The sequence below is a fragment of the Nomascus leucogenys genome, chromosome 6 (genome assembly GCF_006542625.1).
Source record: "Nomascus leucogenys isolate Asia chromosome 6, Asia_NLE_v1, whole genome shotgun sequence".
NCBI classification, from domain to species: Eukaryota; Metazoa; Chordata; class Mammalia; order Primates; family Hylobatidae; genus Nomascus; species Nomascus leucogenys.
In genome coordinates, this window is record NC_044386.1 from 5746965 (window position 1) to 5819053 (window position 72089).

General features: G+C 45.8%; 1 protein-coding gene across 4 annotated transcripts; it reads right to left on the reverse strand.

Moving 5' to 3' along the window:
* Positions 1-36372: 36372 nt before the first annotated feature.
* On the reverse strand, positions 36373-58566 carry MED10 (mediator complex subunit 10). Of its 4 annotated transcripts, XR_004030394.1 has the most exons (7): positions 58335-58551; positions 57115-57198; positions 54263-54365; positions 43231-43319; positions 42130-42387; positions 40155-40235; positions 36373-36785 (listed from the first exon to the last, which is right to left on the reverse strand). XR_004030394.1 is itself a non-coding variant. In XM_030813899.1 (5 exons), the coding sequence occupies exons 1-5, from the start codon at positions 58454-58456 to the stop codon at positions 42372-42374; spliced, it is 414 nt and encodes a 137-aa protein (XP_030669759.1). In that variant the 5' UTR covers positions 58457-58551; the 3' UTR covers positions 41759-42371. The 4 variants fall into 4 exon arrangements, 2 of the variants coding, with proteins under 2 accessions (XP_030669759.1, XP_003263266.1); XR_004030395.1 differs by lacking the exon at positions 40155-40235; XM_030813899.1 differs by lacking the exons at positions 36373-36785; positions 40155-40235 and having other exon boundaries at positions 41759-42387.
* Positions 58567-72089: the final 13523 nt, after the last annotated feature.

The window sequence follows — 72089 nt, forward strand, 5'->3', positions numbered from 1 at the left end:
AAAATAGTCATTTGATGGGAATTCCATGGAGAAGGAGTTGGAGTATCATGTGGCATCGTGGAGGCACATAACAGTAGGCATTGAGCAGACCTTCAGGAATCAATAGGATTATAGCGGGCAGAATGGGGTGGGGTGGGTACCCAGGGCTGTGAGGAAGTGCAGTGTCACCATGAGTGAGAGAAGTTCACAGGGAGCACAGGTGCCCTTGAGTGCTGAGCTAAGGACCTGAAAAGAACCACTGTGAATTCTGCAGCTATGGAAACCCTGGGGCTGCCTGTGGTCAGAGAGGGACTTCAAGATCAGTGATTTTCCAGCAGCTGGGAGAATGGACTGGAACAGAGCCCCCCTGAACTGCTCTGACAGCTGGATTAGAAGAGGGAAGGTGGAGGAAAGGCAGAGAGGTAGGGTGAACATTTTATTTCTTCTATTTTTATATTTGCATTCATAATCTTTACATTTCATTCCAGGGCATCTGATTCAGGGGAAAAAAAGAAAACAACATGTTTTTCATGTATTAACATTGCTGATACATTCCAAAATCCTTCTGGAACCATCAATGTAAGATAGAATAACAAACAGAAAAATAACTTAGGTATCTCAACTTGTCCGTTGCAGTAAACATCAGAGGTGATGACATATTTACGTATGACCAATCCATGATATGAATTCTTGGGCCGAATAAGTTAATTGCTATGATTCTACACAAACTAAGAATCAGTTGCTGAAGTAATAAAAATGGTTGGATGCACTGGAAGTTTTCAAGACTAAGTGTAGCTAGTATGATATACTGATGTTTCTACACCAGAAACAAGAGTAAAACGAGTTTATCCTTGTGATTACAATGCTGAAAAAAAAAATCCATTTTATGGCTCTTCTTAAATAATTCATGATTTACCACTACAGAAATGAAAATAAAAATAGATGAGTTTTCTCAGAACTTTCAGTATATATCAAAAGCTATTATTGTTAAGATATGATTCCTACTGAAATTTCAGAAGCAAAAAGACTGGCTAAGAACTAGTGCCCCTCAAAGACTGGCAGCTCCATCACTCATCCTGCTGAATGTGGAGTAAATGAAGCAGGGTGTGGTCACTGGGTTTGGTTTTATAAGGGGGCGGGAGAGAGGATGGATGGAGAAGAAATTGATTTTTGCTAAGTTGGGAAAAAAACTATTTTATAAGAAAAGGCATGTGCTCATTAAATTATTTACAGGGACAGTGTAAATGATTTAAAGAGAGAAACACTGAACTCTTAAAAATAAATAACAAAAGCACTGAGGTGCCTGGCCTTGCCAACATGCCCCTGGGGAAGTGAAGTGCTACTTCGTTTCCTTTATGAATGGCAAATGCTGCCGATGTGAAGTCACCTGTCAGATCACTGTAAGTAACAATTGTGGTGAGCAATGACGTCAGTCGAGGGCACAGTCTAGACATATCCTAGATGATACTGAATAGAGGCACCTACTTATGGCACAGACAATTCAGAAGAAGACGGAAAAAAAACGGTATGTGTGAACCACTTCTTTTTCAAATTGAAAATGAAAATAGCTTTATGGAGGCGTCCAATGGGGATAGAAATATATCCCCTTAAAATCAGGTTACCTAATCCATGGAAGGGCAGAATATCACAGAGAAAATTAAAATGGGTTTTAATCATGGAAAGTAAACATCTGAGCATATTTGACAAGTCTCAGCACAGAGCCAGCTTTCTCCAGGCTAAGCCTGATAGAGGATCTGGTGTCTTCCCTGGTCCCTCCCCCATCTGGCCCATCCCAGACTGACAGAAGCACCTGCAGCTGCCCCTACCAGGGACTCCCTGCTTCACGTGAAACCACCTGGCTCTCAGCACTGCAGAGCCTGGACGCACTAGCTTTCTGACACACAGGGAGTCAGCAGATGTACTACCAATGCTCACAATGATTTCCAAACAGGCCTGCAGGCAAGGACTCTCAATGACTATGGGCCATCACAGGAAAGGAAATCTGCCCATACAAAACCAACACAGGTGCACCAATCTCACAGTGGGAGCACAGTCTTGCAGTGGGAGCACCATCACAGTGGGAGCACCAATCTCACAGTGGGAGCACAGTCTCGCAGTGGGAGCACTATCTCGCAGTGGGAGCACAGTCTTGCAGTGGGAGCACTATCGCAGTGGGAGCACAATCTCGCAGTGGGAGCACAGTCTCGCAGTGGGAGCACAGTCTCGCAGCGGGAGCACTATTTCACAGTGGGAGCACTATTTCACAGTGGGAGCACAGTCTCAGAGTGGGAGCACAGTCTCAGAGTGGGAGCACTGTCTCACAGTGGGAGCACAGTCTCGCGGTGGGAGCACAGTCTCGCGGTGGGAGCGCTATCTCGCGGTGGGAGCGCTATCTCACGGTGGGAGCGCTGTCTCACAGTGGGAGCACTATCTCGTCATAGTGGGAGCATATCTCTTCATAGTGGGAACACAGTCTTGCAGTGGGAGCACAGTCTCGGAGTGGGAGCACTGTCTCGCAGTGGGAGCACTATCTCACAGTGGGAGTGCTATCTCACAGTGGGAGCGCTATCTTATCATAGTGGGAGCAGTATATCATCATAGTGGGAGCACAGTCTCACAGTGGGAGCACAGTCTCACAGTGGCAGCACAGTCTCACAGTGGGAGTATTATCTTGCAGTGGAAGTACACTCAGCACACTGTGTAGCTGTTCACACTTGTTTCCTCACCCTGACTCCCCATGCCAAACCCCCAGAACCGGTTCACACTCTCCGGGAGATCTTTAACTTGAAGAATCCTTCATTTACTTAGAAATAGAAAGGGCCCTTCAGGGATACACCATGAGGCCTATCATATCTGTAATGGGTGGAGCAGAGAGATTGGAATGGCCTTGAAGAGCAGAAGCTCCCAGGCTGGGTCCTGCTGGAACCTGCTCAGCGTGTCTCCAGGAGCAGCACACACAGCACGCCAGTCAGGAGGGGTGTGGGAAAGATGGCAGAGAAGAAGAGGCAGCCAGAGAGAAGCCAGCCATGTCAATGAAAGTCCTAACTGGTGGTTTGGCCCTCCCTTCCCAGTGGCAAGAGGATGCCTGTTGTAAAATGGATGTGAAGCCTGGCACCATTAACCATCCAGCTCAACCAGCTTTAAATCCTAGGCCCCGCAAATGAACTTCAAATTTTCAGCTTCCCACAGAGGATCTCACCACCTTCAAACCACCCAGGCTCTGTGCCAGCCATACTGGAGTTTTCACTGTAAATTAAGCAAATGGGCCTTCTGGTATTATACATCAGTCTTCCTAGCTTAGTTAATGTGAATCTACCTCTAAAATATGGAGCCACTCTCAGAGTGCTAACCAAGCTAGCTGTCTGATCCTGGCAGGCTTCTTGGCAAACTGTATACCTGGCCAGGAGAAAGGCCAGGTGACTGTGTCCCCACTTGGCTGCGGGGATGAGAGCAGTGTGATTTCTGATTTCTCCCTGAGATGCCTCACATAGTTCTGCTCCTGGGCTTCAAAAAAGAAGATGATATCTAGCGAATGATTCCTCCAGCATTTGGATGGGAAATGGGCCAAGGGCCCTTCTCCCTACTGAGCTCCTTCCTACCCACTGAAACATCCGCCAGCCAAAACTGCACCAGAAAGCCGAAGATTCTGGAGATGCCACCCTGGAGAAGGTATTCAAAGCAGTAGGAGATTTCTCAAAGGCTAAACAAAACGCCCAACTTATCTCTGCCGGAGTAGGGTACATCAAATGGCCAAATCCACAGCTTTGCGGTCTCCCAGTAAGAGGCAGATCCTCTGAAACAATCATAGGCACAGATCCTTGCATTTTTCAGAAGTCATAGAATTAAGATTTTTCTGCATCTCAATGATTCAGACACTTTAGAATTTGATATTGGCATAGAAACTAGGAATCATAAAATAAATTTTTTAAAAATTGTCATTTAATAAACACATTATGTGTCACCCAGAGCATAAACAGGCAAACAAATAGGAGTGTAAATGTTTGCATGATACATAGGGAACAATTTAGCAATAGCTGTTAACTATTGAAAATATTTGCTTTTGGGTCTAGCCATCCCACCTCTAGGAATTTTTCAAGATATTTTCAAGGTTCACAAAGAAAAAATAGACCATTTTAGCATTGTTTATCATGATAAAAAACACAAATGTGCAATAATCAAATAAGTTTGGTGCATCCATGCAATGGAATATTATTAAGAAATGTCCTGTATACTGACAAGAAAACCTATCCAAGGGGAATTAAGTGAATAAATGCAAGTTGAGCAAACAATGTGCATCATTCGCATATGTTGGTAGAAGCATGAAATGTTGTGGTTTGATTCACTATTCAAAGAGGTTGTCTCTGAGGACTGGCACTACAGGGCATTCCTTTCTGGAGAGCCTATTGGTGTGCACGGAGGTTAGGAGAACAGACTCAGCCCCAGCAACATCACATTTTGACCTTGGGCAATGCCAGGTTCTGAGTCTACCTGAGCACAGCCCTACTTCACAGAGTGCAGCAGGGCTCACATGAACTCACATACATGAGGCACATAAAACAATGACTGGTACATAGTAAGCATTGTATGAGCGCTCTTATCTTGACCACTGCTATTGAGTCCCCACATGAAGGTTTTTGCAATCATAACCACCTTGGTGTTCTTATGCCATTTAAAAATAGTAAGACTTCAGGGCTGCAGGCGGTGGCTCACGCCTGTCATCCCCAGCACTTTGGGAGGCTGAGGCAGGCAGACCACTTGAAGTCAGGAGTTCGAGACGAGCCTGACTAGAATGGTGAAACCCCGTCTCTACTAAAAATACAAAAGTTAGCTGGGCGGTAGTGGTGCAAGCCTGTATTCCCAGCTACTCTGGAGGCTGAGACAGGAGAATCTCTTGAACCCGGGAGGAAGAGGTTGGTTGCAGTGGGCCGAGATTGTGCCACCGCACTCCAGCCTGGGTGACAGAGCGAGATTCCATCTCAAAAAAAAAAAAAAGACTTCAGTTAGTAATAGAATGCTTTTTAAATTAGCAAGATGATGATGTAAGTAATGGTTATTTAAATCAAATCTCAAAATATTGGAATTATGTCATCCTTGAAGAAGACAAGAGGAGATCTGGGGGTTCCAAGAGGAAGTGCCCCTTTACCTGCAAGGTGGTCACCTTAGAGAAATCTCAGTGCCTGGGTTGGGTATGAATTGAAAACTCCTGGCCAAGAAGAATGGAAGACCTTGGTATTAGGAAGGTTTAGATTAGGAAGGTTTAGATTTTGAGATTTTGAGATTTTGAGATGACATCCAAGCACGCAAGCAAAAAAAGTCCCTTTTGCTTTTATCTAAGTCATACCATGAAGCTGGCCAGGGTGATTCTCTGCCTCCTGGAATGGCAGACCTGGTAAGCAGCTCTATATCCCCTTTCGCACCCACCACTACAAAGCTTAAGCCCAATTCTCTGTTCAACTGCAGCAAGTGTTGGGGGCACTGTATCCTGTATGTCTTCATTTTAGTTTATCCACCAACTTTGTCTCCAGGGTCTGATTTGCATCTTGTTTGGCTATTGTATATTTTTGTTTTTATTTCATATTTCTAAATCACCTGTTCTTTCTGCAAACTGTCTCAAATCTTTATCATGCATTTCCTGCTTACTCCCTAAAAATTGTCTGCCCTTCCCACATCTTTGCCGATCTGTCCCCACTTTCCAGCCTGCACAAGTGCCTTGGAGCCCTGCCCTTTGGATGCAGCCAAAACCAATCCCAGCAGCCCTTGAGGGTTCTAACATCACTACTGTGGAGTCAGAGGTGGGTGCTCCTTTTTCTCACCTCTCGAAAGGTAGAGAATGCAGCATCAGGAAAAACTCATAGTAGGTACTATGGAAGGGATGTGGAAGGAGCGTGTGAGGAATGAACTCTGAATGAATGGAGGCTACTAAGCTGCTCTAAGCGTCTTCCTCCTCTCCATTGGGACACTTCAATGACCAGATTTCCTTCTCCTTCCCTGGAGGAAGGCCTGTCTCCTGGTATCCTAAGGCTTCACCCAGGGACAGCTACATGTAAATCAGGAAGAGAAATCTGCCGTGGAAAAGGTCTCCATTGACTCCATTGACTAACTGCTCCTCTAGTCTCTGCCTGTCCAGCAGACAAGGCATGTGAAAAAGCGTATGCAGTCTGAAACTTCACACTAGCAATAGCAGTGATCAGAGTAATGACAGGGATGGGAAAAGTAATCATAACAATAACAGGCACTCTAAATTTGAGTAGCATTTTGTAGCTTTCAGAGTGCTTTCAAATGCATTTGCTGTTTTCTCCTATGCCTCCAGTGACCCTGTACATACCCAGATAATTACTACTGTGGCCACATCTTTAAGCTTCTGTGATTTTATAACAAGATTCAATTGTGTAGGGAAAAGGAAACTTTTTCATCATAGAAGGAGACATTTAATTCACTTCTGACCATTCCAGGAAGGGTAGGCACCTGACTTCGTGGCAAGGAGGTGGACTGATGGTGTTGTCTGGATAGTGATCAGGCCACATACTCATTGTCCACATCTGCAGGGGCCTTCTCAGTCCACATTCCTGGTGAAAATCAACATTGTGTGACTTTACAGATTCATGAGTGCCAGGCAATGAGTGACCCTCTGTTGCTGTCACAATCTCATTTCTTTTCCTTCTCACTGGAATTTTAATCAGTCTGAGCATCAGTTAATGATTCTTTCTTATCCATTTGATTAAAACACAAAGTCACTGAGGCAGTAGCAAATTGGATTTTCTTTTCCTTGGCCCTTAATGCACTGCAGTAATGAAATCCACGACTTCCCACCTCTGCTAGTGAAGAGTCAGCATGTACCGTGTGAAAGCCAGGAAGGCTCATCTGTCTCATGAGTGATTTCGTTTCCTGAGGAAGGCCCTCCAGGAGCCGTGCATCTCTGGAACGGATCACCCATGCTGACAGACTGAAGATTGAACCTCTAACTAACAGGACTTGTGCAGGTGACAGGGAAATTGTTTATAATACAACTTCATTTCTTTAAAAGCAGCTACGGATTTTATTACTTGGGTGAAATCATATCCCACATACTAATTTAATAAACTCCTCTAAGCTTACACAGAGTCTCTTCTTGGAAAAGGATGTGTTTGTGATCCACTGGCCAGTGCACCGAATGATTTCCCCCTACAACCCAAGGAAGAAGGAGTAGTGAAGACTGAAAACTAGGCAAAGCCAGTTCGTATTCTGATGAAACTTTGCAAATGCTGTTTATGACAAAACCCAGTTGTAAAAACTAAAGGGTAAGGCGAACACCCAAACCCTGCCATTCAAATAACAAAGAAAGGGGCTCCCTGCTACCTTTGGTTAATCTTTTCCAGTGGAACCTTCTTGTCTTGTGTCTCATTACCTCAAGCCCCAAGATTTCCAACCCTGGGTAAAGACTGTCTCCTCAGGGCCAGGCACAGTGGCCCACGCCTGTAATCCCAGCAATTTGGGAGGCCAAGGTGGGTAGATCACTTGAGGTCAGGAGTTCAAGACCAGCCTGGCCAACATGGTGAAACCCCATCTCTACTAAAAATACAAAACTTAGCTGGGCATGGTGGTGCACGCCTGTAGTCCCAGCTACTCAAGAGGCTGAGGCGTGAGAATTGCTTGAACCTGGGAGGCGGAGGTTGCAGAGAGCAGAGATCGTGCAACTGCACTCCAGCCTGGGCGACAGAGCGAGACTCTGTCTCAAAAAAAAAAATGACTATCTCCTCAGAGCTTGGCAGTAGTTCTGCTAGTGAAAGTGATTTAGAGCAGCTGCTCTCAAGTGGGCAGAAGAGCCTGTGGCACACCTTTCTGACCCTTTCTCCTTTTCAAAGAGAAAAGAAGACAACTGACAAAGAACTGGAGAGAAACAAACTATCAGAGTAGACTTCTTGTGAGCAACATATTTTTTAAACCATTATTATTTACCTTATAAAAGAATAATATGTGCTCACACACCTGATTTTATATTGATTCATTCAACAAAAGTTTGTTCTACTTTGTATTAGGCGCTGAAGATATATCAATAAGAGAAATGACACAAAGTTACGTCTGCACAAGACTTTTCATTGTACTCTAAAACTGTGCCCTATTACCTTAAAAATAACCCAGTAGTTGTATTACACTTGTGTAGTAGGTCCTTAGGATGGATAACATGCCACATCCTCCTAGCTCAACCAACTTCAGCACTGCAGTGCCGGACAGCTCCATACACTTCGGCAAGGAGTTCCAAGTCAGGCAGGGGCCACTTGTCTCTCTGCATTCCAAAGCAGCAGACGGCTGCTAAGCTACACACAGACACAACCTGAAAAATCAATACCCTCCAGGGCAACCCACCACATGTGGGAGACGAGAACCCATGGATAAATTCCCCAGCATCCCACTCTCTGACTCCTTCACTGGGATCACCTCCCACATAAACTATTTGTACCTTGCCCCAAAGTTTGCTCTGGGGAACCCAGAGCAAGGTACAAATAGTTTATGTGGGCTTGTTAGAACCCCAGACAAGCCAAGACAACTTGTAATAGCACAAGGATGCAATAAGTATGACACAAGTGAATTGTCACTGTAAAAGCAAATTTGGGGAGGTGGAACTGTATATAAACAAACTTCAGTGGTATATTTGTGTGGTAGGGGTGTGAGTGAATCATATTCAAATCATAGTTCATGTGACAATACACACTGAAGGATTAACAACAATTATTAGAGAAACTGTATTAGTAAGTTTGAAGCTGAATCCATGGCAGTTTATCATTAAATTTGAGAAGAACAGCCAATAAAAATATAGAACAGCCTAAGAAACATGAAAGAATGCAGTAATATGGTTTGGCTTTGTGCCTCCACCCAAATCTCTGGTTGAATTGTAATCCCTAGTGTTGGAGGAGGGGCCTAGTGGGAGGTGATATGATCATGGAAGCGGATCTCCCCCTTGCTGTTCTCATGATAGCGAATAAGTTCTCACAAGATCTGGTTGTTTAAAAGAGTGTAGCACCTCCCTCTTCATTCTCTTCCTCTGATCCTGTCATGTAAGATGTAACTCCTTCCTCTTCACCTTCCACCATTATTGAAAGGTGGCAGGCGAAGAGGAGGGAGTTACATCCTGAGGCCTCCCTAGCCATGCTACCTCTACAACCTGTGGAACTGAGTCAATTAAAACTCCTTTCTTTATAAATTACCTAGTCTCAGGTAGTTCTTTACAGGAATGCAAGAACAGACTAATACAGAAAATTGGTACCAAGAAGTGAGACATTGCTATAAAGTTACCTGAAAATGTGGACGCAGCTTTGGAACTGGGTAATGGGCAGAGGTTGGAACAGTCTGAAGGGCTTATAAGAAGATAAGAAGATGAGGGAACATTGGGAACTTCCTAGAGACTTGTTGAGTGGTTGTGACCAAAATGCTGACAGTGATATGGACAATAAAGTCCAGGCTGAGGTGGTCTCAGATGGAGATGAGGAACTTACTGGGAACTGGAATATAGGTCACTCTTGGTATGCTTTAACAAACAGATTGGCAGCATTGTGCCCCTACTCTAGGGATCTGTGGAACTCTGAACTTGACAGAGATGATTTAGTGTGTCTGGCATAAGAAATTTCTAAGCAGCAAAGCACTCAAGATGTGGCCTGGCTGCTTCTAACAGCCTAAGCTTGTATTCATGAGCAAAGAAATAATCTGAAACTGAAATTTATATTTAAAAGGGAAGCAGAGCATAAAAGTTTCCAATAATGTGGATAAACCATGTCACTTGAATTTATTGCCAATATCTGAATATTGATATTAAAAATCATACAGTATTACAGATTTGCAGCCTGACTACATGGTAGAAAAGAAAAACCCATTTTGGAGGAAGAATTCAAGTCATCTGCAGAAATTTGCATAAGTAAAGTGGATCCTAATGTTAATAGCCAAGACAATGGGGAAAATACCTGGAAGGCACTTCAGAGACCTTCAGAGCAGCCCCTCCCATCACAGGCCCAGAGGCCTAGGAGGGAAGAATGGTTTCATGGGCCAGACCCAGGGCCCTGCTGCCCTGCACAACCTCAGGACACTGCTCCCTGCATCCCAGCTGCTCCAGCTCCAGCTGTGACTAAAAGGGCCTCAGATATGTTTCAGAGGTGCTGCTCTGCTCCAGAGGGTGCAATCAAGAAGCTACAAAGGCTTTCACATGGCATTAAGCCCCCAGGTATGCAGAGGGCAAGAATTGAGGCTTGGGAACCTCCACCTAGATTTCAGAGGATGCACTGAAATACCTGGATGTCCAGCCAGAAGTCTGCTACAGGGGCAGAGCCCTCATGGAGAACCCCTACTAGGACAGTGTGAAGGGGAAATGTGGGGTTGAAGCCCTCACACAGAGTCCCCACTTGGGCACTGCCTAGTGGAGCTGTGAAAAAAGGGCCACCGCACTCCAGACCCCAGAATGGTAGATTGACAGCTTGCATGTGCCCTTGGAAAAGCTGCAGGCGCTCAACACCAGCCCATAAAAGAAGGCCTGGGTGCTGTACCCTGCAGACCCACAGAAGCCGAGCTTCCCAAGGCCTTAAGAGCCCACCCTTTGCATCAGTGTGGCCTGGGTATAAGACATGGAGTCAAAGGAGATTATTTTGGAGCTTTGAGATTTAATGACTGCCCTGCTGGGTTTCAGACTTGCATGGGGCCTGTAGCCAATTTGTTTTGGCCAATTTCTCACATTTGCAATGTGAGCATTTATCCAATGCCTGTACCCCCATTTTCCATTGTATCTTGGAAGTAACTAACTTGTTTTTGATTTAACAGGCTCATAGGCAGAAGGGGTTTGCCTTGTCTCAGATGAGACTTTGGACTTGGATTTTTGAGTTAATGCTGGAATGAGCTAAGACTTTGAGAGACTGTTGGGAAGGCATGATTGTATTTTGAAATGTAAGAAGGACATGAGATTTGGGAGGGGCCAGGGACAGAATGATGGGGTTCAGCTCTGTGAACTCACCCAAATCTCATCTTGAATTGTAATCCCCAATATTGGAGGAAGGGCCTGGCGGGAGGTGATTGGATCACAGGGGCAGATCTCCCTCTTGCTGTTCTCATGATAGTAAGTTCTCATGAGAGTTGCTTGTTTAAAAGTACGTAGCACCTCCTGCTTTACTCTTTTCTTCCTGTTACAGCCATGTAAGATGTGACTCCTTTCTTTTCACCTTCCACCATGATTGTAAGCTTCCTGAGGTCTCACCCACCATGCTTTCTGTACAGCCTGCAAAGCTGTACGTCAATTAAACCTCTTTTCTTGGTAAATTATTGTCTCAGGTACTTCTTTATAGCCATGGGAAAACAAGCTAATACAAGCAGCATCCACCTTGATTATTTCTTCTGCAGTAGGATCCTGACCATGGTGCCCAGGGGGATGTCAGACTTCTCCGGAGAACAAATTAATTAATTTATTTATTTATTTATTTATTTTTGAGATGGGGTCTCACTCTATTGCCCAGGCTGGAGTGCAGTGGCACAATCATAGCTCACTACAGCTGACAACTTCTGGGCTCAATGGATCCCTCTGCCTCAGCCTCCTGAGTAGCTGGGACTACAGGGGGCACCACCTATATAGGCACCACCACACCTGGCTAATTTTTTTTTTTTATTTTTTAGAGACAGAATCTCACTATGTTGCCCAGGCTGGTCTCAAACCCTGGCCTCAAGTGATTCTCCTATCTTGGCCTCCCAGGTCATTGGGATTGCAGGTGTGAACCACCATGCTGAGCAGACATTTTAGAGAAACTTTAATTAGTCCTGAATAAACTAGGCAGAAGCCTCAGTATTTGGGTAAAGTCTGACATTTGATTCATATTAGGCTTCAGAAGGAAACTAGACACGTACCTGTATCAGTGTCATCGCTGGATCACTAAACTTGTGAGTGTTCAGCACTCACATGGTTCCGAGACTGCCATCATATCCAATCAGCATAAAAATTCCAATAATGTAGCTACAGTAACCAAAACAGCATGGTACTGATACCACAACAGAGACATAGATCAATGGAACAGAACAGAGCCCTCAGAAATGATGCCGCATATCTACAACTATCTGATCTTTGACAAACCTGACAAAAACAAGAAATGGGGAAAGGTTCCCTATTTAATAAATGGTGCTGGGGAAACTGGCTAGCCATATGTAGAAAGCTGAAACTGGATCCCTTCCTTACACCTTATACAAAAATTAATTCAAGATGGATTAAAGACTTAAATGTTAGACCTAAAACCATTAAAATCCTACAAGAAAACCTAGGCAATACCATTCAGGACATAGGCGTGGGCAAGGACTTCATGTCTAAAACACCAAAAGCAATGGCAACAAAAACCAAAATTGACAAATGGGATCTAATTAAACTAAAGAGCTTCTGCACAGCAAAAGAAACTACCTTCAGAGTGAACAGGCAACCTACAGAATGGGACAAAATTTTTGCAACCTACTCCTACTCATCTGACAAAGGGCTAATATCCAGAATCTACAATGAACTCAAACAAATTTACAAGAAAAAAACAAACAACCCCATCAAAAAGTGGGCAAAGGACATGAACAGACACTTCTCAAAAGAAGACATTTATGCAGCCAAAAACACATCAGAAATGTGTTTTTTGAACACATTGAAGAAATGCTCATCATCACTGGCCATCAGAGAAATGCAAATCAAAACCACAGTGAGATACCATCTCACACCAGTTAGAATGGCCATCATTAAAAAATCAGGAAACAACAGGTGCTGGAGAGGATGTGGAGAAATAGGAACACTTTTACACTGTTGGTGGGACTGTAAACTAGTTCAACCATTGTGGAAGTCAGTGTGGCAATTCCTCAGGGATCTAGAACTAGAAGTACCATTTGACCCAGCCATCCCATTACTGGGTATATACCCAAAGGACTATAAATCATGCTGCTATAAAGACACATGCACACGTATGTTTATTGCAGCACTATTCACAATAGCAAAGAGTTGGAACCAACCCAAATGTCCAACAACGATAGACTGGATTAAGAAAATGTGGCACATATACACCACGGAATACTATGCAGCCATAAAAAATGATGAGTTCATGTCCTTTGTAGGGACATGGATGAAACTGGAAAACATCATTCTCAGTAAACTATCGCAAGGACAAAAAACCAAACACCGCATGTTCTCACTCATAGGTGGGAATTGAACAATGAGAACTCATGGACACAGGAAGGGGAACATCACACTCCGGGGACTGTTGTGGGGTTGGGGGAGAGGGGAGGGACAGCATTAGGAGATATACCTAATGCTAAATGACGAGTTAATGGGTGCAGGAAATCAACATGGCACATGGATACATATGTAACAAACCTGCACATTGTGCACATGTACCCTAAAACCTAAAGTATAATAAAAAAAAAAATTCCAATAAGGTGGACAAAGTATGTTACTTGGATTTAATGTCAATATCTGAATATTGATTTTCAAAATCATGTAAGTATTACAGATAAGGCTTGGAGTGAAAATCTCCTAATATGTTTTATATATTAAAATTATTTTAACCTGTTGAGGTCTAAATTTGCATTTATTATCGCAAAATATAATGCTGGCAGCATTAACATCAGTAGTAGGGCCACCCAACCACCTTCACCATGAGAACTACATTAACACCTCCTCACACTGGCCATGCTCAAACCCTACCAGTGGGAAAGGGGCAAGCATTTTGCATTACTGGCATACACACTAGGATGATTACAGAAGCAATCTATCATACTTACACTCCACCATCAGAAAATATAATGATCACATTTTTTAACAAAATTCAGGTTTATTCTTTTATTCTAGAAATTTATCCTGTGAAGGTAACATGTAGCTGATGGTTGATTTTCAGCATTTGGTATGTTGTCATTAAGTGCATCTCTGATTTAAATGACAAATTTTATTGGTCCCTAATGACTTAGTCGTGTACTAGTGAGTAGGCTTTAATCACTTGAAAAAATGAATCTACCAAGTGGCCTTCCCCTCATTGATAATGGCAAAGAAATGTCCCATGTTTGGTGATGGACGTCCAGCTCATGTGGCTGCCTACTGTCTACCTCTGGGCCACAGACCAGAGGCCAAGCATCGTTGTGTCCAGTGCCACCCAGGAAAGGTACTCATCTGCCTTTGTTCCAAGGAGGTCCTTTTTCTCAAGAATGTTTAAATAGTGCACACGTTTGTACATACCATAGAGCAGCAGTTCATATTGGCTGTAGATGTTGTGAAAACAACAGCCATTGAGTAGAGGCCAGGGATGTTGCCAAATGTCCTACAATGCACAGAAGAGCACCCCCTCACACACACACTGCCACAACAGAGAATTCTGACCCAAAACATACATGGTGCCTAGATTGAGAAACCTTTGCACAAAAATAGTATCTTGGCCTGTCCGCCTCATGCTCATGGGACTTCAGTTCAAAGAGAACTGAAATGCAGCTTTAGTAAAAGCCTTTGTCTCTGAGCCATGAGTGTTGTGAAAACTGGGGCCAGCTGAGGTATGCACCTGCAAGGAGGATAAAAACTCAGACCTACACACTTCCCAACATGCCTCTACAGACAGCTGCTGCCTACTGGATCCGATCTGTTGATGTCCACAACCTGGGATACCCAGATGTGCTAAAAGAGCAACTATAGCACGACGAGGCTACCAGCTGGGTGAGCGGGAGAAAAACAAGAAAAGAGCTTTGTGTCCAGGGTACATCCACCCAGCCAGCCTCACATATCACATTTGCTGGGGAACTGGATGGTGGCAGGGCTCTCACAGCTGAGGAGCAGTCCACAGTGCAGGAAGGAATTGTGTTACAACTCACTCCAAAGCTGATAAACAGCCAGACAAAACTGAAGCTGTAACTGCCCTGTGTGGCTGTATCAGCCTGTGGAAGCCATCAAAACAATTCAATAACTCAGTGACATAGTCCTAGTTCCAATTCATCTTTCTAGCAGGCATCTGTTTCTATTATATTTGAACTGTGCAGAGGAAATTGGATAAGGCATGTTAGCACGGGACACTGCAAGCTGCAGCAACCACATGCCCAGCAGTGGGAGCGGGAGGTTGGAAGACAGGAGGAGAGAAGCCAGGCACTGAATCTCAATCAGAAGCAGCTTAAAGGTCAGACTCTGAAACTTCCTTCAGAGCCCATCAAAGCCCACCTGTAATTTCCACAACAAAGTGACCCAAAGCCATTTCCTGGTGACCCCCAGTGTCAGGGTACTAACCCCTCATTCACAGACAGACAGCTCTACATGGTAGCGTAACAGCATCAATTCTTCTCCCCATCTGTTTCCACTCACTGGCTCTGCCCAGCCAGCCAAGAGTCAAAGCCTTAGGCATTGGAGTGTGGATTCATGGTCAGGTTCCGCTCCTTGGTTGAAATTAAGGGTAACTTAAGTTCTATGGGTGGAACTGGCTGGAGGGAAGACAGTAATTTGGCAAATGACAAGTGCTCCAAGGGGACCCGTGATACATTCTGTCTAGATCAGGGGTGGGCAAACCATCCCCCACGGGCCAACTGTGGCCACTTCCACTCACTGACCCATCTTCTGTGGCTGCTTTCACATTTCAATAGCAGAGCTGAGTAGCTGCAACAGGACCGCATGGCTGGCAAATATTTACTCTCTGGCCCCTTCCAGGAAAAGTGGCCAACTCCTACTCTAGAGACCAGACTTCTAAGGAAAAAAGTGAGTCTTCAGGATGCAGATTTTCAGTAGCATACATGGGAGGACTTGAGAAAGACAGGAACAGGCATGGAGATACTGAAGCCCCCTCTTCACAATGGTGAGTGACAGCTCATGGTCTCAGGAGTAATTGGTTGATAGAGGCAGACTCTAAGGCAATGAGATAGAAGGAAGAATCTTTCTGATGAAGGGGCAGATGGAGGCACCTTTCCTAGTGTAGGAGAAGCCCTCAGCAGAGGAGAAGCAGCACCCATACCTGCATGGGGTGGAAAGAAAGGAGCAGGAGCCCCCAACAGCAACTAGGAGAACCACAGAGAAGCCAAAGAGAAGCTAAGAACTTGATCTTGTCTTGAATTTCTGTAGCACCTGAGACACTAGAGTTCAGTCCTGCATTAAGCTCAGGGTTTCCCAAACCAGACAGTCCACACGGCCTTTCCACCTGGTAGCTGCCATTTCCATCCAGGCCCTGGTATTCATGAGGTTACCCTTTGGAGAATGCTGCATTCAACCTACCCACTCCCTTCACAGATTGGACAAACCCCCTTGACACCATATCTCCGTGTGAACATCACACAGCAATTCACGGAAAGCGGGCACCCATTAGCAGGATGGGAGAGGTTGGAAACCAGCCCTGGCACATTCAAGATGCCCTCCTATGGGAGGAAGAATTGCAACAGCATTTTGTGCTCTGAATGCCCAGTCTATAGGAAGATGAACAGAAATATTTAAGCATCTGAGCTGTAGTAGCTCATCGCAGGAAGCCACACTCACCTCCCAGGACCTGATTCTGCCATAATACACTGTCCCAGAACCACTATAGATCACCTCAGCGCTGGCTGAGGAAGCCAAAGACAGGAGCTGAGTGTAGATGGGCAGCAGGCTCATCCTTGTCTCCCTACTGCTGGCTGATGCACACCTTGTCCAGCTTGCTAAAGACACATGCTCCAACACCTGTCACTGTCAGGCATTGTCATTCGTGGCCATGCCTGCTGTGCCCACCAAGCTGCCAGCACCGCATGGCTGCTGCTCACTGGTGTGAGGTGTGTGCCCAGCCTGAGGGCCGGGTGAGCTCAGGACACAGACCTCCCAGTGCCGGCACATAGGAAGGCCCTCGTAGCTGGCCAGGGAGGCCTAAGCTCACTTTAGTCATCAGACACGGAGTTCCATTCTCTAAGGATATCATCTGGGAAGAGGTGGAGCCTTTCTGTCTTGAAGGTTGGGTCTACTTCCAGGTGTGAAGGAAGGACATTTCATATACGGGGAAAGAGGTATTGGCCAAGAAATATGGAGCCCAGATTCAAAGGGGGACATAGACCCTCTCTCTTGATGGAAGGAGGGTCAAGGAATTTTAGAAACTTTTTTCCCCAAACTTCTAGAGTTGTTGACACCAGTTGTTTATTTGTCACATTGTTTATTTATTCACTTATTCTTTAAAAGTTATTTTAAGCATAACTAAAACTCTCATTCATCTCAGACTCTTATCACGAGATTATTAACTTATTATTACATTCCACACTCCAAAGCTACCACCCTTGGATGACATAAATATTCAATGACTATTTATCAGAACCACAGGCATTTTTATCTACCTGTCACCTTGCAGGGTCAACATTTACAAACACGTGGTTATTACAGGACCACAGAATAAGATAATAATCTTATTATTAAGACCACAGATAATAATCTTGGCTTGTTGAAGCCTTTGAACCCAACAGCTACGGGCCCATCTGGAGCTCGTGGCCTTACTTCTCTAGGTCAGATTTGGACACTCCGAAAACTGCAGGAGTTAGGAAGCTGCAGCATCCCACAGGGAGAAGGAGCAGCTCAACAGCCAGAGCTGGGCTGAGAAGCAGGTATCTGGAAGCTTGCTCCTTAATGCCTCCTGAGGAAGCGCTGGGCACACACCTGGCACAGCCCAAATGCACGAGTTAGCACCACCCGCACACATAGTGCTCAGCTGTTCCTTTGGCAGCACTGTTGTTAGCGATGTGTGACCACACTGGGAGAGGGTCTGAGTACCATGGAGGTGACCGAGATGCTCTGCACCTCTGTTACTTAGCACGGTGCAGGGCAGGAAGCAGGAAACTCAACAGATGTCTATTCAATGATTGATGGGCAGCTGCCAAGCAGCTTCCAGAGTAGGGGTCCCGTGATGCAGATCCCTCCTCCCCACCCACTCCATGTCAGCCTTATTTCAGGCCTCACAACATCCCACTTGAAATATTAACTGAGCTCTTGGCCTCAGTCATCGTGTTCTTCTGTCACCACTGCACCATCTCAAAGTGGCCCTTCCTACCCCACCAGGCCTCCCACTGCCTCACACACAGCCGAAGCCCTGCCCTCACAGCCTGGCCCTCCAGATACCTGCAGCCTGGGCCCCATCTGTCTTCAGACTTCGCTTCCCATAGAGTTTCCTCACCTGGGTTTTGGTTTTGTTTCATAAATAGGCCACACACACATGCACACACAAAGAGATACATGCACACACAAAGAGGTATATGCACACACAAAGAGGTACATGCACACATGTGCAAACATGTGACCGCAGACACAGATGCCAGCACACACATGCACATACGCTTATGCTTCCGTGTGCAAATACACGCACATACACACACACACACACACACACACACACACACACCCACCCCAGCTCCGTACTTTAAACCTCTTTCCTCTGTACATGAAATGTCCTTCCCTCACACCTGGAGGTAGACCCAACCTTCAAGACAGAAAGGCTCCACCTCCTCCCAGATGATATTCTTCCCAAGTTGCAATTGAGTTCTCCCTCACCATTTCTCTATACAGCGGCAACAGACTCTCCATCACGATACCACTGCCGTCTTCTCTCAGTGCAGGCGCCGTCCATGCTGTGAGTCCCTAGAGAGCAGCAGGGATACTTTTTACAGCTTTTTCGGTGCTCACTTATGGTCCCCAGCAGAGAGCACCTCAGCAGGTGCTCCAAGAAGGATGTTGCCTTGGAAAAGGTAGTGAAGCCTTGAAACACAGAGAATAAGGGCAAAGTCTGGGCTGCTCTCGGAGCCTCAGGGCCCTGCCACCCTGACGTCCTGGGACAGGGAGCGTGTCCTCTAACTCTCCTCTCTGCCTGCACTTTCTCTCCACCAGAAATTCTCAACCTCTTTTGTTCTAATAGAGCTCTCTTCAACTGCCTGAAAAAGTTCGTAATCCTTTTATAAAATATTGTCTTAAAATGCACAAAATAGGCTGGGCACAGTGGCTCCTGCCTGTAATCCCAACACTTTGGGAGGCCCGGGCGGGTGGATCACTTGAGGTCAGGAATTCAAGACCAGCCTGGCCAATATGGTGAAACCCTGTCTCTAGTAAAAATACAAAAATAAGCCAGGCATGGTGGTGCACGCCTGTAATCCCAGCTACTCGGGAGGCTGATGCAAGGAGAATCACTTGAACCAGGGAGGCGGAGGTTGCAGTGAGCGGAGATAATGCCATTGAACTCTAGCCTGGGCAAGAGTGAGACTCCATCTCAAAAAAAAAAAAAATGCACAAAGGGCCTGAGTGATGCTGAAATCCAGCTCTGCATTCACACTTGAGTTGGGGGGTGGCAGGTTCCCCAGCACCGTGTGCTCCCAGGTTCCCAGCAAATGTGAGCTCCCTCTCCCTGGAGCCCCTGCCCTGGGTGCTGATCACCAGCCCCCTCTGGTTGATCTTCCCTCAGGTGGGAAGTAGCTCTGAGGAGGCAGAGCACAGAGGGGTTGCGGGCAGGGGTGCAGGAGGAGAAAATATGTTGAGGACAACGGCATCAGAGGCCAAAGGCAGACTGTAGCTGCTGGTCTGCACAGACCACCGTCTATGGGTTGCAGAACCTGGGTGGACATGTAAGGAGAGGAGGGAAAAGAGAGATAAAGGGAGAGAGAGAGAAAAAAAAAACTGTCACAGACAAGCACAAAGAGTAGCTGCCCTCAATTAAGTGCCCTAAATTGTTCCCACTGCATGGGGCTTTCCAACTGCAATCTTTGGGCTTGTGAAGCATTTTCTCTGCATCCGTTGTTGATGCCATTAAGTAGAATGAGTCGCTGTATATATTAAGCACTAAGATCAGCAGCAACATTAGTCTATGAATGCAATGATCATGCCAGCTTGAAGTAGAAAAGGAGCTTTTTTTTTATTATTATTAAACCAGTGGCAAAGCAGAGGAAATCAAGTAATATTTATATTATAAGATTTTTGCTTTTTTTCATACTGTGTCTATTTCCTTTTAATGACAGGTATCAAAAGTCACTTTTAAGAAAAGCCTTTGAAATTGAATAGAAAAATCTCATGCATTTACTTTTCCTGTTTTTCTGAAATTCAAATAAGATGTGAGCGACAGGCGCTGAGCGCTCCAGCCCCCGTGCTCAGCAATCGCAAGCTTTCTTCAGACCTCTCTTCGCAAGCTCGGGAGGAGGGCAGAGGTTCCTTAGGAGGATCCCGGGCTGAAATCTAGGCCAGGGAGCCAACTGCAAAATGCACCTAGTGAGCATCTGTGTTTGAGGCCTTCTGGCATGGTAAAACTCTGACCTGGGGTATTCAACATCACCTGTGCTCTCAGCGCAGCTTCCAGAACAAGCCAGTGGCCCCAACAAAGGACAAAGGGTCCAGAACCATGAGACCAGAAAAGAAAGACAGCCAGGTATATTTGACAGCTCCCAGAATGACCCGGCCAGGCACTCAGAAGGCCACGGAGGCCTCACTCAGACATGCTGCCAGGGTGCGTTTATGTTGCAAACCCTCACACAGCATTTGCTACCTGCCTGGCCTTTGGCAAAGGGCTTTAGAGATGTTCCCCCAAGTCCCACATGGCACAGAGGGCAGGTGCGCATGCTGTGCCAATTTCACAGGTGAGGAGAGGGAGGCCCAGGGAGGTTACAGAGCTCATGAGAGGTGCAGCCAGGATGTGAGCCCAGCCAGCTGGCCCCAGAGGCTGTGCCCATGTGTGACAGGTGCCCCTCTGCCCCTTTCGTGGGGTCACATTTCCTAGTTGCATCAGAAACTTAACCTAACCTTACAGCCTGGTGTGTGGGTGGGCAGTGGTGGGTGGTGCAGGCGGTGCCTCCTTACCTCTGATGCAGCATCCACCAGAAACGCTACAGACAGTGCGGAAGGCAGAACGGTGCTTCCAAAAAAACCCAAAAACATCCAAGTCCTGATCCCCAGACCTGTGCCTATGTTAGGTAACATGGCAAGGCGACACTGAGATTGCAGATGGAATCAGATGGCCTTGAAAGAGGGCACTTGTCCTGGATGGTCTTCATGCCCTCAATGTAATTACAACTCCTCAAAAGTGCAAAGGGGGTCAGGGTCAGAGGAAGATATGACTACGGAGAAAGGCACAGAGAAACGCACACTGCTGGCTCTGAAGACAGAAGGGTCCACGAGCCACTAGCCGAGGAAAGCAGGAGCCTCTAGAAGCTGCGAAAGGCAAGGACCAGATGTTCCCCTGGAGCTACAGAAGGGACCCGCCCTATCGACACCTCCACTTTAACCCGCGGGGACAGTGCTGGGCTTCCGACCTGGGGACTGTAAAACAATAAAATTGTGGGCCGGTGTGGTGGTTCATGCCTGTAATCCCAACACTTTGGAAGGCCAAGTCAGGTGGATTACTTGAGTTCAGGGGTCTGAAAACAGCCTGGGCAACATGGTGAGACCCTTATCTCTACAAAAAGTACAAAAATTAGCCGTGTGTGGTGGCGCATGCCTGTGGCCCCGGCTACTCAAGGGGCTGAGGTGGGAGGATTGCTTGAGCCCAGGAAGCAGAGGCTGTAATGAGCCAAGATATCACTACTGCACTCCAGCCTGGGCAACAGAGCAAGACCCTGTCTCAAAAAAATAAATAAATGAACAAATTTTAAAAAACAAAATTGTATTGTTAAGCTGCTAAAACAGAGGTGATTTGTTACAGCAGCCCTAGGAAACTGGGGTGTTATCGTGGCAAAGGAAGCACAGTGGTCTGGGCCCAAAGACCTGCAGGTATACAGCCACCTGAAAGCTGTGTGACCTGGGCAACTTTCTTGACCTCTCTGAGTCACCATATTTTCCATTTCTAAAATGTGTGCATTCATGCCTCTGGGACTATTATTAGTGCTACAAGAAGTCAAGTTAATTAACTGCAAACACCAAGAAAGGCATGGAACATTTTATTGATTTGCAAGGGGCCTGAAGGGAATCACCACCTTTTTTTTCCATCTGAGACAGAAATTGCTGTCAACAACCAGTTTCTCCCATTCCTAGTAAAAAAAAAAAAAAAAAAAAAAAAAAAAAAGTACTTTGCTATCCATAACCATTTACTTTTCTTTTCAATAAACCCATACAAGGCTTTTAATCTATATGAGGAACCCCTTGGGAGGTGGTCAGGAAGCCAGTAAGGATTCTAGCATGGGGTAACTGGGCAGTCCTGGGCAGAGCTGCCCGAGTCAAAACCCTACATCCATCTGAGCTTTGGGTCAGGAAGGCAATCGCCCCACTGGCCTCCCTCAGGCCAGGCACAGGCTGAGAATCCTGAGAAATGAGGTGTGAGAGCCTGCTCGTCACTCTAGGGCTGTGGAACAGTGAGCGGAGGTGATGTTTGCCTGCCTTCTTGCAATTAAGGCCACGTTAAAACGTAGTCGGTAGTGGTATAATTACAGATTCCCTCCCATGACTTCCTCCGTGGAGAAACATTTTTATAATTCCAGAAATTATGGTTTTTTTTTACTTTTTTTAGATGGAGTCTCACTCTGTTGCCCAGGCTGCAATGCAGTGATGCAATCTCAGCTCACTGCAACCTCCACCTCCCAGGTTCAAGCAGTTCTTCTGCCTCAGCCTCCCAAGTAGCTGAGATTACAGGTGCTCACCACCATGCCTGGCTAATTTTTGAATTTTATTAGACACAGGTTTCACCATGTTGGCCAGGGAGGTCTCGAACTCCTGACCTCAAGTGATCTACCTCAGCCTCCCAAAGTCCTGGGATTACAGGCATGAGTCATTGCACCCAGCCTAGAAGTTACATTTTTATTTCTAGTTGTAGTGTTTTAGAATTTTTAAACAGCCGATTTTTACAAAGGCAAAACACAGCAGAACTTGGAATTATTTTTGTGGAAGATCAGCATTTACTGAATATCTATGCTGGGCCTGAAATGGACGATACACAGTCTATCACACTCAACGCCTCCCTTCATGAAATAGTTACAAAACCTACTTCATGAGGCTGCAAGGGATTAAGTTAAATGAAACAAAATAATGTAACCAAGGATGCGGGGGTAGGAAGAAACAGAACTGGAATCATCCCGCCACCTTCCTAGATCCCGTCCTCATGCACTTGCTTCCCCCACAGTTACTGCCCCTCCCTATGGTGGGTTAGGTCTTCCCTCACTCTGACTTTATTTCTTATTCCCCGCCGTGACCTGGCTTTTAATCCCATATTGTATCAAATACTAAACCAATACTCTACTCCCCACTTACACATTCACCCCAAATGATGCATTTTTTTAAAGTGCATTAATAGAAAAATAAATACTGCATCTTCTCACTCATATGTGAGAGCTAAAAAAAATGAGCTCATAAAAGTAGAGTAGAATTACGGTCATTGGAGTCTGGGAAGAGTAGGAAGGAGGGGAGGCTAGGAAGAGGTTGGTGACATGGTGTGGCTGTGTCCCCACCCAAACCTCATCTTGAATTGTAGCTCCCATAATTCCCATGTGTCTTACGGAAGGGACCCTGTGGGAGGTAACTGAATAATGGGGGCAGGTCTTTCCCATGCTATTCCAGTAATCGGGAATAAGTCTCAGGAGATCTGATGGTTTTATAAATGGGAGTTCCCCTGCACAAGCCCTCCTGCCTGCTGCCATGTAACACGTGACTTTGCTCTCCTTCTGCCATGATTGTGAGGCCTCCCCAGCCACGTGGAACTGTGAGTCCATTGAACCTCTTTCCTTTATAAATTACCCAAGCTCGGGTATATCTTTATGAGCAGCATGAGAACAGACTAACACATTGGTTAACACATAGAAAGTTAGAGCTTGCTGGGAGGAATACATGCTGTAGTACCGTTTCTTATGAATGTGGTGAATGATAATTCAGTGCATATTTTCAGAAACCTAGAAGAGAGGAGCCTGAATGTCCCTAACGCAAAGAAATAATAAATGTTTAAGTTTATGGATATGTTAATTACCTTGATTTGCTCTTTATACATTGTATACATGTATCGAAATATTACACCATTTCCCACAAATAGGTATTATTATTACGTGTCAACTAAAAATAAAAGGAAAAACGTATACAAATGAAAAGCATCATGGAGAAATGCAAGTCAGTGTCCTGACAGAAAAAGAACACTTTCGTGTTGTAATACTAACATTAATGCACAAATGTTCCCTTAGGCCATGAAATAACTTAAGGTAATTTGAAGCCAGTGGATAATGTATTTAGAGAGTGTCAGCAGGAAATGTGGCCAAGAACCCCCTCCCTAACTCTGGGAATAAGATCCGCCTGAGCCCTACCACCAACCCACCCCAATGCTAAGGGCTTTACATGTATTCATGCATCTGATCCTCAAAGCCTTCCCATAAGATAAGTACTATTTATGTCCATTTTATGCGTGAGAAAACTGAGGCACAGAGACGTTAATTTGCTAGCTCAAGGTTACACTCCTAGTAAGTGGATCGGTCAGTATTCAAGCCAGGTGGTGTTAAGCATCGTGTCCCTGGGATGAGTCATCATGCATAATCATTGATGAAAGTTTTAAATGTTAAGTATAGCTTGGAATGATTCTACTGTATTGTTAATAACTTACAGTTGTCATGAATCACTAGGCCAAAATACGCTATTGTTAGGAGAAAAAACTTCACCTCTACCACTTGGGTCCCATGCTTGGGGGCCTGCAAATTAACTGAAGATAGATTAACAGGAGAAAAGGCAAGCTTTATTTACATGTGCACGTGGGAGTTGCTAGCCTTGAGTAACTCGCAGAATAATGTGAAGGTTTATATGAGGGGACAATGCATGTCCTTGCACCTTCACTTTAGACTTGACCACGTGATTTTGTTCCAAGCAATGGGATGCACATAAAGTGACAGTGTGTCAGATACAAGCAGAGGCTTTAAAAGGCATCATTTGCTTCTGCTGTCCTTCCTGACTTCTACCTTGCACCCTGAGGAAAGCATGCCCCAGGGTGTAACTTCTCCTCCAGCCTGGGTCCTGGGAGAGAAGAAGGGTGGCCCAAAGGAGGCCAGCCAAGAGGAGCAGAGCTTAGAAGCTGCAGCCAGCCTCAGACCTCGGAGTGAGAAATAAACATTTGCAGTTGCAAGCTACAGAGATGTCTAGACTACTTGTTACTGTGGCAGAAGCTAACTACTATAAGAACACGTAGATTTTTGGCCTAGGCAACAGCGAGGATGATGGTGCAACTTGCTGATTTGAATTGCAGCAAGTGGGGTGGGAAGGGGGAAATTAAGATTTCATTTTAGAATACACTTAGCAAATAGCAACACCTCCTATGCTACGAAGGATAAGATACAAGACACAACTTTCATACTCCTTGCATTTGGAGAATAATACAATTATTTGTATTTGGAATTTAATATCCCAAATAAACATTCATATCCTTTACACTCAACCTGTTCATTGTCAAACATTTTGTTCCCTGAAATTGTTTAATTCACATTTATTCAAAAAGAAAGTGCATCTGGAGTTAAAACTAGTTTTACCCAAGAGGGTCTAAAGAGCTTAAAAATAGAAATGGGATTATGCCAGGATGAAACCCATTAACAACTCAGCTGAGTAAGGTCAGTGGGGGAGTGAGCCTAGGAGCTCCAAGCAGGGAACAGAGCCCCCATCACCACACCTGGATCATCAGGAGAAATGAGATCCACATGGACGGCACACTCTAAAGACAGCCAAGGGAAACTTTGCCAAACAAGCAGAAGGGTTTTTTTTTCTTTTTCATCAAGATAAAGCCACTTTAACCAAGGAGAAGAATAGGTTTTGTTTGAAAACCCTAACTGAATATTTGGTTATTAATAGTGTTATGTCATATTAATACTTTTATATCATATTTCATTGTCTACCATATTTCCCATGTAATGATATAATCTTCATAACTAGAATTTTAATGGCTGCCCAATGAATAGCTGTATCATAATGTTGGGGGGTTTTTTGTTTGTTTGTTTTGTTTTGTTTTTTCAGATGAAGTCTCACTCTTTCACCCAGGCTGGAGTGCAGTGGCACAGTCTTAGCTCACTGCAACCTCCACTCCCCAGGTTCAAGTGATTCCCCTGCCTCAGCCACATAAGTAGCTGGGATTACAGGCACCCACCACCAAGCCCAACTAATTTTTGTATTTTTAGTAGAGATGGGTTTCATCATGTTGGCCAGACTGGTCTCGAACTCCTGACCTCGTGATCCACTCACCTCTGCCTCCCAAAGTGCTGAGATTACAGGCGTGAGCCACTGCACCTGGCCCTGTATTTTTAATTTATCTTTTTTTGTAACTTGGTTTTTTCTACCAAAAAATGGGCATTCATGAAAAGTTGTTAAATATACATTAAGTGAGAAAAGCAAGACATGCTGGATAATATCCTTTGCATTATGTCATTAACCCATTTATGCTGGAGGTTGCAAATTTTTTTGTGAAAAATCAGACCACGGCGATGACCTTGAGCAGTAGGATACAATTAACTCCCACAAGCTTAGCGTCCCAATAATGGAACACTAGCCATAAATGGGTTAAGATTACAGACAATATATTTTGTGTATGAATATATTTATATTCATTCTGGATAGATTAATGTTAAATTATAAGGGAGGTGAATCTATAGAAATTATTATTTTAGTTACTAATTTCTACATCATTTAAATTATTTATGATGAGCATATAGTTATTCTATAATTTAAAAACAACAAAAACAAGATATTTACCAATAAGTAATAGAAGAAATGATTCATTCCAGAAAGGCTTGAGGAAAAGATCTTGACGCTAAAGTACTGTAGCTAAAACATATTGAAATAGGGCTGGAAGAGAGTGGCATCATTAGCGAGGCTTTCAGTCCACAGAACAATGAAGAACCCAGCCCCAGCTTACATCTTCCAGTGCAGCAGAGCTCCTGACAGCTTAACACATACTTCCTCATGCTTATTATACTTTAATATGGATACTGTATTCATATTTTATGTCCTTCTATTGTTTCTGTTTATAAGTATAGCCTGGATAAACAAGTCACAGAGTAGACACATAAAAGCACACAGCTAAATTCACATTTTCTCTTAATGTTAGAAATCACAGATGCATTAAAAAGGATCATTAGAGACAGAGGTACACTTTGACGTTTTGATCTAACCCATTTTCACATTCAAAGGATGCTTCGAGTGTTATTCAGAAGTACATAATTGTGCTGAGAGCAAAAAGCACTTAGTGTCAACCGAACACTCGCTCAAAGGCTCAGTTGGCAATACACGAGGATGTGTTGGAGGACGCATTGACTTGGGCCCTTCTGAGTTCCGTGGAGAGCTGGTGGGAGACAGCTACTGGGCGCCGGCACTGGTGAGGTCCAGACGGGTGCCTCCTGCGTTCTGCGCCAGGCATGGCAAAGGGCATCTCCTTGCCACCTCCTCTTTGTTTGCCTCCACCTCTTGCCCCTCCCCGCCGCCCCATTTCCATTCATTCACAGGAAAGGAAAAGCTAGAGGCACAGAGATGTGTTTAGTTCTGTGGTGGATGGACTCCTCTCAGAACACCAGCTGCACAGTCTTCACACAAGGGTTTACAATTCCATCCACTTTCACGGTGCCTTTGGTATTTGAGCTTGGATGAAACCAAAAGGTCACCAAAAGCTTCAGGAGGAACTGCTGAATTTCACTGATGGCTGAGTCAAAAATCTCCAAATTTAGCCCGGCTGATCTCCCTCTCCAAATGCTGACTCACGAGGCTTCGATGCTTGACGCTTCCAACACGGCTGGCTGGCAGGGAAAGTTTGAACACAGTCTGAAACCTTGCAAGCTTCTGCCTCATTTCAAGGCCTGAGTATATCCCGGAGTTTCCCCTGAATAACTAAGTGGAGTGCTCATATTGGCATGGGGCCATGGCTGTATCTATTCTGATGGAATCTCCAAGACCAGGTCACATTCAGGATAGCGCACTGTCAGTGTGTGCCTGCCAGGCCGCCTAGCCCTGAGGCTCTGCGGTTTTCTTTTAGCTTTACAGTCTCTCATAGACTGAGGTAGTTTTGTGAATCCCTGCTTAAAAAAGAAATCCCATTTAAGGTTGATTCAAAAACTGGATCTTCTATTTGGGGCCTTAACACTTGAAGTCAATACAGGTTGAGCATCCCTAATCCAAAAACTTGAAATCCAAAATGTTCTCAAATCAGAACCTTTCTGAGTGGTGACGTGATGTCCAGAGCTCATGACACAGGTGTCTTTGGAAGCCCTGCCGTGGCTCTTGGCCACACCACAGTCATCAGGGGCTCTTTTAGTGAAATACAGATGCTGGAGCCACACCCAGGGCCATCGCCTCGGGAGTTTGCAGGCAGCAGAAGCCAGCAGCCAGGGGAGAGTGACTGAACTGGGGCACGGGGTCTGTGGTGACGTCACCACTCCCAGACATGAATACTTTGTGGATTCGGGCCCCGTAGGGTCCATTTCTGGTTCCAGGAGGTGGGCAGGTCCACCAAGAAAGCAGGGGATGGATGTCGGCACTGCACTTTGCAACCTCATCAGAAATAAAAAGCTCCAAAGAATCAATTAGAGAAAAACTCAGCATAAAATGAATGCTAAAAGTTGGAATTAAGAGAATCAGCAAGCGAGACAAGACAGAAAACAGGAGGTTGATTACGCAACATGAACCAGCTCTGCGAAGATCTTGGCCTCACTCAGTAACAGAAAGAAAAACTAGAGCACGGGGAAGCCACTCGGTTTTCCCAGAATCCAACAATGACTGGGCTTCTGGGCCAACCCCAGAACACAAAGCTCCTGACTCAGGCTCCCTGTGACCCACTCAAAGTGAATGGGAACACTCTGGCTGTTGTCTGGATGATTGCTTTTTCAAAAACGCCCACTGGATAAATCCAGGTACTTAAGCCCCCCAAAAAGTGTTATTTTCTTTGTGAATTATCGACATAATTGCCTTAGTTTTCACTCGGTTTTGCATATGCACTACAGCCTCACCTCTCCTTTGCATGGTCAGCATGAAGCAAGTTGATAATCTGCATTCCACACATATTGAGCTATTATCATATGTACGAGGCAGCATGATTGGTGTGATGAGGAATTGTAAACAAAACTCCTAAGTAAGCACAGGCAAGTGGCCTGCCTTCAGAAGCTCACAGTCTGCTCCACACATATTCTTAGGAGAAGGAAGCTCATAAGATAAAGCAAGGCGGGATGACTAGAGAAAGGCAGGGTGGATGAAGGAGGGAGAGAGGAGGAGGGACATGATGCAGAGACGGCTTTGTTGGGAGGGCCCTGGAGGGTTTTGGCTGAAGGGAGAGCAGTAGAGTATGGGCAGCTGTCCAAGAGTGACATGCTGCCCAGTTTCAACCCTGGGCTGTAGCACTTGCAAGCTGGGTGACTCAGTCACTTCAGCTCTCTAGGCCTCAGTTTCCCATCTGTAAAATGTTTTCTTTGTTAGGTTATTTTGAGGACTCAATGAGCTGCTATCTGCAAATCATTTCCAATGTGCCACCAGTGTGGAAAGTGCCCATGTGATTGTGAATGACCATCCTCAGGTCTTGGAGGGCTGGAAATGGCAGTCATTCTGAGCTTTGAGCAGGGTGTGCCCATTCACCACTGCCTCCACTACCTGTCACTTATCTGCAGAATAGAGGGAAGCCAGGGGGGATAAGCAGCCACACGGTCCCAGGAGTGGCATCAGTCAGCCCTGACTTAGCACTGGGGCCTGGGAATATCATAAAATCACAAATAAGAAAGATGTGACATGGGAAAAATTAACAGGCCACCATGACTGACCTGGTACCCAAGGAGTGAGGCGGCAGACACAGATGACCTTCCGCCAGGAACAGGGGAGGAGCAGCAGAGAGCGGAGGAGGAGGAAGGCACCTCCACTCTGCTGAGCCAAGGTCTTGCGTGGACCTCTGGGAGGAAACCCAGTAGCCTGCTGGAGAAGGGAGAGCAGATGTGGTTTCAGGAGGTGGCAAGATAGAGCTATACAGAAGATGGATGCCCCAAGGAACAGATTTTAGGAAGGGTGGTGGGCTAAGGCACGGAGAACCAGGGAAAAGAGGTTTTGTCAAGCTGCAGAGGACACTGGTTCTTGGGGACAACAGATGTGGCAACTGGAAGAAGCCCAGCACTCTCCATAGATCCCACATCTCCAGCATATTCATCACTCCATGTGAAATATGGAAACACGACAGAACTCCAGCTGACAGCCTGTACTGGGGAGGAGTCCCAAATCCCATGCTCTGAAAGTGGTGCAAAATACACGTCATGACGGTGAATCTGTGGGTACACAGGAGGGGATCAGCCAGGGCTGGCTGGCCTTGCAGGCATCTTGGAATATCTCTCATGCCTTCTTTTTTGACCAGTTACTCAGTCCGCAAATCCACAAGCAGGACCATAGCTCTTTGTAGCCCTATCGGTGCTTGGCATGCATGTTAAATGGACCAGTTATAGCCAAGATGACACTTCTGAAGGATGGGGCTGCCCCAGCTATGTGAAGCCCCTAGAGATGAAGAATCAAGAGAGCTGGCTGCACACAGAGGAAGAAAACACCACGCAGGAACCTCAGTTACTTTGCCCTCCTGCCTTCTGAACAGAAGCCGCCAGTTCTGCCAGGCAACGTGCTGTTTTCCCTGAGTCTTTTTTTTTTCACTTCAGAAACTATGGGAGATACATGCAAACACTCTAAATGTATAGGCTCATTTTCCAGTCAGTACAATAGTGGATGGATGGATGGATGGATAGATGGATGGATGGATGGATGGATGGACGGACGGATGGAAGAAAGGAAGGGTGAGTGGAGGGAAGGAAGGAGAAAAGGAGGGAGGGAGGGAGGAGGAAAGGGAAAGATACTCTGTATAGTAAACTTTCCAATCTAATTGAACCCAAAAATTACAACAACTTCAGTTTCCCAACTGTGAAATTAAACTGCTTCTTTCTATAGGCTTTATCTTTGCCTTATAAAATTTGGTTTAGATAAATTAGACAAAACTTCTGATCTTCTACCACCAAATCCCTACACAAAGCCCCTGGAAACTTCCTTTACACTACCACGTTGTCTACTGCGTTTTTCCCGGTTGAACTCAGGAAGAGCAGGGCTTGAGTGTGGCCATGTCCAGATTCACGCCTCATCGTTTCTCCCACCAATGTCCCCACCAGTCAGTGACACCATCATTGTCCTTAGGTCCCAGTCCAAACATCTCAAAGTCACGTGTTACCTCTGTGCCCTTCATTCCACCCACTCCATGTTCAATAGTGATGGAGCGGGCTTGGGCTCGTACATCTCTGAAATGACATAAATGATGTAAAAGAGCTTTTTGAAAAAGCAACTGTAAAAACGAACATCTCCTCTTCCCCTCCATTTCCACTGGATTTTATACAACTGCATGAGCTAAAGTTTCCTACAAAATCCCTCCTCCAGGTTCCCTCTCCTCATTCCTCAGGGCTCCCCAAGGGCAGGGTAATTATTTCTTTAGTACCTGCTTGCAAGACAATTTTCCAAAGATGGATTTCAAGTTCAACTTCTGAAGCCTGCAAATGTGGCATCTCAAGGAGACCTACCGACCCCCCTGCCCCCATCTGCCCACCTGCCGGGGCTTGCTCAGTGCCAGCCCTCTCTGCTGCAGCAGCTCCAGCCTCCGCATCCTCCAGTGTCCAGCACAAGCACAGTTTCCCCACCCAGACCCCATTGCTGGCCTTCCCATGCTGATTTGGAGTGACATCAAGACACTCACACAGTGGCCAAGGAGAGGTTGGAGAGAGGTTTCCGAATGCATCTTTCCTCCCAAACATGCTGAGCAGTTCTGCGGGGCAGAACCAGGTCACTGCACATCCCCATGTGTCTTTATTACAATTGCTTATAAAATGAATAAATGGTCTCCCATCCAAGTACTAACCAGGCCCGACCTGTAGTCCCAGCTACTTGGGAGGCTGAGGCAAGAGAATTGCTTGAACCTGGGAGGCAGAGGTTGCAGTGAGCCAAGACCGCACCACTGCACTCCAGCCTGGGCAACAGAGTGAGACTCTGTCTCAAAAAAACAAAACAAAACAAAAGAATAAATGAACCAAATCATGAGCTTCTCCTAAACCATCAGAAGAAAGACTCCCAGCTTTCAATGCTAACTTTGCTTCTACTGTAGAAAAGTATCAGAAAATATGGAGATGAAACTGCAAATAACACCCTCTAATGTCTGGGAAAATACATTCTGCTTGCTTTGCTAAATCTACCGCGTATCACCTCACAAGCTAGATAAAGCATCCCAAAATATGTGCTGGTTGGTTTTTCTGCCCAGAACATTCACTGCATCACTGGTAACGAAACAATGTAGCATATATATTAATATGAAGGTACATTTTAATCGTATTCACTGTAATTGTTCTAATTCTAATAGAAATATTGCTAAAATTAAGTTTAATATCATTTCCATGGGATTTCTAGCTGGGGGTAGGACAATTCGGTGCCTTTATAATTTTTTTTTTTTTTTTTTGTAATGGCTTCTCATGTAAGCACAAGTCTGCTGCAGCAATTTATTTCCTTCAAATGATAACCAGCATGCCTTCCAAAAAACAGCTTAACATAAAGGTTGCTGATTTATGTTTATGAAATCCATCAACAACACAGCATTCTATGGTGTATCTGATGCTCCTGTAGTCTGCGTCTTGTCGCCCGCTCTCCTGGCGGCTGATTAAACAGCAAGGCTAAGCAGATAATTCAGACACAAACGTTCCCTGGGGAACCACAGGGCATGCGGCCCAGTGAGGGTCAACGGGCCTGCACAGGGGCTCAAACATCTATGTCCAGGGCAGGAGGATGGAGACAAGAGGACCCTGCCCCTCCAGGGTCAGAACGAGGGCAGGGACGCCTTCACAGAGCAAGAAGGGAGCCAGCTCGAATGTGAAAACACAGGCAGATATTTGCTAGCAAGACAGGGAACAAGTGGCTCCCTGATAATAGAAACAAAGGCGGGGGGATGCTGAGACCCGACCCCACAGTGGCCCCTGCAGAACGAAGGGTGGGCACGGCGACGTGAGAGCCTGGGGAGGCCCAGGGAATGAGGCGGGCCCATGGAGGGCACGTGGCCATGCCGGGCAGTTGTGATTGGGCTGCCACGCTGGCCTCCAAGCATCGCTGAGCACAGGGGCCATGATCAGAGGTGTGTTTGCACAAGGCCATTGCCGCAGGGTGAGGAGGGTAGGTTTGGACACGAGTGGGAATGAGGTGAGGGAGGGATGAGGGCGGGTCAGATGGTTGCTGCGGTCAAGTCCTGGACAGCGGGAGCAGTCTCCACAGCTGCCTCAGAGCGGACTCTAAAGGCCATTGTGTTCATCTCAGCTGCAGTACAAACTACCCCAAGCCAGGCAGCTTAAAACAACAGAAATGTATTCTCCTGCAGTTCTGGACGGCTCAGGTCCAAAATCCAGGCGTCGACAGGGCCGTGCTAGGGCAGGAGGCTCTGGGGAAGAATCAAGAATCTGCTCCCGGTCTCACTCCCAGCTCCCAGGGGTGCTGGGAGCCCTGGAACCCTTTGGCTGTGGACGCATCCCTCGGATCTCTGCCTCTGCCGTCCGTGGCCTTCTCACCGTGTGTGTTCACATTGCCTCTCTCCGCCTGCGCTGTCTCTGCTGGGTCTCTTCCCCTCTTGTAAGGGTAGTATTCACGGGCTTAGGGCCCACCTTAAATCAGTATAACCTCATCTTAACTTGATGACATCTGCAAAGATCTCATTTCCGAATAAGGCCACATTCACAGGTACCACGGGTTAGGGCTTTGACATGTCTTCGTCGGGGCCACAATACCACCCGTAAGAGGCCTGGTGCTTGAGGGGGGCTGCAGAAGGCAGGGAAGAGCAGGGCTCCAGCCAAGGGCCAGGTTGGCAGGGAAGCTGGTTCGATTCCCCGGAAGGGGCCGAGGGCAGGAGGTACTGTTCCGTGTGGCTTTGGGGCTTCCTGCTGCAACGGGCTCCGGGCAGAGAGGCCTCCACTGCCTGCCGAGGTTTTAGTTGCTGCCGCTTCTTCCTTATGTTCCTCCAAATCTCCCCCTGCCCCCATCTGAACCTCAGAAGCATGCTATGGGGGCAGGGGTTCCCCGTTCTCAGCTTCAGGAGGTTGGATCCACTCCTAACTGGGGGAATCTGTTTGCTTCTATCCCAGGGGACAGGTTCCCAAAAGGCGTACCCAGAACAGAAAGCTGAACATCTAACCAGTCTCTGCCTCCTGACGCAGACCGATGTCGTAGGAAGACCTGAGAGTCAGGACCCAGGCGTGTGAGAGTCCAGCCCCAGCTCTGCCCTGCAGGGCCTGTTCCATCTCACCGGGCTCCAGTCTTCTCAACTAGAAAATGAGGGCTTCTGATGCAAAGTCTCTAAGGAGCTTTTCAGCTTTAAAGCGTTCTGAATCCCATTTTCCCGCTGACTGACATTCTAATTTCACAGCGGGCTTATCTCTCCCTCAGAAGGGTCTTCAGCCACAGCAGGGCCTTCCGTTGTAGCTTAAATCGCTCTGACCTTTTTATCAAGCAGTTCATAAACGCCCTTGCACTAGGAGTGGCCATCGCCATGTGGTCCCCGGAGAGGGTCCTCCGAGGACTCTGAAAGCCGCTTCCACGGTTGGCGCCGAGCACAGGAGGCTCCCTCTGGCTTCCGCAGGCAGGGACGGGGTTTGCCCAGAGACACGCTGCTCAGCACTGCCAAGCTGGAAAACAGGTGGGTGGGGGCAGCCGCCGGGAGGGGCCAGCAAACCAGGCCCGAATCCACGAGCAAATTCCACCTTCGCTGCCTCACTTTTATCTCCAGATGGGCGCGTCCTTGTGAGAAACCACAGTATTGCCCCCCACCCATGAAGGGAGGCGTGGACGTGATCCCAAAGCCCCTATGTTACATGGTCCAGCCTCGCCTTAGCAGTCACATGGACCTGCCCGGTCCTTTGACCTCAACACCACACACTTCCCACACCAGCTGCAGGAAGGCGAGGCAAGAAGCGATCCACACAAACCTGAGTATATCACAGTGGCACCACCATCGCGCCCGCTGCAAAGTTGATTTTCTAAACCAGAGGCAGCAAAATGGACCCGCTGGGGAATTCTTGCGTCTTGCCTAGCATTTATATTAATATTTGGCGGTATCATTTAATTGATTAGTCATTACGCACACAAGGCTATAAGAGTTAAGACGTAGAAAAGCAATACATTAAAATTTTAAGAAAAAAAATGTCAAGTAGAACTAGCCAGTCTAACATCATTAATCTGGTACCTGCACACACTTGTCTTATAAAGTGCTAGGAAAATGGATATTTTTCTCACATATTATGCAATTATACATGGCATGTTGCCTGTCTATGTAGCTTGAAAATCATTACACTGGTCACGCTGTCCCACTAGTAAAAGCAGACCACCATTTCATAGGTTAAAAAGACGTCTGCAAGCTATTTAATACTAAGCTTCATTCCATTAACCTTCATTTTTGTCTCAAAATAATCCTGACCATTTAATATATAACCCCTCACTCCAAAAAGAAATGATTGTACTGTGAAAACATGATTCTTTAGGCATGGGATTTGGTTGTTTACAAATTATTCTCCTTTCATGGCTAGAACCCTAAAATAATATCAGCAACTGGTGGGAGGGAGGGAGGGAAGGGGAGGAGACAGACTCGGAGGCCATGTCTGACAAAGAGGCAAAGGAAGCTCCTTGCTGCTGCTGCTGCCCTTGCTGCTGTTCTGCCTGGGTTTCATTTTACAGGATCAATGTTGGGGTGTCACTGGGTCAACAGCAGGGAGGTCTGTCAGCAAGGACACCCAGGCCCAGCGAACACAATGATGCACCGTGCTCATATACCGGCCGGTGATCACTTCGGCTCCTTTGGGGGAAGAATTTCCGACCTGAGCCATCGCATTCCAGGGAGTTTCTGAGGACAAAGGGTATCATGGCGTCTCTGGGCACAGCCCCTCGCTCCTCTGCAGGACCTGAATGGTCACCCCACAGCAACACAGCCGGCACACCCTCAGCACGGCTGCAGCACAGCTCTTGTCCCCTCCTCCTATGGCGAGCAGGATGGCATCACCCATGGGGCCTGCCGTACCCACCAGCGGCACCTAGAGAGGGAGAGGAGGAGACAGGGCACTGCCTCCTCCGGGACAGGTGTCGAATGGAGTCAAGATCTCCTGACTGTCAGAGACCAAGGGGTCAAAAGGACCCATGCCCCCAGCACCTTCCCTAGCCTATGAGCAAGCCATGGTCCCATACTTTCCCCCCAAAGCCATGGAAATGGTACTGTGGGCAGGGAAGGGTCTCTTTAGCCACAGACACCTGGCTCCCCCTTCATCTTGAGGGCAATATTTCTCTGGTGGGTTGGAAGTGCTCATTACTCACATTGGGAATGACGCTTCTAGGGTGCCCAGTGTGGGGGACTTTGGGCTCAGTAAAGTGTCAGGGAGCACAGAGGATTATGGCAAGCGCTGGACCAAATACCAATGAAAATATCAGACAGAGTAGTCTACAAACACATTTCCAAAGAGTTTCCCTTGTACCCATGGATGGAGCTCACCTACCTTTCTCTCAACACTGGACTCAGGCAATGCTGGAGAGTAATCCAATTTCATGCAATTCAATGAATACAGTGAGGCCAAGGGGGAAAAGCCCCCTCCTTCCCCTGAGAAGGCTCGCAGACCTCCAGGCAAGCAAAGTGCTATGATGGGCTGTGCCGTGCGGCACAGCGGAGGGCAGAGGAAACTCACGGCATCAGCAGGGCTGGCAGAGCAGGCACTCACAGCGAGGCAGGAAGGTGAGCTCGTCGTCAGGCACGGGAGACACAGGCAGGAGGTGAAGGAGGATCAATGGGGGGACAAGCCATGAGCCGCACTCTCTGGAGAGCCGAAGGGCTAGCAGGCAGAGGAGGAGGGTGGCGGAAGGGTGTGGCTGAAGTCAAGCAGGAGAGCAGCTTTAGGGAATGGAGACCAGGATGGGCTTCCTGGAAGAGAAGTAAGGGAAGTGAGGGAGCCAGTCTGCTGCCCACCAGACCAGCGTTCACTGGGTGGGAGGGAGCTGGGAATAAAGACACAGGAGCCAGCAGTCCCTCTTCCTCCTCCTGCCCTCCCACTGCCACCCACACAAAATCAGCCCTGGAACACTCAGGAAAAGGAGAGTCCTCGAAATGAAGACAACAAGAGACAGAGAAAAGGCAGCGGGAGGTCCCACATGTGTATCTAAATATCAGGGGCAATAGATACCTATCCCCCATTCTGGCCTCACATTTACAAATTTAATTCCATATAGATTGTAAGTCTCACCATGAAAGGTGAAATAATAAAACTGAGAAAATATGGGAGAAGAAAAAAAAGCACTAAAACCACAAAAGGAAAAAAAAAAGATACATTGAGCCACATTAAAATAAGAACTATTATTAATCAACAGACACCACTGAGAGGGAAGTCAGCCCACAGAAAAGACATTCACAAGACACGCATTTGGCAAAGGACTGGGGCAAATCAACAAGAAAAATCCAATAAATCCAGACAATTCAAAGAAATGGGCAAATGACTTGGACAGGTACTACACAGAAGAGGATAGCCATGTGGCCAGTAAACAGATGAAAAAATGGTTGATATCTCCCACAGGGCAATGCAACACCCTGCACACGTGAGAACCACTGACGTGACAAAGGCAGCACCCAGCATGGACGGGAGTGCAACATGAGCTCTCATCTCTATTGAGAAAGCGTTCACTCCTCCATTCCAGAACAGGGTTCGCAGCATCTACTGATGCTGAGAACGCATCTCCCTATGGCCCAGCAACCCTGCTCCTGGGCATTCACACGACAGCAGCGAGTATGTGTGTGCACCCAAAGACATAAATCCACACATCATCACAAAAGCGAGATTTGTAGTTGCCAAAAACTAGAAACAACCCGGTGCCCGCCTACAGTAGAATGGATTCCTGACTGTGGTGTGTTCACACAGTCAAAGCTATACGACGACAATGAAGATGAACAAGCTTCAACTAGACACAACAAAAGGGATTCATCTCACATATAATGGTGAGCAAAAAAAGCAGGCGCAAAAGCGCACACGGTGTGGCTAGGTCTATGTGTGGTTCCAAACTGTGCTGTTCAGAGGTGGGAGGTGGGTCCTGTTGGAATGCAGGTTAAGGATAAGTAGGAGGCACGAGGGGCTTGCAGGATGTGGGAGAGGTGCTGTTCCTTTGTATCCTGTTTGCTTGGGTGTGTTTCATTTGTGACGATTCACTGAGCTACGTACTTAGAATCTGTTCATTTCCCTTCTATCTGTTTGTAGTGGCTGAACGGGGGCCCCCTAAAACATAGATCCACAACCTAGTTCCCAGAATCTCTTACGATGAGAATCAACCCTACCTGATATGGCAGAAGATGTGACTATGGTGAGGATCTTGAAAGGAGGCACTGTTGTCACGGGAGATGACAGCTCCATGCGTGTCATTGCCCCTGAGGACATCCCAGGGGGACAAGATGTGGAGGTGGGAGAGAGTAATATTGACGATCCTGACTCTGTGTAGGCCTAGGCTCACGTAGGTTAGCCTAGTTGATAGGTCTGTAATGTAGGTTAGCCTGTGTTTGTGTCTTAGTTTTTAACAAAAAAATTTAAAAAGTAAAAAAAATAAAAAACTTAAAAGCTTATAGAATAAGGATATAAAGAAAGCAAATATTTTTGTACAGCTATCCAATGAGTTTGTGTTTTAAGCTAAGTGTTTTTCCAAAAGAGTCAAGTTACAAATAATTTCAAAGTTTATAAAGTTAAAAATGTACAGTTAGTTTAGTATATTATTGAAGAGGGAAACATTTTTAATAAATTTCATGTAGCCTAAGTGTCTGGTGTCTATAAAGTCTGCAGTAGTGTGTAGTAATGTCCTAGGCCTTCACATTCACTCACCACTCACTCCCTGACTCACCCAGAGCAACTTCCAGTCCTGCAAGCTCCATTCATAGTAAGTGCCCTATACAGGTAAACCATTTTCTTTTCTTTTTTTTTTTTATTTTAAGTTCTGGGATACATGTGCAGAACATGCAGGTTTGTTACATAGGTATACATGTGCATGCATATGTTTATTGCAGCACTATTTACAATAGCAAAGAGTGGAACCAACCCAAATGCCCATCAATGATAGACTAGATAAAGCAAATGTGGCACATATACACCATGGAATACTATGCAGCCCTAAAAAAGAATAAGATTATGTCCTCTGCAAGGACATGGATGAAGCTGGAAGCCATCATGTTTTGTCTTTTGTACAGTATTTTTGCTATACCCTTTCTATGTTGCAACACACGAATACTCACCACTGTGTTGCAATTGCTTCCAGCATTCAGCACAGTCACCTGCTGCATGAGTTTGCAGCCTGGGAGCACGAGGCTCTCCCATACAGCCTAGGTGTGTAGTAGGCTGCACCATCTAGGTGTGTTTAAGTACATGCTACGATGTTTGCACAACAACAAAATCACCTAACGACGGGTTTTTCCTAATGTATTCCTGTCACTAAGTCGTGATTGTGTTTGTAAATCCCATTTCACTAGCTGGTGCATCCACGCATTTCTTTGATCCCCCTACCAACGCCAAAACACACCTACATTGGGTATTTGTTTTCCTCTGCTAATGGCTGCACAAAGAAAAGTCTCTTCTTTTCAATTTGCTCACTGATGCTGCTGCTGTGTCCTGGTAGGAAAGCAGGCATCTCACCAGACAGGTAGGAGGGGACCCGTCTCTGGTTTCCTGAGCTCCCTGCAGCCATGGCTCCAAGCTCCACACCGCGCAGGTGAACCCACCCATCCTAGGCCCCAGTTTGGAGAAAATGTCACAACCATTGAGGAGAATTAGGAGAGACACAATAAGCATGCCTATGAATGTGGCATACATAAAAAGTCCAGAAGGACACTCAATAAACTCAATGAACAGCCTTAGTGGTTGATCTCTGCAGAGGGGGCCAGGGAGCTGGGAGCTCAGAAACATGACGAACCAAAGCAGACACTTCCCCGTGCCATTTCTGGGAGGGGCTGATTGGTGACACTTTTTTGGGTCACAGTTTGGTAATAATTAGCAACATTTAAGTACGCATAATTCCATCTTAAGAAATTAATCCCAAGGGACTCCACAGATGCCAGTCCAGGACAATGAACAATGGCGTACCCCACAGCACTGCTGGCATCATAGAGTCTAAGCACATTGCGGCTCCTCCATGCCATGGGCACCACCGACGGGCCTGCCAGCCCGCCCCTGCTGACAAAGATTTGCAAAGGTATTTTAAACGAAAAAAGAAAAACCCTGAAGGGTATGTATAATGCAATCCTCTATGTATTTTTCTGAGCACAAACCTGAATATACGCATAGAAGGCATCTGGTTTGCCTGGGAGGATGTCCGTGGTTAGAAACACTGAGGCTGGGTCTGGAATGCTCTGCACCATTCACATTTTTCACCATGAAAAACAAGCGTGTGAAACAGCAGTGTTAAGTACACTCACTATCTGCTTTTGCTTGCTTGCTGCACAAAAATAACATTTGTACAAACAAAAGACTATTTAAGCTTAACAAGAGCAGCAATAAAAAACAGGTCCAAATCGATCCTGTGTACGCCCAGTTTCTCTACGGGAGGGCTCTGTGCTGAGCAAGCTCTCTGGTTGCACACTGTGCACAGTTAATAAACGGTTATTAATAATAGCATTGATAATGGCCTCCACGTGCTACTGAAATGCAATTAGTTTCACAGTGGGGCATGATACACATCTGAGGATGAACACTCAATTTTCACTCTCATCCCAAACTTTTAAGTGGTCAGACCAACAGTTTGCATAAAAGGCCCATCCTGTGTGTTGCACAGTGTCTTAATTTCATAACTCGACCGCACCCCAGGCTCCAGCTGCTGCTTTTGATTAAATCAGTGGACAACTGTGTTAACATCCCTTTGGGACTCTGACACTCCAGGCTGTGTGTGGCTGCAAATTAATAAATGCTGGGGCACAAAGAGACTGCCCAGAGAGCACCTTAAAATATGTGCCTCTTCCCCCAACATATCGTGTGAGAAAAAGAAGGGTCCCTGGGGGGTTGATGGGGTGGACACCCAGAGTGAGCATGGGAGGGCAGGCAGGGAAGGGACCATCTCTTCCTCATCAGCAGCCCCTCTGCAGGCAGATGGCTGCAAAAGGCACAGGAAAAGGGCTCGGGGCATTTTCAAGAGGAAGGTTGGGCAGGAAGGAGAGGGGAGAGAGCTGGAAGGAGGAGGCAGGATGCAGCAGGCCCTGGAGCCGTCTTTGCATCCAGCCACCTCCCCCAGCCTTGAGAAGAGGAACAGGAAGTTAGGAACAGACGATGGCAGATGAAAAGGTGAAAATAAACTAGGTGTGATGCGTTAAAGAGGGTGATGCCTCCTCGTTAAAGGAGGGTGACTCGTTAAAGAGGGTGATGAGTCCTGCAGCCACTGCAGGCAGAGGAGGCCCTGCTTCCCCGACCCATCCACCCGTGGCTGCAGGTAGCACCTGACAATAGCTGTGCCTCCCAGGACTCCAGCTCGAGACTCGGGAATCCTCCCACCTGGAGAATCGGAAAGACTCCTGCTTGCTTTTCCAGTTGGATTATGTACCTTGGTCCCTCCAGCATCTACGCCCTGACTTGAGACTACTCTAGGCAGGGGCAACGGTGAAGCCAGCCAGGGAGGCAGCAGCCGTGGATGTGGGCAGGGCCATGGACAAAGCCGCTCATCTGCAGCTCCCGGACGCAACCTCTGGTGAACACTGTCACCATCCATGTCATTCCTCAGCACTCCCAGAGGGAGCCTGCAGACGGCCCCGCGTGGATGGCTGCTGCTTCTTATTCCAAACTCGGTCTAGACAGTGAGGCGCAATGCTGGGCCTTGCGCTCATCAGATAAACTAAACTTGAAAACTCACAATGACACATCTGGGGTTTAAATTTACTTACATGAAATTCAATTTTTAGCCTTAAGTCACTCCTACAAAGTAAGTTTCTACAGGGAAGGGCCAACATGAGCACGCAGTGAATGGAAATCCAGGCTGTCCTCATCCTGAAGGTGCCACAGCAGGCCCCGCCGGCTGCCTGAGAGCTCCCACTCCCTGTTGGTCCCCTCTGCCCCTGCCTGCCTCTGTTCTCTGCCCTGCCTGCCTCTGTTCTAAGGACTGTAAGAGCTAAACCTAAGATCACTCGACTCCCTCGTAATCAGGGGGGCTGTGCAATAGTGTTCTTGTCCATGAGATGTGAGCAGAAGTCCATGAGAAAGACAGCCCTTCCAGAATAAAATGGCAAAGCTTCCACAGGAGAAATCTTTTTGCCCACTGACCTTTGCCCTCCCTCTTCTACGTTATTCCTGCCTGGAATGCAAACATGATGCCTGGAGGTGCAGCAGCCATCTTGTAATGTGAGGACAGAGTCCGTGCTGAGGATGGCAGAGCAGACAGGTGAGCTTGAGTCCTGGTTGATGCCTGCGAGGAGCTACCACGGTCTGGGCAGACAGCTTAGCATTGCTGTTGCAGAAGAAAAATTAATTTCTATGTTTGCATCTGACTCTTAGCTGAACCTTTGCTAATTTGCAGCAAACCTACATGAAACAGTAAAGGACAATCGTAATTAAAATAAAATACAACACATATGTATAAATATACATTTATAATTATTTTTGGTGCATATTTAAATTAAGGAAGATAAGTTATGTAAAATTATTTTTAAAATTTTAAGGTATGATGGACGTTATTATCCTGTATAAGATTGCTCACTCCTAAAAAAACCTGGAAAACTTCAACGATAGTGGAAAAACAGATGCTTTTTAATCCATCGTGAAAAATCCTAGCACAAGCCCAAGTGGAAACACTCTTCCCCAACAGAAATGCAAAGGCAGAAAAGCCCCCTGAGGGAGGGAACCTAGCAGTCAGCCTCCCTCCTACAGGACTGCCTTAATTGCTGGGCAGTAAATGGCTTTGTAGAATGTAACGTGGTCACAAAACCCCAAGGAGCCAACTGCAGAAGGAGAGGCAAGCAGACCCAGTGCCGAGCAGAAGAGGGCAGGGCCATGAAGGAAAACAAAGGGACATGTGACTGCCTGAGCACCAGAGAAGCCCCAGCTACAACCGGTACTCAAGGGGCAGCCCCACCTCTCTGCTGCTTTGCTGATTTCTGATTCTGAGCAAAGGGTGCTATAAATAAAGCTAGAAATAAATATTCCGCCAGTGTATCCCTTGTTTTCCCAGCCTCTGTTCCAAATTTCCTCTTCATGCTCAGCTGCAGGGTGAAGCCGACCTCCTTCCTGCTCTCATGATCATAACGGCTCTGCTGTGAAGACCGCAGCTACGGGGATCTTGTGACCTCAATTGGTCCGTACCCACATCGAGGTAATAGCCAATCTGTCTCCTTTCTCTATATGTCTGAAAGAAAATAATAAACTGACCTGAGCATGAGCTCATCTAAGCATGCTGTTCTGTACCAGGGAGACTTCTCAACGTCACCATCCTCATCCCCATCTTCGTGGAACCAGGGCTAAAGATCCGGCAGACATGTTGGAAGATGCAATGTGCAAAAAAAAAGGAAAAAAAATTAGACAGTTGCTCTGGGAACCAAGACTAGCAATCGAACAGTAAAATAAAGACAGGAATAACCAAAGTGACCCTTTACTGACTGATTGCTATTGATTGGCTGATCAATTACTTACCACATCCCCGGCACCACAGAGAGTAAACGTGTAAGCACATGCTTTCCTTCTATCAACACTGGGAGGTGGTTCTCCCTACTCTAGAAGTGCCCCCAGCTGAGAGAAGCCACCAGGCCATACAGCAAGGAAGAGGCCAAATTGGGCCATAAACTGACGCCTGCCAGTTCTCCCTGCCCAGCCGGGACCACAGGCTGCAGCACAGGGTCTCCACCATCAAGCATCACTTTGAGCTGCAGACAGGTCAGGCCTCAGGAACCCAGCCAAACCAGGTAAGACCTACGTGGGGAGCCCCCCAACCAGGGCGGGAAGCTGCCAAATCATGGTGGGAAGTGAAAGAGGGGCTGGTGATTCAGCACGCAGCACAGCCAATTACTGAGAGGTCCAATATCTGGCCATGGGCTGAGCAAGGGGGTCCTGGGCCTGGGAGCTTGCTGGGAGCCACCTCCCAGGTCATGCACCTGGGCTGCCAGGGCCGGGCTGTGTCTGAGCTGAACACTTCAGTAAGCACCTGCTTATCACAATGGTGTCCAAATCCCCCAGGGCTGCAGCTCTCTACAGCGTGTGTGCCTTTTGTACCATCCCCCGTCTCATCCATTCTTGGGCTCTTATATGATTTTCCTAGGGATGCTGTAACAAATCATCACAAGCTGAGTGGCTAAAAAGAACAGAAATTTAGTCTCTCATGGTTCTAGAGGGGAAAAGTCTGAAACTAAGGTGTCAGCAGAGCTGTGCTCTCTTGGAAGGCCCCAGGGCAGGGTCCTCCTGGATTCTTGCAGCTTCTGGTGACCCTGGAGCTCCTTGGGGTGCCTTGGCTTGCAGGTGCATCAGTTCGATCGGCCAGTGTCCTCACCTGGCATGCTCTCCTGTGTGTCTCTATTTTCTCTTATAAGAACACAAGTCATTAGACTTAGGGTTTACCCTAATCCAGTATGACCTCGTTTTAACTTAACTGGCTACATCAGCAAAAACTTGAGTTACAAATAAAGTCACAATCTGAGGTTTCGGGTGGACACGATATTGGGGGAAGCACCATTCAACCCAGTCCAGACTCCCATCTGCAAACTTCCCCAATTGCCCTGCCTTATCCCTAAGTCCCTAAAAGACTGGATGACTACACACACACACACACACACACACACACACACACACACACACAGATGCATGCACACGGAGCTCATCAGTACATACATATGGATACACACATATGTGTGTATATACATTGTTACATTAAAATGAATTAGCTCTAGTACTTAGAGGCTGCCTTCTAAACAGAACTGGGAATCTGGGACTGGAGCAGGAACCAAAACAGGATTCCTTGAGGTCCCTGCTCCTAATCTCCTAATGCAGCTCTTTGGCAGCTGGGAGAAATGGCATCTTCCATGCAGGGGTTACTGATCACCTTGGCACCTGCGTTCCCACTCACACTCTGCCTGAACAACCATCCCAATACATTCCACTGCTCACCCTAACCAGCAATGGGTACAGCCCCAGTGATTTCAGGGTGTGACATGCTCAGAGCTCCTGCAAGCTGAAGGTGAGACCAGCACACACAGCACAGCCCACCCAGCACGAGGCGAGTCACCTTCCCCGTCTCCCTCAGTCCCCTCTCCCCTCCACCTCTAGCACATTGTGTCTGATGGAATGACCAAAGGCAGTCTGAGCAGCAGACGCCCCCTTCCAGCAAAATCCCGGCTGCAGTTGGCCTACCGCATGCGTGACCCTGGAGATGCCCCTTCCCTGTTTGCGACCCTGGCTCCCCTCTGTGAGTGGAGTGGGTCTGGGGATAAACGAGGTACCATCCCTCAAACCTGTGCACGGTGCCCGATCCAGAGTCAGTGATCAACACCTCTTACTGTGGAACAGCGCCAGGGTCTCTCCACAGAGTTGGAGATGCTGGTCTTGGGCTCCCAAGGATAATGGCAGCTGGCACTGCCCTCTGCAGTGGCGCCATCGAAGCTGCTACATCTGCCTCCAGAGCTAAGCCCTGTGATGAGGCCAAGCCTCAAACGGCAGGATCATCAGGGCAACCTCAGGGACACTGCCTAGCAGACCTGGGCTTTGACAGGGCTCCAGAGAGGGATGGAGGAGCTGGGTCCCCAGCTGTGTCCACCCAGCTAAGAGAACACCCCCAGATGGGTCAGCTTGGGGACCTCAAACTACACAGACTTCATGACTATTTTGGAGGAATCTTTTTTTAAGTCTCAGCTGCAGCATTTGAGTACACATGGTGTGTGCAAGCCTTCCAGTATCAAAGTGGATGGAGCACAGGACTGTGAGTCACAGGATGCTGCTGGACACCCGGCCCCTCCCTGATGGGCCACACGCCCGTGGCCAGTCAGCCAGCCCCTGGAAGGCTGGGTTTATGTTGATACTAAAAATTTGCTATCGAGTTTATTCAAAATAATAATGTTCCGCCTGCAAAACACCTGGATTAGTAATTGGCTTGGTGATGGAACTGCTATGCCATTCAGCCTGCTTGTAAGCAGGGAATTCATACTTCAGAGGGCTCTATTCTCCAAAAAACTCGTGAGAACGATGCCATCTGCATCTGTGCCAACACGGCAGTGTGGTGACGCTTCAGGTCTGTGTACGATAAATCACTGCAGCCAGACAGTCCTCAAATTAGAACTGGCCTCCTCTATCTTTCCAATGTGTTTAAAATTACACGGGCACGTGCATCCCATCTCTGTTTGCCATGCACTTCCCAAAAACAAACCGCCCAGTATGTGTGTGGTTTTGAGACTGTGTGTGTATGAATGACAAGCTGGAGCTTATGTCTGTGGAGAACCTGCACTTACCAGCTCAGGAAGGGGACACTGACCTCCACCTGGGAAATGAGGAAGTTCAAGTCTTCCTCTGGCAGTGTCCTCAGGGGCTTCCTGCGACACTGCTGGGGACACAGAAATTCTCCCGCCTCCTGCCGGCAGCCACCTATGCACGCACCACTCCTGCCCCATGGCCTGGTGGTCCCGCACACTGCAGCCCGTCCTACCCTCAGAGGATCTGCACCCCCAGAGTTCTGCTGCAGCGTGTGTATGCCAGGGCCATCTGCAAAAATTCCAGCTTTCTCAGCTGTGTGACTCCCAGTGCCACCCACAGTATTTCTTCCTTATCACCAAGTCATGTCATTTGTTTTCTTTTTGTGTCATTTAGTTATTTTTCTTCCAAAAACACAGAAGAGAATCTTTTGGTACAAGGAAGAAGACAAACACTGCTTCTGGCTCTTTAAACACCCAGACTTACTTGTGTTATAGAATTTGAGGCCAAATGCATACATCAGTTTGCTCATTCATTGGTTTAATAATTGATATGTACCCATTACGTCTCAGTCACTGTGATAAGTGCAGGGTATAGTAGTGGACAAGGCTGGTGTGGTCCAGACTCTTGAGGAGATTACAGGGTTGAAGGTCAGATACTTCCTCTGTAACTCTGAGTTACCTTTGACACTTATTGGATGTCAAAGGAGAGTTTGACAAACAGACCAGCACTGGTCTGAGGTGTCAGAGAAGGTGAGATAACAGAAATGACTTTTACACTGCAACCTGAAAGATGGGCACAGGTGAACCAGGAAAGAGATGAGTTATGTGGAGGTGTGGTGGACTGAGAGGATGAAATATGAATATGACTGGAGTGAAAATAAATAAATAAAATCAAGGAAATGGGATATTTAGGAGACTTAGCGACGGCAATGATACCAGGGCAGGAGAAGAGGGAGGGACAGAAAGGAGGCAAAGATGATATGACCAGCTAAAAGTTCATGCCACTTTCTGAGGCAGACACAAAGGGAGACTTGGGTGGGAAAGGTATCTGTGTAATTTGAGAGACACTGAGTGTGAGGTTCCTGGGGAATAGAGAGAGGGAAAAAAAAATGGAAGTTGGGTTGCAGAAGTGTAGGACTCAGTTAGGCTGGGCTATAAACCTGGAATCTCAGCACAAGATAGTAACTGGTGCCAGGGCACAGAGGAGCTTGCCCAGGGAGAGGGTGGGTAGGGAAAGATGCCTCGAGGAACCCAAACCTGAACCTCTGCTGGAGCATGCTGTTTAGAAGTCAAGGAAAGAGAGGGCTCTCCGGAAGCTGTGCTGGTTGGAATGGGGCCTGGATTCAGCATTTTCATAAGCTCCTTGGTGGTTCTGCCATGAGTAGGCAGAAGTCTGCTTTGGAGAAACTTATTCAGATAGAGCTTGGACAAGGTCAACCCTCAGCTAATGTTGATTGAATAAACATGTTTTGTAATTACATATTTGTCCATCTTTCTGTATCAATGCATACAGACCTTCATTCCTTCATTCATGTTAGTCATAGCACAGTTATCCAGCAAGTGGATAAAGCATGATTTATCTAAGCCATTATTAATGGACATTCAAGTTATTGCCTTTTTTCCTTTATAAACGATGTAAAAATTAACACCTGCCTATTCTTCTGCTGGGTTTTCTTGTTTGTGAAAGAGCTCTGCATAGTAGTTATTAAGTTCCTTGTGATAGGTGTAAGTATTATAACTGGGCTCAGTGGCTCACACTTACAATCTCAGCATTTTGGGAGGCCAAGGAGGGAGGATCACTTGAGGCCAGGAGATTGAGACTAGCCTGGGCAATATAGTGAGACCTCATCCTTACAAATGAAAATAAAAAACATTAGCCGGGCATGGTAGTGCACACCTATAGTCCCAGCTACTCAGGAGGCTGAAGTGGGAGGATCCCTTGGGCCCAGGAATTCAAGATTACAGTGAGCTATGATTGTGCCACTGCACTCCAACCTGGACCAGAGTGACACCCTGTCTCTACTGAAAAAAAAAAAAAAAAAGATCTTTCTTAGCTTTTTTGCCTTTTGAGTTTATGGTGTTTTTAGCCTTATGTTATTTATTTTTTTCTAACAGCTATACAGCCAAATGTGTCGATCTTTTCCTTTGTAACTTCTTAGGTTTGTGATACATTTAAAAAGTTTAAGAAGTGGTACATCTGCCACCTAACGTCACCTGAGTCTTGACAGGACCAAGGACTGTATATTGTCGAACTCCCTTGGGGCAATGGCACCTCTGTCACTTGGACAGATGGGTCAATTCTGTGCAGGTGAGTGGCAGGAAACACAGCAGGCTCACCTGGCTATACAGGGTAAACATGTGACCTCGTTTGTAGCCAGCACCTGTATTGTCACTGACTGTAGAAATATTTTAATAAGGCACTCATATACATTTGATAGGATTCAAACAATGGAAATAAAAAAAGAACACAGAAAATTGATAAACTACTCAGTGACATTACTGATATTCCCCAAAGATGAGCGCTTCCCCTTGTAACTAACACCTGGTTATTTCAGGACTTGAGCACAATAGAGACAGGTGGTATCACAATCCTCATCAAGTGTAACTCCAATAGCTCAACTTCCAGGAATTTACCCTAAATAAGAACTGAACAAGTGGAAGATGTATGGTCAAAGATACTAACTTCATATTAGTGAAGAACTGTGAAGCACACAGGTACCCAATGGGAGCTGATGAACTAAGCCCAGGAGAGCCACAGAGTCTTGTGACGTGGCAGGCACAGGCCCAGCTCTCCCGCTCGTTCGCTGGGTGACCTGAGCAGGCACCTCAGGTCCCTCATCTGTGAACCTCACTGATTTACTGTGGGAATTGAGGCAATGCATGGAAAGTGCTTAACCTGTGTCCAGCACGTAAATAACAACACATCTGCTATTCACATATTAATGGAACACTAAATATTAAAATTATGTGAGAGGAAGTTTACTGAGTTGCCCAGATTTCATGGCATCCTGTTAAAAGAATAAAGGTTACCAACTCATAGTATAGTAATAATTCCACATCTAGTTGTTCAGTGTGTGTGCACATCTGTGCAAGAGAAGAACATCTAGATGGATGAAAATCACAATAGTAACAATTTGGGCAGAAATGTGGAGACTTTTGTAGCTCTATTTTTCAGTTTTCTGTAATGAACCCTTCTGATTGTACACCCAAAAACATAAAGAATGTTCTAGTTCTGTGTAAAGGTGGGGCTTAATTTTTGCTTTTTCATTCTGACCCACAGAGGCAGCACAGATTATTTAAAACAGTGATACAGGCTCAGGCCCTGTTTGAGTCCGTACCTGCCTCGTGGTGGTTCAGTGGTGTCCTTGGGCATAACAAAAATCAGTGGGCCCTGGGGCTGTTTGCCTGACCTGTGTCTGGAGGAAGAAAGGGGTGGGGAAGAAGAGGACAGAAGCAAGGCAGGGATTGGAACGAACTGAGTGGCAATGGGCAGGGGTGATGTGAAAAAGCTGATCGAAATGGTTGATACCGCCCCAGGATGGCTCTCGCAATCATTCTTTTAACCAAAATGAGGTCTTTGAGAAGAAGGAATGAAGGACCAGCCAGGTGTGTGCAGCTGAACCCAAGCTCCTCCAGGTGGAGAGCCCTGGAAGACAGTGTCAGTGACAGTCACAGCATGCCTCGCCGAGTGTCAAACGCGGCCTGCAACCCTCCAGCGCTCTCACACTGACATCAATTCCGAGCTAAGCAGATTCCTCAGCAAGTCAGAGGATTTGAAAGTGATGGGCACTTGCAACTAACGGTAATGGCAGGTGGAGTGGAAAAACGAGACCTTCCCGTGGAATTAAGGGGCATGTGGCCTGTCATAGCGAGAGGCTCCAACACCTATTCACTGCCTGGGGACCCACTGTGGTGGTGTCATCAGACACACTGATGAGAGTTAGGAGTTCCAAGGCAGTGCATCCATATACCCAAACCTTTACTCAAAAAAAGACTGGTGAATATTCCAGAATAATGTGTGACAGCTACACTGCCCCTGCTGGGCCTAGGCCAGCAGACTTGTCATGCTGTGGGGCTGTTTTCAGGGCTACCAGATATGCATCTCTAGCTGACGGTCACCCTCTCTTGCCAAGGCTCAGACACCAAGATTAAAACAGCTTGAGGCCACCCGATTAACTCAGTCCCAGGATATGTACAACAGCCCCTACTGCCGGCACATCCTCCATGTTTCAGAGCCCAGGAAGAGAGGACTGTGGACACCTTGGAACCACCTGGAACCAGCACAGAGGGAGGCGAAGCTGCAGGGATTCAGGCATGTTAAGCCCTGGTGCCCCAGCTTCAACATCAGTAATATAAAGAAAGCCAGACCTCACAGAGCTGGTGAAGGCCAGGTGAGTTGATGCAGGTGAAGTGTGTGGGAAGAGCCCAGCGAGCCGCGTGCCCATATGGCCCTCGTGCAGCAGCCAAAAGTCAGCATCCTGATGCCGGAAAAACAAGGCGGAACAGCGATTCAGGCACCTGAACCTGCCAGACAGGAGCCTCCTCTACTCTAGCAGAAATTCTTCCCCTTGGTAGGGGTAGGAGTCCTTTTCTGGTGCTGTTTTGGAGAGAACAGAACTGCTAGCGAGGGACCAGCTTCCTAAGGAGCCTGGCCCCTGACTCTTGGTAAATACAACCCTCCTGGGGAGTATTCTGGACTGAGTTGCATCCCCCCCAAAACCCCAGTGTCAAAGCCCTAACCCCAGGACCTGAGAATGCAACTGTATTTGGAGACAGTCTTCAAAGAAGTAAGTTAAAAATGGGTCCTTCGGGTGGGTCCTAATACCATCTAACTGGTGTTCTTAGATTCTAAAGAGGTTAGGACACACAGAAGAGACACCAGGGCTGTGACACACACAGAGGAACGACCATGTGAGGTCAAAGCGAGCAGGTCTGCAAGCCAGTGAGGCCTCGGGGGAAACCCACCCTGCAGCACCGTGAGCTTGTACTTCCAGCCTCCAGAACTATGGGAAAATACATGTTTGTTGTTTAAACCACCCAGAATGTGGTGTTTTACTCCAGCAGCCCTGGCTAGATCCAGGTTGGTTCAGGATCATTCGTAGGAGGCAAATTAATGCTGATTCCCAGGGCCCATCCTAAAGCCTGCGGCTCAACAGGTCTGAACTGGAGCGCTACCTTACTAACAAGCCTGCCCAGGCCATTCGGACACAGGGGTCTACAGGTCAACCTCAGCACAGGCCGCACTAGGGCCTCCACTCCAAGGGTGGCCCACAGATCACAGAAACAGCGCCACCTGCAGTTCATGAGAAACGCAGTTTGCAAGGCCCAATGGATGTGTGAATCCGAACCTGCAGGTTCACCGAATCCCCTCGGGATCTGTAAGCACACTGAAGCTGAAACACAGCCCTGCCGGGCGTCTTTCCAGCGTGTCAATAAATTGGTGTACTATGGCCCCTAGGAAAGGGTTGGTAGAAAAAATTGGAATTCTGCATTTTGCTTTAGCTTTTCCTGCCTAAATGCCTGGAGAACAAATTTTCTTATGAATATTACCAACCCTCTGGGAAAGTAATAATTAACTGTTTGCAAGACACATTGTACTATATTATAAAAATATTACAAAAATAATTACATGGAATAAGCCACATACTTAGTTTATTATACGCATATCTAATTGAAATCCATGAAAACAGTTACATTTAAAACATTCTTTATGCACTATACTTGAAAATGTAAAATATAATACCAATTAAGTACTTCCTACATTAAACCGATTTCTCTTTTTTTAAAAAACTTTTTCCTAGTCGTTTTAGCTTTCTGACACCATAATAAAATAGAACAGAAAGAGTACATTAAAAGAAAAATATTAGGTAGAATGTTGTAAAACTTTTAATTTACCCATCATATTTAACATTTCCAAGCCTATTTTCCTGCGCCTCATCTGCTTGCAGAGAGAATGATCCCTACAGTGTCGAGGGGTCAGCACTCTGAAAGCCAGTTGACGCCGGACAAGCTGCTGGAACAGCTGGGGCACAGCTCCGCCTCTCCTCCAGCCCCTCCGTCCCATGAGGCCAAACAATGAGGACAGAGTGGCTGAGGGGTGTGTCCAGGACCCAATCCCACCACAGCAGGAAGGTGGCGTGAGCGCTCGCAGTCCCGGCCTCACGCCGCATCACAGTCACGGGGGGATCTTCAAACGGGAAGGGTGAGCTGGTTAAGAAGGCGGGTGATCCTCCCCCCGGATGCTTCGATACTTAGCCATGTCTTCTGGAAATACTTTAGAAAGTTCTTGAATCAACAGGCTTTTAAATTTCTACAAAGAAAATACATTATCAAAGGAGCTCTTCACATCAACACTCCAATAACTATTTAAAATATGCCTTTTGGAAGTTTAAACACATGGCCCACTAAGCAATACAGGGCCACAGGACTGACCTGAGACTTCCACTGATCTCAGAGGAAATGACACCAATGGCAACATATGCAAAAGGAAGCGACACTGCACAGCCCCGGACGTTATCACCAGCAGCACAATTCTGTACTGCCCAAAGGCACCGGTGTGACAGGAGCCTGCTGGAACTGTAAGCCACGTCCCTGGTGGCCCAGTGGCTGTGTTCACATGGAGAGAGACATTTCTGCTGGCCAATATAATTCTCACTCAGCTTTACCAAGCGAAATGGAACAATCAAAACCAGCAGCCCTCGCTATTGATAAGGAGTGCACTGGCTCTGAAGGTGACAATGGACTCAACAACTCCTCAATCCCAAATGGACAAAACAGAGATGAGGCTGTGGGCGCCGTAAGAACAACTACGACAAAACACCACTTCTGAGGTGTCCTGTTTACCACCAGGAGGGGATCACCTGGATGGGATTCTGAAAGCCCTGTGACCAGGCAGGTCTCCTTCTGACAGCTCCTCCCCTTGCTCCTCCCACTCGGCCAGAGCGCCAAGAGGCCACTGTGTGACCATCCCTGCCTGCGCACATTAGCCATGGCTGAGCACACGTGTCCCAGTCTGGCACCAGGCATCAGTAGGAACACAACACTCACATCCTCTGTGATCCTGGAGCTCAAGCAGCCGGCAGAGGAGACAGAACAAACAGAAAAAACAAAATTAAAAGGTAAATCTTGACCAGCACTCTCAAGGAAAGCTTTAGAAAAGGCTGGTCCCAAAGGCCTCTTTGAGGAGGTGAAATCATCTGAAACTGGAAGGACAGAGTCGCTTGTGCAAAGAGAACATGGAAGAGCTCCAGGTGGAGAAGATGGCAGGAGAAAAGAACACAAACGAAAGGGCTGGATGTATTCCATAACCGAAATCCAGGCCGGCGTGGATGGCCGGGAGGAGGAAGGGGCACGTGTTGTGAGCTGGGAGGAGAGGCAGGCAGGGGTCCCTGCCGCACATGGCAACAGTTGCATGGCGCCAACAGAAATGAGTGGCCATTAAGTCCAAATAAAGAAACAAAACACCAATTTGAACTACATTTGAGTCAATTTAAGGAAAAATTATATATTTCATGTTCAAGTGCAGAGAGTTCTCTACATCTCATCAAGGTAAAGAAAAACTAAGTGATCTGGAGAATTTCATTGACAGTGGATATGGTAAAAAGAAGTTTGGAGGTCAGAAGCTGGACAAAGAAAAATCAATATTCAAGAATCCTCTAAACCAAAGAACCATGACTACAGGGAAAGCCTTCAACAGTAGGAATTACTACAGAAAGTATCAATGCAATAAAAGCGCATCTTAAAAAAATGAAAATGATCACAGCCAGTGAGAACTACCATCACAAAAATTACCCTGGATTTCCTTAAGAGTAAGATTAGTGTATGTTTTGTATGCTATTACACAGCTGATATCTAATTTTACTTACTGCCTATTACACAATTCAGAAATCTCAACGTGTAAAGTTATGAAAGTCAATATTCTAGCAAGTATGGAAAAAAATGAGTCTCTTAACCAAATTTCGCAGAGAAGGCATCTCTTCCCCGTGTATTTCTGACACTCCTTAGAGACTTACCTTCATGGTGTCGATCTTGCCTTTTACTTGCTCATTTTTAGCTAGAGCCCTCTCCAGGCACTCTTTGGTGTAGAGCTGGGGGTTTCGACCTTGATCTATGTATCTGGAAACATGAAACATTTCAATTAGCATTCCTATGACTGACACCTATTCTCACAGCTTTCTGAAAGATATGGGGGAAAAAAGGTCAGGTATATATAACTGCACATGGCCTTGTTTAGACAAAACTGAGTGTAGGAACCAGGGGAATTAAGATTCCCTCATTTACACAAGTATAGCTAATCTGATTTCATTACTTCTGATAATACGAACAGCTCATAAAATCAAGTAATGACCACTTATAAACCCAAGCACGCTTCACAAGCCATACCACTTTACATTTGCTTAGCATTTGCACTTTTCAAAATTCGTTCATGCTATTTATTACCTTTTTGATCCTTACAGCAGCTTGTATGGTAAGGCAACTCTTGACAAAAGAAAAAACCAAATGAGATCCAGGGGTCTGGGCCTGGGTGACACAGGAGGATCCTGCTACGATGCAGCCCCCACTCTAGGTCAGCCCCGCTGCTTGGCAAAGCCCCCCCTTCTCTGTGGAGGAGCTTCAGGGGAAAGGAAAGGAGAACTACAAGCACAAGAGCCCCAGCCCTGACGACCCCAAGATCCTTTTACAAACCACTCCATTGTTTTAAAAAGAAGAGGGGGCTTGATATACCACTTTACTAAATACACCTAAGTAACTTAAATATAACAGAGACATTCTGGCCAATTATTTCTAAACAGTATAAAACTGTTACTTAGAATTTTTAACACTTCCCCCAGAAATTATCTTCAGTATCCTGAAGATCTAATTAACATACTGCCTAGATCAATACCTATATTTTACCAAGAGCAGGCCACCTGCCTTTTTCTGTACCTTAAAGAAATCCTTACCATTCAACTAAATTGAATCATTCATTATTTAAAAAACAAAAAACAAAAACTGAAAACTAACTCTACTTTCGTTTTTTATAATTGGGGCCAAAAATATATAATCACTTCAGAACAAAGATATCATTAGGTTACTACCAATGGTATAAAAAGTAGCCTTGATAGATAGCAAAAGATAAAAACATCACAAGTTCTAGAAATTCTATTTCATTTCAGTGTTTTTGAAATAATGTAATGTGGCAAAATTACGGTTAATTCTAAACAAAACCTATCCATTTCTCAAGAAAAACCTGACAGGCTCACAGAATAAGGTCAACCATGTCAGCTGACGGTCGTTTCTTCAATAGCATGGACATCCTGCTCAGACTTGGTTCTCTGAAGACCCAAGGGTGAACCCACTCCTGCCCACACACAAAGTCCTGGCGACAAGGGCCAAGCTGCTTTCATCTTAGCTAAAGACACAGTTGGTGTGTATGAAAATGTACACGCTGCAAAGGCCACTGGGACCTGGAAATTCCTTCTACATTGGGTAGACATCAACCACCGATTTGCAGATAAAACTCCCAGCACTGCTCTGTATTAGGGTTCACTGGCATACTCCTCCTGATACCCTAGGTCAATCTCACTCTTCCCCGTGCCCAGCACTTCCCTCTGCCCTTAAGCAATCTGTTCACATTAGTCTCCATTTGTTCTGCTTCAGAGGACATGAGTAGTTACTTGCCACTTGTCACTATATGCATCCCCTGCATTCATAATCAGAAGAGCACAAAGGAGGACGCTCTGTATTTCTGGACTGAGAAAGCCAAAGCCGAGTCTGGAGCTGTCTCAGGTGCAAGACCTTCATCCCACCTGAAGTCACAGACCTCAGTGGTGCCCACTGAGCACAGGTAAGGAATACGGGGCAAAGTCATCAGCAGGTGAACAGAAGATCAGAGACCAAAACCACCTCTGTGTCCTGACTTTGTAGGCAGCTGCTGCACTATAGCTAGAACTGGTATCTCTGACCTTTTGGGATGGAAAACAGCCATAACTCTTTCCCTTTACTGCCTAAGGAAATCTAGTGATTTACATTTGCAGTTTTGCTGCAAGAAATACTAGAATGTTCTTGCTGTTCCAAGCCAGTACCATCACGGAGAGGCTGCTTTGCACTGGTCAATAAAGTATGAGTCCGGGGGTTTCATCTTAACTCTGACACTTACTAGGTAAACAACCTATTGGAGTTACTTATCAGGTCTTTCATGTGCGAAATCAGAGATGTGACCAAATCAATGCGAGAAAACCTGGATTTTGAAAATCTAAAAGCTTATTCCTGTATGTGTTCTCAGGACTATTACTAAGATAGGTGCACACAACTCTCCATAGAAAACAGTGAGCAGCCTCCCCAAACATGCTTGGAATAAGAACCCTTTCTTTCCTCCTTTGACAGAACAGATACTTTCATCTCTCAGAACTAGCACTCCACGGGCAGTTTGGGAACATCAGACCAGATTGCTTTTCAGGTTGCTTCTGGCTGCCATTTTTTAAAAATTTACAATATAGCCCTCGTAGGACTTTTCACCTCTTAAGGAAAAAAGGAAGTTTTGTGGCTGTTCTTTAGCGTAAGCAGGACTTTGAGAACCTATGACGTATTTCATATATTTAATAAGCTTTTATTTACATGTAACTTTTTTTCAACAATAGAATATTAAGGAGATTCTTTTTTTTTTTTTTTTTTTTTTTTTTTTTTAGTTTTGTAATCCCATTAGAACATAAGTTCCATGAGGGCAGGTATTTTTGTCTATTTTTTTTCCACCGGTACATCCCCAGCACCCAGGCTGTGCCTACCACACAGCAGGCACTCAAATGTCAGTGATGAAGAAGTCACGATACCACACCATAACTGAACAAGATTTATACCCAAGACGAATATCAAGAATGTTACTTACTCAAAAACTTCTAACGGTACGGTAATATCATGAAGCTGCTGTCTGCACTTATCAATATCCTGTAAGCCAGTAACAATAAAATTCCTGGGGGGAAAGGCAAACACACAGGCATCTGGTTACTCTCACTTGACAGTATAAGCACCACCCACAGAGCTACCCAGCCAACTGGGGCTCCACGCAAGTTCGTTCTCCTCACAGCTGTGCGGGTTACACATGGCTCTTACCTCTTTGGTTAGCTACAAGATTCCTAGGACACCGCTAGAGTTACAAAATACCCTTAAATATTTGTTACTTTCCTTCTCAACTAGAAATTGCCAGTAAGGGGGATGGAGAGGGAACCTGATGAAAAATATGAACCTTCTCTCAAAAACAATTACCTGACTGTGCATATGACCGTGTGTGCGGTTTCAGCGAACACATGAGGCAGCGGACTATACTCAAAGTCTGAGGGAAAGAAAGCCATACTGTCTGGTTTAGCTTCCTCTCCTCTCTGGAGCCTTCCTACACCACCAGGCTGGCCTGGCTATTCCCACAGCACTCGGTATGGAACCTCTGCTGCAACATTTTCTATGTCCGTGCCCCATATAAAGCCCTTCTCGAAAGTGCTGTACTTGTATTTGCCTTTTCTCCATCCCAGGGCCTAGCAACATGAACAGCACAAGGCTGTTGCCAGGAAATAATAATAATAAACATTCTGCAGCCTTTCTCAGCACCACCTCCCGCCTAGTTCCTCCACTGTCAGGCCTATGCAGCAGGTGGCTTCGGAGCCTCCCCTTCTGAGGCCTAGTTTAGGGCGTGCACCCACTGTGGAGCCAGCCTCCCCTCTGGAGACAGAGACTGAATTCCCAGAAGGGCTCCAGGAGGAAAAGGCTGGGAGGGGGTTACACATGAGAGGGGATACGCTAGAAGAGAAAGCATGATTCCCTTGATAGGGAAACGGAAAGTATATCATCGGGCCATGATGACGTCTCCACAGGGGCCTCAAACAGGTTCCTCTAACGCAAATTGGGAAGGAGGCGGTTGGCAACAGGCGGGAGCGCGGGCCCCGCCCTCTGAACACAGCCGGGAAAGGCGCCCCGAGCTCCGGGACCAGACCAGAGGGCTGGCGGGGCACGAGCAGCGGTCAGGCTCCGGTCGGGCTCCCTAGATCCCCGCTCCCCGAGCACGCACTTCCCGGCCAGGCCCTGGGGAGACCCCGGCAGCCTCGGGCCGCCACTCACAGCTTTTGGTTGAGCCCGGCCTGGCTGCTGGGCTGGAAGTCACTGACGATGATGCCGAGCTGCCGAATGTTCTCCACGAACTTCTCCAGGTGCTCCTCCAGGTGGTCAAACTTCTCTGCCATCGCCTCGGCCCGACCCCCACCCACACAGCTTCAGCCAGCAGCGCCGCAAGCGCGGCCCTACGCTCCTGCTTCCTGCTTCCGTCCGGACAGATACGACTTCCGTTTCCTCTAGGGGCGCGCGGGAGAGCTCTTGGAGGCGGAGCCTGGTTATCGGGACGGGCGTGTTGGGGGCGGGGCGGGGCGGGGCGGGGCGGGCTTTCGGAGACGCGGTCTGGATTCTGGAGGAGGCCTCGGCACGCAGCTGGGCGAGTACTAACTGCTTGCACTCACATCAGACCTGTCTCGGTCATGGGAGAAGTTGAAGACTTGGTGCAATGCAGCATCTTCAAGCAATACACAATGGATGGAAATCCTAAAGTTTGCATGAAGGACCAATAACGGTAGTCTCCCTGCCCCTCTACCAGAGCCCTTGGGATCAGCGCCGACCTGCCTCCTTTCCTCTATGTAATCTGCGGCCACCTCCCCTAGCTCTTGCTGCTAACAGTGCTTCCCGGACACCTGCTGCCTTCCTAGGTCAGGGTCTCACCTCCTCGGGCCAATTCTGACCAAACAGCACCCTATGGGGTTGCCCTGTCTCTGAAAATAACCTCCCCTGCTTCACAAAGCTTTTAGTAAACTGCTGTTTATCTCATTGAAATTCAATTTAGGTCATTTCACTCTTACGTTTAAGAAACTCTTCTGCCCAATCTCCTGTGATAGCTGATATCTCCTCCAGCCTGTTTGAATTGCTCAAGTGATTTCTTTTACTGAATATATGTGTGGCCTGTACTTTTCAGTGCCTAGAAACAGGCAAAGTGAGGGAGCTCCTTTGCTAGATGATCTCCAGAGCCTCTCCCAGCTGTGACCAGAAATGGAAAGCCAGAGAAGGTAAGTGACTTGCCAAACTTATGGAATCAGGGCACTCCAGTTGGTGGGATGGGCTGATACACAGAAGTGTTACATAAAATACTTCTCTCCTGATTTAACAACAATTAACTTCAGGGAATTATAAAACAAGGTGGAGGCTGGGCGTGGTGGCTCACCCCTGTAATCCCAGAACTTTGGAAGGCCAAGGCAGGTGGATCACCTGTGGTGAGGAGTTCGAGACCAGCCTGACCAATATGGAGAAACCCTGTCTCTACTAAAAATACAAAAATTAGTCAGACATGGTGGCGTGCGCCTGTAGTCCCAGCTACTTGGAAGGCCGAGACAGGAGAATTGCTTGAACCCGGGAGGCAGAGGTTGCAGTAAGCCAAGATCATGCCACTGTACTCCAGCCTGGGCAACAGAGCAAGACTCAAAAAAAAAAAGGTGGAAATAAAATATTGGACAAATAAAAAATTTTTAAAGTTATTAGGGAGAGGTAGCGACATGGAGTGAATGGCCTTTCTCAATTTCATAAGTAAGAAAGAGATAGATAATTGATGGAACTTAGGCTTTGGTAAGTATTTATTTTAAAAATTGAAGCGTATCTCTTTGCTAGTATATATAATTCCCAAACTAGTAGACAGGGGGAAGGGAACAAAGAAAACACAATCAACTCAATAGAAGGCAAGAAAAGGAGAGAATGAAGAAGCAAAGAACAAGCATGGAAAATAAAACGCACAACGTAAAGTGCAAAAATTAAAGGCACACAACTCAATAGCAAAACAGCAAAAGAAGAAATTAAAAATGGGCAAAGGACCTGAACAGATACTTCTCAAAAGAAGACATAAAAATGACCAGCAAAAATGCTCAGCATCACATATCATCAGGGAAATACAAATTAAAAGCATAATGAGATGTCACCTTACACTGTTAGAAGGGCTATAATCAAAAAGACCAAAGACAATGGGTGTTGGTGAAAATGTGGAGGAAAGGGAACCCTTGTACACGGTTGATGGGAATGTAAATTAGTGCAGCCCTTAGGGAAAATAGAATGGAAGTTTCCCAAAACTCTAAAAACAGAATTACCATATGATCCAGCAGTCCTACTTCTGAGTATATACTGTGAACCCCAAATGTCTGAGGCAGTTCTCAGTTAATTTAGAAAGTTTATTTTGCCAATGTTGAGGACACACACTCGTGACACAGCCTCAGGAGGTCCTGATGACATGGGCCCAAGGTGGTCAGAGCACAGCTTGGTTTTATATGTTTTAGGGAAACATGAGACATAAATCAATATATGTAAGGTATACACTGGTTCTGTCCAGAAAGGCGGGAAAACTCAAAGCAGGGAGGGGGCTTCCAGGTCACTGGTAGGTAAAAGACAAATAGTTACATTATTTTGAGTTTCTGATTTGCCTTTCCAAAGCAGGCAATCAGATATGCACCTATGTCAGTGAGCAAAGGGATCACTTTGAATAGAATGGGAGGCAGGTTGTCCCTGAGCATTTTCCAGCCTCACTTTTCCCTTTAGCTTAGTGATTTGGGGGCCCCCAAATTTGTTTTCCTTTCACAATATGCAAAGGAATTGAAATCACTATGTCAAAGAGATTATCTGTGTTTCCAGAAACAGGTCCCAGTCCAGACCCCAAGAGAGAGTTCTTGGATCTCATGCAAGAAAGAATTCAGGGTGAGTCCATATAGTAAAGTAAAAGCAAGTGTATTAGTAAAATAAAGGGATAAAGAATGACTACTCCGTAGGCAGAGCAGCCCCGAGGGCTACTGGTTACATGCTGTTATGGTTATTTCTCGATTGTATGCTAAGCAAGTGGTGGCTTATTTATGCCTCCCCTTTTTAGACCATATAGGGTAACTTCCTAACAGGCCATGGCATTTGTAAACTGTCAGGGCACTGATGGGAGTATAGCAGTGAGAACTCTCGTTGCCATCTTGGTTTTGGCAGGGTTTAGCTGGCTTCTTTACGGCAAACTGTTTTATCAGTGAGGTGTTTGTGACCTGTATTTGGTGCCGACCTCCTATCTCATCTTGTGATTTAGAATGCCTAACCATCTGGGAATGCAGCCCAGTAGGTTTCAGCCTTATTTTACGAAGCTCCTATTCAAGATGGAGTTTGCTCTGGTTCAAATGCCTCTGACATCTGTACCCCATAAAAATAGATAATTATTATTTGTTAGTTAAAAATAAAATTAAAGCGTATCATGAACTGTGTTCCCTGTCATTAAATATGTGTCTTCCCCACTAAAAACATACGTTAGTGAACACAGTAAATGTTAACAGATTTAACATGTAATTAATTTAATTAATTAATTAATTTAACATTTAACTGTTAGTCTATCCTAATGTTAACAGATTTAACTGCTAGGATAGACTCTCAGATTAGAAACAAATTGGAAGTGTTTTGTTTTGTTGTTGTTTTAATCTAGCTATGTTACTTTTCAAAGGTACACCTAAAACAAACTTATAGACAGGTTGAAAATAAAGAGGGAGGATAGAATAATATATGGCAGGCAACCAAAAGAAGTTGTTAATGCATATAAAAGTTAATAAAGAAACATTAAAAAGATGCTTTTAATGGTAAAGAGAAGACTCATTAAAGATGGAATACTATTAACCTATAAGCAACTGACAACATAGTCCCATATTATCTAGCACACAAATTGACAAAATATGAGGAAAAATTCAAAATCCATAATTATTACAGGGGATTTGGACTACCTCTATCAGAAAACAATAAATCAAGTAGGCCAAAAAGCATATGAAGAATATGGAAGATTTAAGTACTATATTAAGAATGGTGATCTGTACAAAACAGTGACCCCTGAAGAATAGATTGTTTCCAAGCACATTTGAAATACTTACAAAAACTTGACAATTCACTAGACCACAAAGAAAGTTTCAGCAAACTCAAATTCTATCACATAGACCAGATTTTCTGACCTCAGTCTAATTACAGTAGAAATCTATGAATTTATTCATTTCCTACACATACATACACATTTGAAAATCAAAACACTCTAAATAATTCATGAGCGTACATACATCTGAGCATGGGCAAGACCCAATTATGTCTGCTGTCCTCGTGTGATTATGAGTAGCACTCTTCCACTCACTGTCAAACGTGTCCCAGTTTGGTTGATATATTATGTGGACATCCTATTTAAAAGGAAAATTATAAAACATTTGGAATTAAATGACAAGAATTCCCTGTCAAACTTCTGCTTTGCTCCTGAGGTAATAATTTGAGGGAAAACAGCCTGGAAATAATAAACTGGAGTTTCAACTCAAAGAGTAGGGATAAAAAGAATCAAAAGAGAAATCACAGGCACCAAAAAATACATAGAAAGGGGTGACAAAAGTAAAGACAGACACTGATGAAAATGAGCACTATTGCATTAGTTTTCTGTCTAGCTGCATTTGAAGCTGGAAAGATAAAAATGAAGAAAAGTTGATTGTTGAAAATATGAGTCAAATAGATATACTTCTTGCAAGTCTCATCAGAGAAAAAGAAAAGAAAGGTGCTAAAAGAGAAAAATATACAGTATTATAAAAGAGTGAGGGTGAAACTTATATGTTCATAATTTTGAAAGCTTAGAAGATATAAACAATTTTCTAGGAAACTACCAGAAATTAACTTAAGAAAAATAAACAGTTAGAATAGTTCCTAGTCTTTCAATAAACTGGCCAGTAGGCAAAAATCTCTTTCAAAGATAGAAGAGACATAAGCTCTGACAGTTTTTTACACTAATTGTTTCAAAATCAAACATTAAAGAACAAATCATTTCAAACTTACCCAGTTACATTCAGAGACTAGAAAAAGAAGAAATACATCCCAGCTCATTTTGAAAGAGCAGTATAACTTTTATATGAAACTCATCAAGGACAATACAAGAAAATATAGGTCAATCTTCCCTGTGAAAGTAGATACAAAAGTCTTAAGTAAGATACTATCAGAATTAGATCAATTGTCATGCATCAGGCATCTATTGCTGTATAACAAGCCATGCCAAAACTTAGTGGCTTAAAACAACTTCAATCCTTCATTTTACCCACAAATCTGCAATGTGGCCTGTGCATGGCATTCACAGCTTCTCTCTGCTCCATGTCACATGAGCTGGGGTGGCTTCACTGGAGGCCGAAGGACCTACTTTCACAATGGCTCATTCAGCGGGGCTGTGGGCTGGCGACCACACTTCCCCTCCACGTGGGTGTGTCCCTGGGATTTGGGAGCTTCCTCCCTGATGGTGGCAGGGTGCCAAGAGCACACAGCTCAGGAGAAGCAGGTGAAAGCAGCACCACCTCTTATGACCTTGCCTGGGAAGTCCCCTGACAGCCAGGGCACATTTAGATCCCCAGGGAGGGAACATAACCTGTCTTCCCAGTGGAAGAAGTAAGAAGTCACATTGATAGAGGAGCAGGTGAGATGAGAACTTGTTGAAGCTGTGAACCCCAAGTAGCTGAGACAGACAGGTCTCAGTCAATTTAGGAAGTTTATTTTGCCGAAGTTAAAGACACGTGCCTGTGACACAGCCTCAGGAGGTCCTGACAACATGGGCCCAAGGGCACAGCTTGGTTTTATACATTTTAGGGAGACATGAGACATCAATCAATATATGTATGTACATTGGTTCCACCCGGAAAGGCAGGACAACTAGAAGCAGGGAGGTGGTTTCCAGGTCATAAATAGGTGAGAGGCGAATGGTTGCATTCTTTTGAGTTTCTGATTAGCCTTTCCAAAGGAGGCAATCAGATATGCATTTATCTCAGTGAGCAGAGGGCAACTTCGAATTCTGTCTGTCTTTGTCCACAGGGAAATTCCTTGTGAGGGAGGTATGTCGCTTTTTAATCTTAGTAGCTGCCTTTTTTAGGAACAGAATGGGAGGCAGGTTTGCCCTAAGCAGTTCCCAGCTTCGCTTTTCCCTTTGGCTTAGTGCTTTTGGGGTCCCAAGATTTATTTTCCTTTCACAAAGCTGTTTTTGAAAAATACTACCTGTCGCCCATCACATGGTGAAAAAAGTTATGATCCATTGTGCTTTTCCTAGGATCGCGTGAATTATGAAATATCATAAAATCCATTATTATAACAGTCTGTTAAGGATTAAAGGAGATAAAATACCTCAGGTAGATTTTTTAAGTAGACACTGGATATTAATAAAATTGAACCCAAATCATGATTTAAAAATTAAAAAGAGGCTGGGCACAGTGGCTCACGTTTGTAACACCAGCACTTTGGGAGGCTGAGGCGGGTGGATCACGAGGTCAAGAGATCAAGACCATCCTGGCCAACACAGTGAAACCCCATCTCTACTAAAAATACAAAAATTAGCTGGGTTTGGAGGCACGCACCTGTAGTCCCAGCTACTCAGGAGGCTGAGGCAGGAGAATCCCTTGAACCCGGGAGGCGGAGACTGCAGGGGCCGAGATCATGCCACTGCACTCCAGCCTGGCGACAGAGCGAGACTCCATCTCAATAAAATAAAATTACAGTAAATTAAATTAAAAAGAAACCTTTGAGAAAACTAAGAATAGAAAAGAACTTTCTAAACCTGCTGCAAGATGTTTTATCTACTAAGAACATAGAGAGAGCATCAGATTCAATAATGAAACTTCAGGAACATGTTTTTTAAAGTCCTGGACACAGCCGGAAGCTTCACTGTTATGTTCCAGGCCTCTATCCCGGCTGCTGGGTTGCTGGCAGTGGTTGCTGTTCCTCAGCTGGCAGAAGCATCCCTCCTCTCCACCTCCAGCTTCACGCGGTGTTGTCCCTGTGTGCGTCTCTGTGGCCAAATTTCCCCTTTTCATGAGGACGCCAGTTGGGTTGGATTAGAGCCCACCCCGATGACTGAATTTTTTCACTGAACTACCTCTGTGAAGATGCCATCTCCAAATCAGGTTGCGTTCGGAGGCGCTGGGGGTCAGAATTCCAACATATCTTTTTTGAGGGGACACAACTCAACTGTAACACCCCTCCTTCTCTGCTGACAGCAGCACTCGCTGTCTGTATTGTGATCGCGAGATGGTTAATTCAGGACCAGGCCAGAACGAGCATAGTGATGATGTTAGTCCCTGTGATTAACCATCAGCTCCGGTTTCCAAAGCACTCATCTCCCAGTTGTCCACAATGACTACTCCAGTGACGACTGTTCTCTGCTGAAACAAAAAGCATCCCAAGCCCACTTAAACCTACGTTGAGGCCGGGCGCGGTGGCTCACGCCTGTAATCCCAGCACTTTGGGAGTCTGAGGCAGGCAGATCACGAGGTCAAGAGATCAAGACCATCCTGGCCAACATGGTGAAACCCCGTCTCTACTAAAAATACAAAAATTAGCCGGGTGTGGTGGCAGGCGCCTGTAATTCCAGCTACTTAAGAGGCTGAAGCAGGAGAATCGCTTGAACCCAAGAGGCGGAGGTTGCAGTGAGCTGAGATCGTGCCACTGCACTCCAGCCTGGAGACAGAGCAAGACTCCATCTCAAAAAAACAAACAAACAAACAAACAAACAAACAAAAAAAACCTACATTGAAATTCTTCCTTTTACTCAAACAGCTAAGTAATGGCTGCTTTCTCTTTATTTAGCAACGTAAATACTGTTGGCTTGTTTATAAGAAACGTTTTAACATTTCAACACTCCAGGCTCCAAATGTAAATGAAATTAGGTTGGAAAATTCCAGTAAGTCAGAAGGTAGGCCTGGTAGGAAGCCATGTGCAGAAAGCATACAGAGCATTGCTGACTATACATTTTGTCGCCTTGTTTTCCCTCCGAAGTCGACATGAGCTGCCCCTAGGAAATTTCCTTACTTCTGATACTTGGTGACCTTGAAATCTGAAGGCTGTTTTTTCCCTTCTTCTTTACCTTTTTTTTTTTTCATTCACACTATTATTGCTCCATCAGCACCCAAAGCCCTTAGTGGTATCATTTGGAACATGTTTTGCCATTCATTCTAATTTATTCTAAGAGCCAGATTCAGCTTAAGTTTAAAAAAAAAAAATGCAGCTCTCCTACCCAGAGGAAGGAACAGCTGGTTTCTGCTTCTCACTTTGAAGATTTTCAGCAGATTAGTAGTTCTAGCAGAAGGGAAGATTTGCAACTCTGTTGTTTGGTGATGATGGTGATTATGATGACGGTGATGATGGTGATGGTCATGATCATACTGATGATAATATCTGCCATTTTGGAACATATTTTATAGATTATAGACTGTCTCATTTATTCTTCATAACCCTAAAGGAAGCTACTATAATTTGAACCATATATGGTCAAATGTAAGCCAAAAAAGTATCCCTAAATACAAAATTAGGAGACAGAATAATTTCATCTGATAGAAAATGCTGACATTGTTTTTCCTCAAGAGCTACACTGACACATGAATGTTCAAATAAATTAGGTTTCCCGTTCATTCTATTAGATTCACATACCAATGAGAGTGCCTGACTTGTGCAATAAAAAAATAGAAATTGTATCTTTTTTTTTACACTAACAAGCATTGAGAAGCAGTAAGATTTCTCTTCTCTTCTGTTTTCCTTTCTATGCAATATTTGCAGCAATTTGCAGCTCTACCTGAAATTCTGTGTGATGTATGTGATCAAATTTTTAAAAGCAAAAAGATGAGATTACACTAATACAGATTGGCATGTGACCCAATCAGCAAATAGAAGTATGCAGTTGATTTTCACTGTCAGGTTTTTTTGTTTGTTTGTTTGTTTCTTTGTTTTTTACAAATTGTCACAAGCTCAAAAGAGAGGGAAGGACAGCATTACAGAAATAGGGATAAGGTAAGACATCTAACTCCTTAGCAGATTATACACACAAGCATAGAAATACAAACTTTTCTAGGCTGCATAGCAACTTCACCCTCCTGGGTCTTTCGGCACACGGTGTAAACCTGTTATCTCATAGCGTTTTGTAAAAATTAATGACTTTCAGTTGAAGTCTAAGTTTGTCTTAAACACTCCAAAGAGAAACGAGCTATGCTCAATTTCTCTTCTCAAATATGCTCTTCTCATTGTGGATGACCCAGAAAACAAAGTCTTACCTTGCAGAAAATCGTGGTGCACGTGGGCCTGGAACACCTGCTCCAGTTCTGATCAAGAAAGACAGGTAACCAGGAGGCTGTCCAGCGGAGAGCATCTGAAATAAGCAAAAAGAAAGCAGCTTTTTCAGAAAACTAAGTAAGAATATATGAAAATTCTTCATTATGGAGGATGGAAGCTCAGAGGAGACATGACCAACATCTGCACAACTTTGAACAAAGACCTGGCTATTAATACCCAAGACAAGAGAACTGGGCTCACCTCCTTCACTTTCTAGAAGGTGGCTGTAGTTTTGTTAGTCCACGTCCTCTGAGGAGCAGATCCCAAGATGGGATTAAACAAGAACTTTCTTAGAACAAATACATGTGACAGAAAAAGGGAACCAGCATGGCTGGAAGAACCATCAGAACAAAATGCAGGTCTGATCCCAAAAGAAGGGAGGGAGAGAGGGAGGGAAGGAAGCAGGGAGGGAGGGAAGAAACAAAGGGAGTCTAGAAGCATCTTAGACTGTGGTACAGTTCTAAGGAGAGTTTGGTAAGACCACTGAGAAGCCCTCAAACCAAAATCCCTCACCAGCAGAGTCCCCAGGAATGGACAAACCTTAGCCTTCCTGCATCACTCACTCAGTCATTGGCTGAGCAGCTCATGGGGGCAAAAAGTGCAATAGATTTCAAAGGAGAGCATTAGGGCCCTTGGTTAATTCTGCCCTTACCATCGGATGTCTGAAAGATGCACTCTCGTGGGTGCCACGTTAGGATAAGCAACAATGATGATGATGATGATGATGATGATGATGATGATGATGCCATTTATTGACAACCTATCCAAAGCCAAGGATTGTACTAGATATTTTACATATATTAAATATAATTATCAAAAACAATCCCCCCCAGGCTGGGTATGATTGCTCCCCATTTTCTCATGAAGAAATTGAAACTTGGGTAAATATTTTGCCAAGGAAGGGTGTAGAGTTGAGTATCTGATCCTTCAGGCATCATATTCTTACCACAGCAAACAAATGAGAGAATTTTTGCTTCTGCATTAAGAAATAATGAGTTCACTGAACTTATTAAGCCAAAAAGTTGCACATTTGGTGGGTTTTTTTTGGGGGGGTGTTTTTACAATATAAATTTTTGTTTACAATATAAATAAATGCAGCATTCATTCTACTTAATGCATAAGTGACAATGTTTGAAGCTAGAACCATTGTACTTTCCCAGCAAGGAACTCATGACCACACCGAGCCCTCAGTGACCCCAAATGGCATTTCTTATGTCCTCCTGGCTGTCTAAAATGGAGCTCAGGTATGGCCAGGAAGGGACGCAGCCCCAGTACTTCTTTGGTATATGACTTTGGGCCATTTCTAGAATTGCCTTGGTCTTCAGTGAGATGGAGCAGAGACTCCTCCTAAGGGCCTGCAGGTCACCCCCTGCCCAGCGTAGAAACAAAGAAAACTAGGCACCTAGCTCACACTGAAAAATAAACAACTGAATAAACAAAAAGATAATAGTAGCTTAAAACAGTAGCCAAAAAAGTTAGTCAAGAGATATGTTAATTCCCTATAAAAACTAAAAATAACACCTTAACATATGTCCCTGAGTTATTTTTCAAAAACCTGAACCCCCACCAAACAGATTTGCTGACACATAGACCTCAAATTAAGGGAAACTAAACAGTAAACTCTGGTCACTGTTCTTTGTTCTAAATTTCTTCCTAAGGGGCCTGGGGACGTCATACCCACAAGCTAGAGCTATCAGTTTGGTGCAAAAGTAATTGCAGGGTTTTTTTTGCTGTTACTTTCAATGGCAAAACCTGCAATTTTGCACCAACGTAATAACATTGTTTTCTGCTGATCCCACATTTTTAGACAAAGCTTTGCCTCCTTAGCCAATCACAGATCAGAAATCTTTAAATCCACCTATAACCCGTGAGCCCCCAACTTCCAGCTGTTCTACCTTTTTAGGTCAAACCAATGTATAGTCTCCATATTTGAATTTATGACTTTACCTGTAACCTCTGCCTCCACGTTGGTAAAAACTCTTGCCTATGAGCTATCTGGGAGTTGGGTCTTGAACATGAGATGCCTGATTTTCCTTGCTTGGGGCCCTACATAAACGCCTCACTTTCTCTTGCTACTATCCCAACATCAGTCTTTGACTTCGCTGCACCCAGTGAGCAGATCCCAGCTGGATTCACTTATATCAGATTTCTCCTCCTGGAAATAGAAGAAATGTGCCTATTGATGTGGAGCATTTCGCATGGCACCTGGAATGTAGAAGGCGTTTGGGAAACGTGGCTTCCTTCTATCAGTTTCCACCCAAAATGTGCAAAGCCAAGTTCTCCTTTTTGTGCTGTATGCTGGCTCCTTCCAAAAATGTATTTGATGATGTCATTCCTCAACCTAAAACCTCCTGACACCACCCCGCTGTCTACACCAGGGATGTTAAAATCCTCTCTCTGCATAGCTCCATCCACATGGCCATGTACTCACTCTATTACCCCAATTCTCTGTGTGGGGCAGGAGGAGAGGAGCAGGTGCACGTGCCCCTGGCTGAGGGAAAGGATTCTCGGAGGGGTGGGACAGGTAGTCTGAAAAGAGTCGACCTCCAGGAAGCTGCTCTGCAGCCCTCATTTCTCCTTTGAGAATCGCTGGTCCTCAGAACAAGTTCTAAATCCTTACCACCTGACCTGATACCACCTTCCCACTGACCAGTGCCCTAGAGCCTCGCGGGGCCCTCACCAATCCCGCCTCTTTGCCTTTGCTAGTTTCTTTTCTGTGCTTAAAAGTCCTCTTCCATACCTTCTGCTTTACTTGGGGAAACCTGAAATAAATGTCAGCATGTTGGTGAAGCTTTTGCTTACTGCCTCAGGCAGAATTAATAGCTTCCTGGTCAGCTCTGACACATCTGGGCCCTGTTCCCTCCTGAGAGGTAGAGAATCGCTAGAGGCTGAGAACCATCTCCACCTTTAGACAGAATGCCTTTAGTGGTTACTGCCTGTATCCCAATGAAACCCACTCTGCCCTTCTGCCATAGAAATGGAATTGAAGCCAGACCCGTGGCTGCCCACTATCCGTGTTTCCCATTGGTATGGTTTGGTTGTGTCCTCCTGCCAATCTCATCTTGAATTGTAGTTCCCATAATCCCCACGTGTTGTGAGAGGGACTCGATGGAAGGTAATTGAATCATGGAGGCAGTTTCCCCCATGCTATTCTCATGATGGTAAGTTCTCATGAGATCTGATGGTTTTATAAGGGGCTTCCCCCATCACTCGATTCTCATTCTTCTCTCTCCTGCTGTCTTGTGAAGAAGGATGTGTTTGTGAATCCCCTTCTGCCATGATTATAAGTTTCCCAAGGCCTCCACAGACCTGTGGAACTGTGAGCCAATTAAACCTCTTTCCTTTATAAATTGCCCGGTCTCAGATATGTCCTTATAGCAGTGTGAGAACAGACTAATACACTCAGGCTTCCCTGAAGTGAGCTGTGGCCTTCACACTAAGGGATGGGAGCAGGAATGATGGGTATCTGCTCGGGGGTGGGAACATGAGGCATCAGGTGCATCTTCTTCAGGCTGTCCCTGATGTACTGGTGATTGGTCCCACCAGGCAGGTGTCAGTACCCCAGAGCAGTGGAACACTCTGAGATAATGGAAGTGTTCTGAGATCTGTGCTGTCCAACGTGTGAGCCACCAGACACTTGAGCTATGGCTAGTGCAACTAGGAACTGAAATTTCAATTGTCTTTAAATGTATTTAAGTTAATTAAAATTAAAATAGGCACATGTCACCAGCGGCAACTGTATCAGCCAGTAGAGCCCTTGAGGATGGAGGAGCAATGGTTTGGAAGGAACATGGATCTTAGAATGCCCAGTGGAGCAGAGATTCTCCACCTAAATGGATTACTAATCTCAGAACTGTTGAGTGAGAGAAAAACAAGGCAATGTTTTAGGATAGTTAGGAAGATAGTATCAATAGTATGACATAATGGGTAGATCAGGGACCTGGGGCTCACCTTTTGAGTTCAAATCCCAGCCCTACCACTTAATAACTGTATGGCCTTGGGCAAGTGACTTCATTTCCGTGTACCCCAGAATTCTCCTCACTGCACTGGGGACACTGAGTCCACGTATCACCTGGGTTTGTTGTGAGAATCAAATGAAGTAATAAATGTAAAACACTTAGAATATGGCATCCCCATTTGTTAACTACTGTGATGACATTTGAGGTCTCTGTTACAGTGTCTTAGCTTTACACGAAGGCACCTGGCTTTGCATCACGGCTCCCACATCTACCACTTGGGTGCCATTTGTTTTCTCGGGTTCTTGGGGATGATGTGAGTGAAGTACTCAGCACTGTGTCTGGTCCCCATCAAGCACTCAATGTTGGTAATCACACTTATACAAAGTGTCATGTTGTCGTATCAGTATCTATTTGGATGTCTCCCTTGGAGGTGTCTCTAGGATAGGGACTGTCATCTCTCTTTTCGTTCTTCATTGATTAGCACAGTGAAAGTACTCAATACATGTTTACTGAATGATTGGCTGATTGGATAAATAACTCCTCTAGTGTTAGTTTACCTGAAAACCCAATACTGTACCTATTGCGGCTTCTGAGGTGTCTCCTGGCCATCAGATACCTATGGTACTCTAACAGCAGCATGACCAGAGGTGTTCTGTCCCTGCTGCCCAGATCCTTCCTCACCCTTTACCTTTGCAACATTGAGCAGAACAGCTCTTCACTGGGA

Bases quoted from the DNA above. Each gene is read 5' to 3' on its own strand.
- MED10 (XM_030813899.1), bottom strand. From the start codon at position 58,456: ATGGCAGAGAAGTTTGACCACCTGGAGGAGCACCTGGAGAAGTTCGTG. The intron at 57,199-58,334 runs GTGAGTGGCGGC...CTTTCCCCCCAG, and splicing joins GCCGGGCTCAACCAAAAGCT to GAATTTTATTGTTACTGGCT. The intron at 43,320-54,262 runs GTAAGTCTCTAA...CCGGATCTTTAG, and splicing joins GCAAGATCGACACCATGAAG to CCCTGGTTCCACGAAGATGG.